This window comes from Arachis stenosperma, chromosome 8 (genome assembly GCF_014773155.1).
Source record: "Arachis stenosperma cultivar V10309 chromosome 8, arast.V10309.gnm1.PFL2, whole genome shotgun sequence".
Taxonomy (NCBI): Eukaryota; Viridiplantae; Streptophyta; class Magnoliopsida; order Fabales; family Fabaceae; genus Arachis; species Arachis stenosperma.
Window position 1 is genome coordinate 39,426,776 of NC_080384.1, and position 72,089 is coordinate 39,498,864.

Below are 72,089 nucleotides of genomic sequence, written 5' to 3' on the forward strand. Positions count from 1 at the left end.
ACCTATACAGCGCAGCAGATTGGAAAAAATAAGGAAGGAGTCAAAGAGTTGGGTCCCGATGTGGTCTGGTGACTCTGAGTACGAGAAATTCGAGGTTCACGGGTGGCCGACAAACATGGTTGTTGATCTGGGAAAGAGGCTATGCACATGTGGTTTTTGGCAATTGAGTGGTGAGATACTTTTACTAGTTTCTTCCTTTGTTATTTTTTTTCTTGACTGTTGGCTTAATATTGGTAATCTTTGGACTTATGATAATGTTATTTAGGGATGCCGTGTGTGCATGCTTGTGCTGCATTGGCAAGGGTTGGTAGAAGACCAGAGGAGTTTTGTCATCAGTGGTTGACAATGGAGGCATATAATAACACATATGCCTTCCATATCAACCCAATCCCAGGTCAAGCCCTATGGGAAAAGTCACCACATAACAGACCACAAGCACCTAAATTCAAAAAGAAACCAGGTCCACTTACGAAAAAAAGAAGAAAGGATGCAGATGAGGAGCCAAGTGGGGGTAAAAAGGAGAGAAAGAAGATGAAAAGAATCTATCAAAAGGGTCACTGTCGTTATTGTGGTGAATCGGGACACACCAAGAGAAACTGCGGAAAGAGAGCTGCTGATGAGGTGGCTGCTGCTGCTGCTAAGGATGTTGCTGCAGCTAAGGCTTCTGCTGCAGAGGCTGCTGCTGTCCAACCTCCAGCTGCTAATGGTGGTGAAGCCAGCGTTGTCCCAGAAGCCCCCACCGAAATTCAACTTGAAGCCACTCAACCACCATTGTCACAAACCGATGACTCTCAAGAGGTTACAAATTTATATCACATTCAATCTTATTATCTGCATGTTCTTCTCCACTTTTAGTAACTATTATACATGTCTTCACTAATAGGTCTTGCCTCCTCCTGTGAGGCCACCAAAACTGCCTCCCAAAAGGAAGTCATCCAAACAAGAAAAGGCAACTCCAGGAAGCAGCTTTCAAGCAGCAACCACTCCACCTGCTGCCACCCCACCAGCAACCACTCAACCCACAACTCTTCCTCCGGCTCATCCTATGCAAGGTGCATCACAGGGGACCGTAACAAGACTTTTGAACTTCATGAAGTTTGTTCCGAATCCTGGATTCAGACCACCAAGAAACCAAAAATGAAGACTAGGTTTATTATGTTTAGGAGAACATTATTTTGTTTAACTTTTTTGATGAAGCAGTGTACTTTCTGCATTTAGAACCCAAGTGTTGGGGATCTTTTTTGTTCAAAACTTGTGTTCTCAATATGTTGAGAACTGCTGACAGATTTGCACAATATTGCCATGGCTCTTCCTTGCCTATTTTGTATATGTTTACTGCATTAATATATGATTAAAGATTATTATGGCCTCATTGATTAGAGGATTCCATTAGTCTTGCAGGAACAGTTATTTCTACATATAACCTCTACTTTATTCATATTCCAAATTACTCTTGGACAGTCATGTAAAACAGTTTAATCTGCATTCCTTTCAACCAAAATGACAAGTTAAATTACATTAACAGAACAACATATGCATATCACATGTCACTTATTTTTTGGCTAAATACAATTGACTTTGTTGCCTATCCAACCTTAAGACAAGCACAACAACTGTAACCAGCAGCAGCAGCATACATGTAAACAAGAAAATTCCCCCCATTTTCAGAACTCTAACTTCAGACTCTAGTCTTCCAAGTTTCCAAGCAATCTTCATCTTCCATTCTTCGTTGTCATTTGAGGAGCTTGTTCTACCATCACATGTCACCGCATCTTCTTCCAGAATTTTGTCCACCCAAAGAAACAACCCACACCACCTCTTTCCTGCAGTCTAAACCCAGGAAAGTGAATCAACCAACCTCTAGATTTACCACAAAGAACAGCATCAAGCACTTACATTGTAGTTTGGGCAACCCACAAACGGTCTCCCTGGATTAGAATCCGTCGCTGACCATCGCAGCACTGGCCTCGCCCCGCATGCACACCATTCTGGCAGACGTGCATCTCTGTTTCTATTCATCCTCCTCATGATGCTTCCAAATGATCTTGGGTTGTTGGAGCTCCCAGCTGCGTTGCTTGCGCTAGCCATCAACACTGGTGTTTGATGATGAAGACAACACTCAAGACTCATCTCTAGTGCGACGGAGAGGATCGGAGAGAAGACAAAAAAAGCGTGTGCGACGGAGAAGAAAGGAGAACAAAGTCAATTTGGGGGTTAGGGTTTTTAAAGTTAAATTAGGGACCAAATTGACTCCAAAACGTTTACTAGGCCACTTTAGGTAGCCGTTGGGCTGCTAACGTGTCACCAACGACGCCACCTCAACTTTCCGGTTGCGCCAGCTGGACGAAGTTCACCGGAAGGACCACTATGAGTACCGGAGATCAACTTCAGGGACGATCCAGACAAATTTTTAACTTCAGGGATTACTTTGATCCTCGAGGACAACTTCAGGGACCACTCTGATGCCTACCTCGGTCAAACCCTAACCGTTTTACATAAAGCTTTCATTTTGATCTATTGAAATAATGATGTACCTTGTGTCACTGATTTTTTTTTTTCGGATAAATAAGCTACGTTATGTTTAATGTACCTATTGGATTGGATTTAAATTAGTTATGGTTGGTGCTTGGTACTTCGGTTTTTTTTTTTACCGTTACGATTGGTACCTCTTAAAGTATAAAGTTTAGGGTTCACCTGAATATAGTTTTTCATATAATAGCCCAAAGAAAATGGCCCACAGAGATTTCTATACAACTACTCATGTTTGGAAATCCATGCCAATCCAGACCAAAAAAAAGAGAAAAAAGAAATGCATGCCTATTGCCTTTCATTCTCAACCGTTCTTGTTTTGTACTTTGGATTTATAGCCTTAAAGTTCTTGTGGTCTTTTTTTTTTTTTACCAAAGATAGGAGACTCGAAAATTGAGTATGGAGAGATTATGTCATTTGAGCTATTACTCATTGGCAAGTTCTTGTGGTCCTTATTGCTTCGTTTTCATGTTTTTAGTAGATAGTTGGCATTATTCTTAGTTGGTTCTCTAGTATAATCGAAAAAATAAATTTTTTATTTGGACATAAACTTACCGTGCTTATCGTGTGATTTGGTATCTCAAATAATCTCTGGCTACTAGACTCTTTTTCTCTTTTCAAAATTTTTTCACCGTCTCAGGATTTACTGATTCAAATTGAGGAGCTTGTAAAGATACAAGGAAATCTATAACTGATTATTATTTCTCCCTTAATTCCACACTGATATCTTAGAAGAACAAGAAATAAGTTACAGTCTCTCGATCATCCTCTGGAGCAGAATATCATGCCTTGGCCAATGGCACTTGTGAGCTTCTTTGGTTACTGAAATTGCTGTATGAATTTTATATTCATTCTCCATTTTTGTGGACATTTACTGTGACAATAAATCTGCCTTATACATTGCATCAAACTCAATTTTTCATGAGAGAACCAAGCATGTGGAAGTGGACTGTCGTGTTACTCGAAACAAGTTTAAAAAAAGTGTTACAAATTTAAAACACATTACTTCTTCTGATAAACCTGCTGACCTTTTGCTTACCTTTTATCCAAGCTGCAATTACTTGATCTACGTAAACCAAATACTTCTAACTTGCGGAGGAATGAAATAAATACTAATACTAGTAAATTAAAATAGAATACAAATGAATTCTATTAGAATTATACAGCTAAACAAATTGGTTAGCATTAATAATATAGTAAAATTCTGTTAGAGAAATTCAATTATTTAATTTTTATTTTCTTCTTTTTATAACTATATATAGTGTACAGCATTTTTTATATTGTTATGAATATTTATTCAGTTAAATCACTGAATATTTATCAATCTCTCTCTCCTTTCTTTTTCAATTTCTTTTTCTTAATTGGCTGTTACTCAGGACTGCAATTCATTTTTTTCTTTAGCATCATATTCTGATACCGTTTTACATAAAGCTTCGATTTTGATCTATTGACTATTGAAATAATGATGCACGCTATCTTATGTCACTGATAATTTTTTTTTTTTCCGGATAAATAAGCTACGTTATGTTTAATGTACCTATTGGATTGGATTTAGATCAGTTAATGTTGTTGCTGATACTTTTTTTTTTACCGTTACGATTGGTACCTCTTAAACTATAAAGTTTAGGGTTCACCTAAATATAGTTTTTCATATAATAGCCCAAAGAAAATGGCCCACAGAGATTTCTATTCAACTAATCATGTTTGGAATTCCATGCCAATCCAGACAAAAAAAAACAAAAAGAAAAAGAAATGCATGCCAATTGCCTTTCATTCTCAACCGTTCTTAGTTTTGTACTTTGGATTTATAGCCTTAAAGTTCTTGTGGTCCTTATTGCTTCGTTTTCATGTTTTTGGTAGATAGTTGGCATTATTTTCTCTAGTGTCATAAAAAAAAAATACGCTTTCTATTTGGACATAAACTTACCGTGCTTTTTTTTTTAAATTAAAAAATCAGGACAGAATTATAAACCACCTTTGATTTAATTAAAAAATATTCGTTTTTAAATAAAAATATCTCTCAAATTTTTTTTTAATCTTTTTAATTTATAAAAAATATAATATGATTCTTTTTGTCTAATATATGATATATAAATTTTCTAAAAACAAATGATTTCTTTAAAATGAAAGAAGCAGCCGCAATATTCCTATAGCATGATAATTCTATTCTATACTATATATTGTTCCGAAGCTGGTTTACCAAAAACAATTAGCATTTTTGTTGTAGCAGCCATAATTAAATTCCATGGAAGCAAAATGATATGATTCATGCATCTATTTTTCTAGTTTCGTCACAGCTGCATGGTTTCAACCCTTGTTTTCTGCAACCTGATGCTAATAACAAAGTTGTGTGATTAATTCAGAGTTATTAGTTTCATCAACACATTAAATTAATCATCAAATTCTACCCGTTTAAAAGTCTAAAATGCACGCTGCGTTGAAGTGGAATTTACATGACCCTATCATAAGTCACTTAAAGATTCAAAGTCTATATTCTGGTCATTTTCTAATATTTTTGAATTGATTTAACTATAATCCTCGCCCTCATTATAAGTAGTAGCTTATATGTTAATTTCAATCTTTATTTCTTATTCAAAAAAAAAAAAAGCTTGAGCGTTAATCAAGAAAACATATTTTGGTATTACAGGATTCTAGTCATTTTTTTTTCATGACTTAATAAAGCCAGCGTTTAATTGGACATTTATAATTTTAAAAATTTATAAAATTCTCATATTAAATATATTTTAATTTTATAATCAAATTCTTTGAACAAGTTATTGATATATAGTAAAAGTTATAAATTTTTATATAGCTAAGACTCCACAAAAGTTTATAAATTCAAACGTAAATATACATTTAATTAAACTAACCAAAACCGTTAATAAACAAAAATATAAGTAACTTGTTTATGGAGAAGCCGAGAAGGTACGAAAATTGACCGAGAGAGTCTAATATATAAGATTCCAAGATTCCCCCCTAAGAAATGAATCTTCTAGATTCCCCCCTAATATATAGCACGAGACAAAAAAAAAAAAATTTAATGGTGATTGAAAAATAGTCGCAGGATTCATCAGTTCCAAAACAACTGGTACAAAAATTTTTAAAGTGCCGCTAGTTTTCATTATTTTTCTCGTGTTCCAATTTCAGCCCCAAAAATAATCTCAGAACTAAATCACACACCCACAAAGTATGTCGGCACTAAAGACGCTAGCCAAAGGTATTTATTAACAAGAAATATATATATATATATATATATATATATATATATATATATATATATATATATATATATAAATGAATATTCCATTAGCCCAATTTAGGGCACTACTAAAAATAAAAATAAAAATACGACAAAAGATATTGTCTTCTAAAAATGGAAAATAGGAAAATACGTATTCAAAAATCACAAATAATATTAAAATTGAGATGGAGTAGTGAATATAACTCAATTACGAAACTTGCTTATAAAAAAAATGTATCACAATTATAATTTTTTTAAAATTTTATTTTTTATTGATATAGGACTTATAATAAATGGTTAGAAAACGCATTAAAGAAAATGATTTCTTAACCAATTAATCAATAGGAAAAACCAAATACAGCATTTAGTAGCAACTTATAAAGTACGGGTATTAATAATTAGTAATATATAATATTTCTAAAAGTATTTTAATAATATAAATCAATAATAAGATTTGATTATTAATATATAATAATTATTTAAATATATCTACATATATTTTAAAAATAATTTTTTATTTAAAATACAGCTAAACATAAAAAAATATAATTTTAAATAAAAATAAATATTATAACTAAAATATAAATAATATTAGGGGACTAGTAATTTTTGTGATTAGTAGCCATTAAATAGTTATCAATGATGATTTAATAGTGTAAAATTGGTGTAAAATTTCATCTAATGACTCATTTTTCTTTATTGGTTACATACTAACTAAAATTCAATTAAATTGCTGCCCATAGACTTTTCTCTAAAATATATCTGTATAACACTAATATTGTATTTCATAGTTAGCAAGTAGCAACACAGTTGCCTCTTTTGGTTGTCTAGCATTTGAGAGATTTTTTACTGTTATTAAAAAAAAGTTTTATCATTTAAAAAAAATATTTTTATTATTTAGAATTTTTTTATTGGCGTTGGGCCAAGTTCGTCGAGACCTTGGACGAGCCTTACGTGTTGAATTAAGTTCGTCGTATTTTTCGATAAATCTCATGAAATTCGTAAAATTCGTCATATTCCCACAAATTTTGTGAAAGTTTGCCCACCTATTTAGTCCAGCGTGGTTCCTTTCATTTTGCTTTCACCCTCATTTTTTACTTCTCTCACTTCTCTCTTACTATTTTCCCTCATATACCATCTTTAATTCTTTCCGGTCTCTTAACTTATCATTTCGTCAACTTTAAGTAATCTTCCTTCTTCTTGTCGTTTAAAGTTTATTCGTTGTATTTTTTTATAATTTCAGTATATTTAATTAGTTAGAATAGATACTATTAGTTATTATAGAAATAATCATTTAGATAAACAATTATATAATAATTGTATAGTTAAAAGATTATATTGTTAGTTTAAATAATGTTATATATTTAACTTAGGGCATAGATATTAGTTTATGTAAAATACTATTTAGATTGATGTTCCATCTAAATCAGTTAGGTTAAATTGAATTATCATAGTTATTTATTTAATAATTTTGGTTTATTTTGAATATATTATTTAAATTAGTTAGTTAGAATTGAGTTATTATATTTAAAATTTATGAAATTAGTTTTCTTTAATTTCTTGATATGTTTTATAAAAAATTAGTTAATTTTAAATTATTTATTGTGTATTTAATTTTATTATAATTTATTTTATTTTAATGTAATCTAATGACGTATAATTTGTTAAGCTACAAGGATACTATGTATAGACGAGATTGGATTAACTATATTATTAGTAGATTTGGACAACTGATATAACATTTACTTTATGATTTTTTTGTGATTAATTTGTCTTATTAGTTGCTGTCTCAAATTTATATAAGTATGACTTTGTTTTGTGTTAGGGTGCTCAGATCTTGCGAACGAGAAGGAATTTATTATTACATTCGATGAGCAGATCAGGTCACACCTCAGACATACTAGATTTAATCACGTGACATACATGGTAGAGTGAGATTATGATTAGGCACTTGTCTCTACTTTGATTGAGAGATGACGTCTTAAGTTCCGTATATTTTTTTTGCTTTGTAAAAAGATGCCCATATCACCTTGTAGAACGTGGTATATTAGTTAAGGTTGAATATTGACAGAGATCTAATGAGCAGTTGCATAGATTTATAGGAATAGTGTAAAACCTGGTTAATTAATGGTTAATTAATTTATAAATGATAATTTATTCTAAAAAGTCAAAAATATGATTTTTATGGCTTAATATGATAGAGGAGATTGAGACAAAAATTTCGGTACCAATTTTATAGAAATCGGACCAAGATTGGACCGAACGGGTCAAACCAGACCAACCGGACCCAAAGTGGGTCATTGACCCAACATAACTAAACTAAAACCCTAATTTTCAGTACTCTCTCTCCTCACAACATACAAACACACGCTGAAATTGATATGGAGCGGGGGAAGAACACTCTCTCAAGTTCTATCTCTCCCTTGATCTTCAAACCATCATAACTTTTGATCTAGAGCTCCGATCGTCGCATCGTTTGTGGCCACACATTTACCGCAGAGAGCTCTACAAAACCCATACAATCAATCTTGAGGTAAGCCACGTTTTACTCTTCGAAATTCCAACCCTTGTTTTTGAGTTTCATGGACAAAATGTTGAGATTTTGTACTCTTTGATGTTATAGGACTCAACTCTCTTGAAAAAGAAGATTAATCTTGTCTCCTTGGACCTTTAGTATGGTAAGATTCTCAATCCTAGTGTAATTTATTGTTCCATGATGTTTGGGTATTGAGATGTTGTGTATGGGTATGATGATTGTGGCTTAGGTTGTGTATATGTGAATATTTGAGCTTGATTGAGACTTTGAAAAGCTTGAAGAGGATTTTGTATGCAAAAATCTGTTCTTAGAGGTGTTGAGTCCTTGAGAGCTTGAGAAAAAGTGGTTTGGAAGTGCTCCGGTTGAACTTGGGAAATCGGCTAAGGTATGGTCTCGGTTTCTCGTATCTAATATGTAATGTGGTGGGAAATACTTAGGTTAGATGTCCTAAGATAGGCATTGAATTGTTAAAGTTGTTGAATGGTTGAGATATATGATGTGGTCATATTTGTGATGATTATTGATGCCTTGATGGTATGATGTATGAGAATTATGCATGTTGTGATATACGCTTGATTAGTAATTGAGGTTGAATTGTGGGTAACACCATGTTGATGGTGAGTATGATATTGAGTATGTGTAATGATGGTTAATTGGAAATGGTATCATTGGAAATTGGGATGAGAAAGTATGTATGACATGTTTATGTGTTTGTCTCTTAGCCATTTGATTGAGAAGTGTTAAAATGGTGGGATGATGTTTTGTGGATTGTGGTGAAGTATTGATGTGTGAGTTAAGGAGGCTTGACGTTGATTTTGACATATTTTGATTGATTTTAAAAAGGGTTGAAATTGGCATGTTTTGGTTGATTTTGAAAAGAGTTGAAAATTGCTTGTTTTGAAAATGGCACCTTGTGATTTTGTATGAAAACATGATTTTTGGGCATACTTTGATGAGACATAACTTGGACTTCAGTTCTCCATTTTGTGCTAAACTTGTTTAGAAGTGAAATTGGATCCAAGTGTCCATGCCGTTCGAAGAACGGGCAAAAAACGATTTAAAATGAGAAAGTTATGTCCATCGGAAAATTGGGGGTTGAATTTGTGAATTTTGCAGCTTTTAACTTATAAAATTCTTAGCAGAATGACCCTCCACGAGTAGGCGCACTTGGCGCGTACGCGTTGTTTTTTAAGAAGGCACCATCCACGCGTGCGCGTGGTGTGTGCGGGCGCGTCGATGCGCTGCACCAAATGCCCAGTCATTTTTCCGAAAGTTGTGCCAGAGTTGTGCCTGGGGTGCAAATGCACTCACGCGTACGCGTCGTTTGGCTGTTTTTCAATCCACGCGTTTGCGTGTATGACGTGTACGCGTCGATGAGCTTCTAGCCATCCACGCGTGCGCGTGGAGTACACGTACGCGTGGCCCTGTTTTCATCCCCAAGTTGATTTTTGAGTTGTAAAAGCCAAATTTCACACTTCTAAACCTCCAATCGCACAACTTGTGTCTTAAATCAGATATGCCTAGCAATGAGAAAAGGAGCTAGGGGATGTGGTAACTTGCGAGTGAAGCAAGGAAAAAGCGAATGATCAATGAGAATCAAAGATGATTATGTGAGATGCGGAGGATGGCGGTGGAAGTGCTTGTTATGCCATGGGCCGAAGGGCCGTAATTGTTAATGAATTGGCTGGTTATAGATTTAACCGTGAGTCGGATGGCTAGATTATTGTCGTGTTACAGCGGAGCCATGATTATGGCTAAGAATAAATGCATATATGTTGTTGAATGAATTGTGAATATTTGCACTTTCACTATCGGAGATAAGAGTTTTCCTGGGAAGAAGCAGTGACTAGCCACCACGTGCTCCAGGTTGAGACTCGAAACTCTTTTAACCCTATGTTGTCAGGGTGGCCGGGCACTGTGAAAGTCCCGGATGAGCTCACCCCCATAAATATTCACCAGTGAGGGTGATGGATATGGATCATGATTATGATCAAGTTTATATTGAGTATAACTCGAGTTGGGGAGATACGACAGAGGGACAGTCCAATGGTTAGCTACCAGGACTTATCGGGTTGGCTCTATAACCGACAGATGATATCATCAGCCATTAGGGACATGCATTCATCATATGCATACTATGTAAATTATGTGAGATTGCCTATTTGACTGCATATTACTTGCTATTTGTCTAAATGCCTTATCTGTTCCTACTTGTATATCTCTTGTCTGAAATAATTGTGTTTGCTATATTATACTACTGCTGGTGGTTGGGAGGTCTGAAGAAATTGGAAAGAGAAGTATTAGTTAGACTGAAGGATCTTTAGTCAGTTGCCATTTATGATTTAGCTTGTTTCTAAGCTTTGATTTTATCTGGAGGAAGATCTAGGATTGCCTTCGACTTTCCTCTAATATTACATGTTATATATGTGGAAACTGTTACCATGCTGGGAACTCCTGGTTCTCACCCATGCGGATTTTGTGGTTTTCAGGTGCAGGACGTGAGGCTTCTCGCTGAAGCATGCTAGAGACTTCCGGATTAGCGAAGATCCTTTGTTCTCGGGACTCTGTTTTGATTTTATGATTTCTCTTAGATACTTTTATCTCCATTGAATAATACAAACTGTGATGGCTCCTCTTATAAGAGATTTTGGAGAATAGGTTCTCTGTCTTTGTGTCCTTTTGAGTTTTCTTGGGGTTTCCTTATTTTATTTACTTGTATATATATGTTGCTATGCTCGAACCGGTTATCTTCGCAACCGGATTTTGAGTTTTGATATTCCCGTTTTTGACACTCTTTTGTATATATATATAATCTCGTGTTGGTTTATCCTTGTTTGTTACGTTATCGATCGAAGTGTTGCACTTTCGAGTTACGAATTTTGTTTTACCCCTTTTTCTTAAAAGGCTCCTAGTTATAATCATTTTTCACAATACTACTCGTACTAAATTTTTATTTTAGAAGTCGTAATACTTTGCCATCTCTGAATTATGACTTAAGCATAAGACTCTGTATGGTAGGGTGTTACAAACAGTTCTATGAAAAACGTTCTATTGAAGACTTCTGTCAGCAATTGTTAGGTATTGTATTCAGATAAACAGTCACAAAACAAGTGAATAGTAAATCTCTCATGGTTTTTGAGATTCTGTATGCAGGCAATTGAAAAAATAAATAATTCTAAAAGATGTATATTTGTCCAACAATTGTGTCAATCTTTTATTAAATGTATGTCCTTATCATCACGTAATCAATATCTAATCCATACAAATCTTAGTTTATTAGAATTGATAAGGAATAACATAATACAATAATAATAGTATCATCTATGAAACATAAAATAATAAAAAAATAATCAATAAACACTATGAATAATAACATTATATCTTTTGTAAAATAAAGTACCATTTATTTTTATCGAATATTTATAACAAATTTTTTTCACTCCTTTTATCTGTTGTTGTGCATTACAAAATTTTTTAATGTTATTAAACATCTCATTTCAAATGGCATATAGTAAAAATTTGTTAGGTAAAACTAAAAGTAATAGATCCATTTTAATTATATACTATTTTTTTATTGTAATAAATAAATAATAATAATATTTCAGACATTTTATTGAGTAAAAATTAGCTAAAAAAATTGGTAGAATAAAACATGAATGAGAGAAAAGTGATTTTTTTATTAAGTAACTTCTTTCCTCAATCGATGATATATAAAGAGGTAGTAGGGTAAAGTTTGCCGAATAGCATGACAAGTTCATATAGTTTGTCCAAGATTAAGGTGAACTGTGATGAAGTTTGCCTAAAGGATCGGTGAACCTGCTTCCAACGCAGTAAAAAGAAAAAAAAATTAAAAAATTTTGATATGGAAGTAAAATAAGTGATATATTTCAACATGGTAATTTTTGGTATTTTTTAAAATTATGAGAGTATACAAATCAGACCCTCTAATTTGTGTTTAAAAAGTTAAAAAAAATTCAGAGTACACAAATCGGATGGTCTGATTTGTGTTAAAAAATCGAAAAAACACACAACTCGGACCATGCGAGTTCTTTGGTGATGAAATTTTGCTTCACAAATTGCATGGTCCGATTTGCAGCTGATGGAATTTAAAATCTGAAACGTGGAATTCGGACTCTTCGTTTTTCTTGTTGGGTAATTTTTTTTTTTATTTTGAGGGACACAACTCGCAGGGTCTGAGTTCTGCTTCTTCTGATTCCACAATGAGGTAAAGCACCTCTCCTCCCCGTAAGCGAGTCCAACACTTCCTTTGTTTCCATATCCAAATTAAATTTAAAAAAATCCAAAAAAAATTATTTTAATTTTTTTTATTTTATAACAGTAAAAAAATCCGGCATTTGAGAGCACTAATTGCATTTTTGAAAATTTTCTTTACACCCAGCGCACAGTAAGCATTACCAGCCAATCTTAGCTTAAAACAAAATATACGTTTTCTAAAATCCAATAAATAAATATATTAAAAAAAATAGTAGGGACTATAAGGAACATGAGAATGTGACTACACATAAATAAAAATTGATTTAAAAAAAAAAGGTTTACGCGTAGAAAGAGAGTACTAGGATAGGAAAGTAACATACACAGGTAACATCAATTATCGAATATATTAAATAAATTAATTGAAGTTTGCGCAGATTCTGAATTCCAAAGAAACAGTGCAATCAATTCAAAAACCGCCCCTTGTTTTTTTCACCCCTTGTTTCTTTCTTCATTCCCAAACCACCCCCCTTTCTTTATATTAGTGTGTATATATTAACATAAACATTAGTTAGCATACCACAAACTCAGATATCATCACATATCAAAGCAAAGCAAAGAAAGATGAGTGCAACAGGAACAAGAGCATGGATGGTGGCATCAAGCATTGGAGTAGTGGAGGCATTGAAGGATCAATTGGGTTTGTGTAGGTGGAACTATGCATTTAGATCGCTCCAACAACATGCTAAGAACAACATCAGATCTTACACTCAAGCCCCCAAATTCTCTTCTTCTGCCTCTGCCTCTGCTGTTTCCAATAAGGTTAAGAGGTCTAAGGATGAGTCTATCAAGAAGGTTATGGAGTTGGATTGCTGGGGTCCTAGCACCACAAGGTTCTGAATTACTCAATCAATCAATCAATCATCAATGCCTATCTTTTAATAATAATAAACGTTATTATTATTTGTGTGATGAGGGTTGTTGCTACTACTTTGAATTTCAGAAGATCCTTGTCTAATGTAATCTCATTATTCATCCAATTTTGTTATTATTAATGATATAATGGTAAATATGATCTTGACCCCTACACATAAAGAAAAATGGTGGTCAAATTTGCATGAAATTTGTGTTCTTTGTTTGGGTTTGAATGTTGAATGATTACACTTGATTTGTATCTCGTAGCATGTTTGATGTGGAGACAAATCTGGGTCAATTTGACAAAAATATCAGATTCCAATTAGTGAAAAAGAAAAAGCAAAGAATCATGGTGAAATCTTCTGGTGTTTAAGCACTGTTGAACAATAAGTCTAAGATGAGAATAATTAAGAAATGCAAATTGAATTAATCAATTCAGTTCTCCCAACCAGGATGGTTCTGTTTTCATCTTTTAACAATTCATGTCAGCAATCTGAATGGTCAATTTCTTGATTAGATTTCAATGACTAAAGCCCCATCATCAAGACTCAAGAGAATCTCCAGAATGAATCTAGAGAAGTACTTGGACAATGAATATAATAGTTAATCCCAGATTAAGATCAATATCAAAAGGAATCATGTAGTGATTTTCTGTTATGACTAAGCTCCCTTACATACTTATATATATGAGAGCATGATGGTCTACATTATATACAATTTCACTGATAATGCATAGTTCTGTTTCAGTTTTCTTTAAACACACGTTATCTCTCTTTTCTCCTTCTCCGATTCTCTACTCTAGCTTCTTGCTGTGCTATTGATCTTGGTATTCAAGATCTCTATCACAGAGATCCTAAACTTTTTGAATGATATTGATACTAATAACTTTGAGTGAGATGGAAACTAGGCTAATACATAATCTCTGCTATCCATTACTGAAATGATTTCATTCATTGATGTATCTGCAATGATAAGATATGATATACAATACACAACCAATCATCAAGCAGCCCCATATCCATATGATTCTGATTTCTGAGACAATAATTCACCTACTACTCTACTAGCTATGTTCTCACCTATGCATAATCCTCTAGCTAGCTACACTGCTCCACCAGATCCACCATCTATCATTCAATTTTCTTGATATCATAAGTTAATTGAACTTGAACCAAGAAAATCGAGGAGAATAGATGGATAATAATAATGTTTTCCGTGAAGAATGTAACTAGTATGCATTGTACAAAGCGAATTCGAACTTTCGACACTTGCTTAAACAGACTAGTCAACTAACTATTATGTCAACCAACTTGGTTTTCTCTTCTTTATAAATATATACATTAAAGAGTGTAAGTTTACCAAAACGCCTCCGCTAGGTAGACAACGGAGAATCTGAACAACGAATCGGAAATTTAGCCCAATGAAACAAAAAGAAAAAAAAACGCTCCACCCAAATTACCCAACCAAAAAATCACATTTAGTAATTCAAAAGTTTTAACCATTTACTATACCCTAATTTATCAAAGCACCAGCTTCTCCCTCAAAATTTCTGTTGTCGCCGCCTCCCCAACCATTTGTTTTTGCTGGCGTCTCTCCCTCACCGGACATTATCGTTGCCCTCTGGGTTCTTCGCGTCGTCACTTGGTCGCCAACCAACTTCATCGTCGTCACCGGAATCCTCTTCACTGCCGCTGGTTCGTCAACAAGGACCTTCATTGGCACTTAAGAATAACTATCTATTTAAAAATAAAAATAATCATCTGTATACCTAATAAATTGAATATTCAGCATACTTTAATTATATCTAACTAAACTTATTCCAATCAATAATCATCCACATAAGAATTAAAACAACCATCCACATACCTACTAAAATGACCATCCATCATATTATGGGTTGACCACATCAAGGTGAAAACAAGGGGTAGACGTTGTTGCATTGTGCGGCGTCGGAGGGGCAGTTGCGAGCCATGGCGAGTTTGTTAGGGGAATGCGAGTGCAATGTGAAGCGTGCGGTGGATAGAATGGGAAAAACAGCATTTGCGATAGTAATAGAGAATGGACACGTGGAGTTGGGGGATTTGTTGCGTTGGGGGGACGTATTGTTTCAGGCGATAAGGGTAGGGGACGTGCACAGGATGGCAAGCTGTTTGACAGTTGAGAGAGCGGACGTTAATGGAGGGGACCAGAACGGGTAAACCGCCTTACATTGGGTTGCGTTGAAAGGAATGAAAGTGAAGAGCGTTGAGGTCTTGATTGATAACAGTACTGAGGTTGATCCTGTTAAAGTTACGGTGCCATTTCCATTGTGGCATGGTGGAAAGAGAAAACGTGAGTCGAAGGAGAAAGGAATGAAGAGGATTGAGATGGAATGAAAACGTGATGTGATGGAAGAGGTTACGTTGTCTAACCATAATAATTTAAATTAAAAAATTAATTATTCTAATAAATTAAGAATCTAATTTTAATGATTAATTTAATTTTTTTTAAACTATTATTCACGATGTTCAATATTTACATTATTTATCTGTACTTTTTTTTACCTAAATCTTTTTGTATTTTTTTCTTTCATAACTCTTAAACACATAGTGTTGACCATATTATGTTATTGTATTTCGTTGTCTATGTCTATTAAAAATATTTACGTGGTGATATATATATATATATATATATATATATATATATATATATATATATATATATATATCATTTGTTTATTAAGAGATAAATTTTAAAAGAATACGTTAATTCACAATGATACATAAAATATAGGGATAAGTATGATTTTGGTCTCTAACGTAGAGGTTGAAAATTTATTTCGTTTCTGGCCTTTTTTTTGCTCTAAAATGGTCCCCAAAGTTTCAGTTTATTTTAAAATTGTCCTTCGGACAAAAATGTCCCTCTCTTTCTTCCCCAAATCAACCAAAAGCGAAGTTGAACCCAGAAGTTAAAGCAGAACAGAAACAAAAACAAAACAGAAGCAGAAGCAACACCTATGAACTTAGAATTCAGAAAAATAATCATCATCAAAACTAAAAAAATCATCATCTGAACTCAAACAAACAAAATGAAAACAACAAGAAATAGAAGAACAACAATAATAGAAGAACAACTACCCAGAACTCAAAATCATCGTCATAGTCAAAACTCAGAACCCAAAATAAAAAAAACGAAAACCCATAACATAGAACTCAATCGATAATGGAATCAAAAGAACAACAACAACACAGAAACTAGATTGATAATCATAAGCATGCAGAAACAGCAGAACCAGAAGAAACCACAAGAAACCAAAAACCAGAAACCGGCGAGGAGCAGCGGCGGCGGCGGCAGCCAAGAGCGGCGGCGTTCGTGAAGACCGGTGGCGGTGGCGATGACCCTTCCCCTTCCCCCTCTTCTTCCCGAAACCCCCTCCCCCTCTTCTCCCTTTGCGTTCCCTTCCCCCTTTCCCTGAGGAGCAGAGCGGCGGCGTCTGTGAAGACCGGTGGCGGCGGCAAGGACCCTTCCCTTTCTCCCTCTTCTTCCCGAAACCCCTCCCCCTCTTCTCCCTTCCCTTCGCGTTCCCTTCCCCCTTTCCCCGAGGACCAGAGCGGCGGCGGCAGCGAAGAGCGGCGGCGGCATCAAAGAGCGGCGGCGGTAATGAAGACCGGTGGCGGCGGCGAGGAAAGAAGAAAAAGAAGAAGAAGAAGAAGAAAAAGAAGGTGGTGGTGGTGCGGTGGTGCGGTGCGGTGCGGCAGGGCGGCAAGGCGGCGGGCGGCGATTCCGTGGTGCGGCGATCTCCTTCCCTCCCCCCTGCCCCCTTTTTCTCGTGCCCTTCCCCCCTTTCTTTCTCTCTCCACCCCCTTCTCTGTATCTATTCCTTTCTTTCTTCTTTTATTTATTTATTTTATATTTATTTTATTTTATAATTTTTTTAATGAAGGGTAGTTTGGTAATAAAAAAATAAAATTGGTAAAAAAGACGATTTTAAAACAAACTGAAACTTTGGGGACTATTTTAGAGCGAAAAAAAGGACGGGAACAAAATAAATTTTTAACCTCTACGTTGGGGACCAAAATCATACTTATCCCTAAAATATATATGTATTCATTATTTAGTATCATATTAAAAAGTTTTTATGAAAATATTAAATATAAGACACATATTTTTATTATAATTTTTTTTAATTATTACTTTCTATCCTTGGCAGTGGCGGAGTTAAGTTAGAGAAAAGAGGGCAATAGTCTCCTAAATTAATAATTTGTATATATAAATCTCTAATTTTTTAGTTTAGTCCCTTTTTAATTTTTAATTTTTTTTTAATTTATATTTTTTATGTTGGCCTTTCTCAAAAAAATTTCTACCTCCGCCCTAATCCTCGTTGCATTAATCATCAACAACTTCTTTATTAAAGGTAAAGTTGATTTTTAATGACAAATGAATTCATATCTTCTTATAATGTGTGCATGGTTTTACTAAGAAGAATGTTAAATGAATATTAAATTTTTTTATTATCAATTAATTATTAATATTTTAAAATATAAATTAAAATATATTGTTAAATTATTAATTAAAAAATTAAACTAACGACTAAAAATAATAATAAAAAATAAATTTTAATGATTTTCTATCATTTTTCTTTTATTAATTCGAAATAATAAACCAACAAAGCCTTAACTAACTAATAATATTTAGTACATACAAAGCTTTGAATAAGAAAATATTATAGACAATGAAACTATTAAATTTTACTTTTAAGATATGGAATTATCGTTCGTATTAAAATCTCTAATTACCATGCATATTTTCTAGAGTTTATTATCTAATTATTATTTTCAAGTAATTATTTATTAATATGTTAGTATTTTAACACATTAAAATTATTTATTATTGATAAATGGTTTAAAAATAATCACGCAATGTAAACATAATTTGAAAATGGTGACCATCAGAAATTCTAAGTCCAGAATTCCAATTGAAATGAAAGTTTATTTTAACCTCAAAATGAGACGAATTTCCCCCTTTGTCGTTTCTTAATAAAAATGAAATCACTAATCTATGTTTTATGCACCTAGCTAATAATAATAATAATAATAATAATAATAATAATAATAATAATTAGTTAATAAGAATGAATACAAGTCCAAATTAAAATAGTCTTCTATGACTAGTGCATATAAAATTAACATGAAACCAAATAAACAAAATAGTAGTGGTTCTCCTATATGAATATATGATCATCACCTAGCTACATGCAATCTCACAAAAGAGAATAGATAATAATAATACAAGAAAAGATCACAAAATACAAAATAAGAGGAAATATCTAAGGCCAATAAGGGCCCCAGCAAATCAAATGGAAGATATACTCTTCCTTCTCAATGTTATTATTATTGCTGCGTTTGGACACTCTAGTTGCAACATTAGTAGTAGTAGTAGTAGTAGTTGTTGTTGATGATGATGAACCATTTCTTCCTACCTTCTCTGGTGATGATGGTGCCAACAATGTTTTCAATGCTGTCTCCATCTTGCACATACTCCTCTCACCATTCATCTTTCTTTATTAACTTGATATGGTTAGTTCCGATCCAAAGCTTAACTCGCAGGATGCTAAAGATCAGAAAATGGATCTCTAATCTCTATAGAAGGAGGGTTTTATATACATAGGTCAATAATAATTTCATTTTTTTTAAATGATAAAGTAGTTATTGTTATAGTTCTGGAGTTTTCTTCGGAAAGTGACACATTGGAAACCATGGTTTAGCTCCCAGATTTTGTAACGCTGGTTTTGCATTCCCACTCATTTTTTGGCCACCTTAATTTTTTCAACCATACTAAAAATTATTAAAAATTATTCACCAATGAATCATTTATGTAAAAATACATAATGATTGAAGTTGATTTATATATATGGATAAAAACTTAAATAAACCAATGGGGGTTGAATATTACATAAATTATCAAAAATTTAATTTGTTAGGTGTATGTTCTTAATAGAAGTTTCTATGTAAATTGATATAGCTATATTTGATTTATTATTGTTAGTATTAAATCGAATCAAACTAATTTAAATTAGTAGGTAAATATACAACTCGAAGAGATTTAATTTGATTTGTGCATAAATATTTAGATTTCCTAATAAATCGAATGACATCAATTCGATTTACTCAATACTCTTAGTAACCAAATAAATCGATTGGGGTTGTTTCGATTTACATGCACGTAAGCCAATGAATAAATCGATACAAGGGAATTTGTTTTATTATGTATTCACCAAGATATATAAATGGATATAAGTTAATTCGATTTATTATAGTGCAAACCTATATAAATAGCTATGGAATGTGAATTCCTCATCATAGTGACATGCAATGGCTAGTGATGATAGTTTTTTAGTTCTGATGTACTACAGATGGTCGATTAAGAAAAAACGCGATCTGGAATTAAATCTACTGATAAGGATCCGCTTAATGTTTTTCTCAAACCATCAACGAGTTTCACCAAGTTTCAGAATACGATAATCCAAAAACTGAGGCTGCATGGCGTGAAACAGGTGAAGTTATACTACAGAATTCCGATTTCAGTGTTAAGAGATGATGTGAAGTATGATTCCTTTATCATAGGCAACGACAAAGATTTGCAAGTTCTATTTCATTGTCGTCGGCAATTTTCCGAGGTGAGGACCCCCTGAGTTGTTGGCCAAGCTTGTGGATGTGGACTCTAGTTCAGGAGGTTCTAACCAGAATCTTCAGCCTTCAGCCACGACAACATGCTCTAGTTCGATACCTGTTGGTGCCTCTTCATCTGTGCCCGTAATTGAGCCTGAGACAGTTTTGGTCGCCTCCCATCCTTTGCTGCTAATCTAAACCACACTCTTGACAGAGAAGTAGGTGATACTGGACCCTTCGGTGATGTTAAGATTCCGATAGCCGGTACTCCTAATGTGATACCGGATTTCCGACAAGGTGGAGCACAGCATGGTGTGGAAGATGCACTGCAGGATGATGATGATGATGTGGAGCCCGTCACGATTGTCGATGATAGCAATGATGACATAGCGAGGAGTATTCCAGTTGAAGGTGGTGGAGCGGCTAGTTTAGGAACTCAACAGTACCCTCTTCACTTTTCAACTTTGGACTTGAATGCCATGAGATAGCAGGGGGTACCTGGTGTGCCTGTCGGATTTGGGACTAGAGACACACAGGATACAGGAGGACTAGCTGAATTTCAAGTCGGTCAGCAGTTCTAGGATAAAGAGGAGATCGTGCTGAGCGTGAAGACTTATAGCATCCAATGTGGACTTGAGTATAAAGTGTTGTAATCCGATTATCGCAACTACAATGGAAAGTGTAAGGAATTTGGTAATGGGTGCACATGATTGATTCGTATCACTCTCTGCCAGTGCAAAGGTATTTGGGAGGTAAAACAATACAATGGACTGCATACTTGTCTGACCACTTCGATATCCAGTTATCACAGAAGGCTTGATTACCATGTGATCTCGGTCTTTATACTGCCTATGATTAGAGTCGATGCTGTCCTGTTGATCAAGGTAATGCAGAATACGACAGATGCCTATTTTGGTTTTAGACTGACTTACAGGAGGGTTTGGTTGGCTAAGTAAGCATGAGAGGGACTTGGATCAGGAACAACATCAAACCATAAGATATGCTGCTCCCTGTTGGTCCAATGAGTGTGCCAACTCTGTAAGGTAATGAAAAACCATCGATTGCTGCCTCTGCCATCCTTTAACATCAAGAAATCGATGTTCAATGCAGGTGGTGGCCGATGCTGTACACCTCCAAACTATGGTAGAACTCGATCCACCTGATGCCACTCTATGATAGCCAAGTAGATCAATGTCATAAAAGACCTCCGTAACGCCGTGTGTCATGACTCTAGTATCCCGAGATGCACAACCTGTACGACATTTGACAAGCTGTACGGCATCCAAGAGAATTGAAAAGAGAATTTGGGTTGAAATAAGTCATCATGACCAGTAACGACACAAAATAACTGAAGAATAAAATACTAAAGTGTATGAATCTCACATCGCCAGGACGAAGTAAATCTATTCTCAGTCTGCAGTTCATGACTTGAGGTCCCTTCTCGCTCGACCTGACCACCTGCCACCCAAGATATGTTATCAACAAGTATCGAAAAAATAGGAAGAAAGAAAATAACTAGTAATCAATTGGGTACCTCATCGCCAAGGGCCAGTGAAAGGCATCAAAGAAATTGCCAGAAGATCCATGATTGGAGGAGCTGCAGTGGACTTGCCAACTTAACCACGTACTTGTTGGCCATACGGTATAGACACCTGCATAACCACGACAGAGCGGTAGATCCCCAGCTATATCTGCCAATGTCCTCTAATCTCGCTATGTACAGCAGCCACCTGATATGCATGTGGGTGCCAAACTTGTCTCTAAAGAACTACGTCAATAACAGCATCATGATGTACGCTCTTACGTACCTCCTGACTGTCTCCTCGTCTGCGCTTCGAAAAGGTCACTGAATATCTCTTGCATCCAAGTGCACTTCACAGTGAACTTGTTGATGTAATCTAGTGGTTAAAACACACCCAACAACTACTCGAACCAAATCCATGCCAGATGATCGTCGTCGATGTATCGCTCAAAGCCTGTCAGACATTCGCTAACGTACTGTCCGTCGATCGGGAGCCCTATTTGGTAGGCTATATCCTGTAACGTAATCGTGCACTCACTGATTGATAGATGAAATGTATGCGTCTCCGGACGCCATCTCTCCATAAATGCACTCACTAGTGGCTCATTCAACCTAAACCAATGGTCGTTGAGCCTCGCGAGATGGACCAGGCCAGCCATCTGCAGGCATGGCATAATCCTATCGTCTAATAGCATACTATACTACCTCCTCATGTTTGTGATACAGCAGTGAGGCTGCATGACAATGACAAAATTTTCTATTACGGATAATTTAATAAAAAAATACTTTAACTAAAATTAGATTAAATTCTAATGGAACATAGTTAGTCTACTATTTAAGTCATTAATCTAACATTTCATAATTCAATTTTTTAAATAAATTTAATCATCCTAAATTTTGTCAAATGTTCTAATGTCTACTTAATCCAACACTTTAAATTCAAATTAAATTAAATTCCAAAATAATTTTAATCTCGTTAAACTTCTAATCTTAAAAACTCACAAACTCTATCTAAACCTGTTAAATCTACTCGTCAACATATTTAATCACCCCTTAACCAACATGCATTTGTGATTTTAGTCTTGTAACACACAACTAGCCCTATATCAATACTCGGATTTTAATATTCAAATTATTTAAAGGTTAAAGATTCTAATAATTTTAATATTCAAATTCTAAGCGATTTAATATTACTAATCTTCTAACACACTACAACCCCTAAATCAATACTCTAACTACTACTTTAAGTTTAAACATTCTAATAATTTTAATAATCAAGTTCTAATCGATTTAATATCACTAGCAATTATTTATTTCTGAAAGAAAAATAAAATAAAAATTCAAATTTCGTTTACTAACCTCTTGATGCACGCTACCAGCAATGTGCGCGACTCCATCCAACCGATATATTCAATTTGGGTCGCCTTCTATTTTCGCAGTATCAATCTGGTACTATAGATTGTTTTAATTTCTCTGGATGTTACGTGTTGGAGTGGTGAAATGTAATTCGAATCAAGCAAATTCGAATTCTATATATAGGAGTTTGGCTCTAAATTGAATGAGGCATATTCGATTTACATTGAAACACGAATTAAGGTAAATCGAATCAATCTATTTCGATTTAGTAGGATGCCAATTCGAATTACTATGAACATAAACTTTGGGCTAATTCAAATTATCCAAATTCAAATTACTACGAGTGACATGAAATCATGTGCATTGCATAGTAAATCGTCTAGGACTAATTCGATTTAGTGGGAGTATTGGTAAATCGACATGCCTCAATTCGATTTATATTTAGTACAATGTTTCGTTATAAATCGATACATGTTAAATCGATTTATTATTATAACTTGAATTCGAATAACACTAATTCAATTCATATAATTATATGCATAGATGAATCACGTAATAATTTTTGTTTTGGGTAATTCATATAAATTTGATTGATTTTTGTTTAATTAAGTGATTTCTCATATATATATATATATATATATAATCAAACTCTAAATAGTCAGTTAGATTCATATTTATAGTTAAAATATAAATAAAACTAGCATCACTTTAATTTCGGTATTCAAATATAAGTAAGTAATGGTTTTTAACTTTTGATAATAATCTTTTATGTTAAATTTGAATTAGAATGATTGGATTGTTGTTATTGGATCCAAGCTTAGCCTAAATTGCAACCAAACACACCTTGCGGCTCCCATGGATTTTGTGACACTGCTTTTGTAATCCCATTATTATCATCTTAATTTCCCACCACCTTTATTGTTTAAACCACCAGTTTCTCTTTGGCTACTATTTATCATTCATAATCATTATCACATACATAATTCATTATTTTTTCTAGTTCTTTGAACACGTAATTTCCTTTCCTCTTTTTTTTTTTAAAAAAATAAATAAATAACGGGAGATATGGGTTTTTGAAAGGGGAATATTAATGTAACATCAGGTCAAGTAACAATCTAGCTATAATTATAGGAGAAATGTTAGAAACTTAGAATTATCCTCGAAGTTGAATTTTAAATAATAATGGCAAGGAGAATATGAATTTTTTTCCCTTTTCTTTTCCCCCTATAGTTGTTATATAGTTGATTCTTAATTTATAATAATCAAATTAGTGTTTTCCAAAAAATAAATACTCTAATGTAAATATAGACTGAAAAAGAAAATTTAACAATTTATTGATTATTAAATAGGACTCATCAATCACACACACAATTTATAAAGTATATAAGTAAGAACGATTATGTTACATGTAAACTAAAATTATCTATCAAAGTTAACTACTAGTATAAAATATCTATTAAAATATAAATATATATTAAAAATAAATTAAATTATATATATTTATACACAAATATATTAATAATTAATTTTAGTGTACGAATAGCATTTTTAAAGTAAGGAAGACTCTTTAGAGAATTCATATCTTAAAATTTGCATTCATGTACATTTTGTGTGAATCAAATAAGGAAAATGTTAACTCCACAATTTAAAAAGAAGAGGCAGCAAACAAAAATGTGTAGTCTTTTGGGGCCTTGTAAAAGAAGGCTTAATAGTTGGGCCAACTTATTGGGTTTCAAAATAATGGGCCAGAATGTTAACCTCATTGGGCAAGTAAATTCAAATCATGTTATGAACGAGTTCCGACAAAAAAAAAATACAAGAGCGAAAAATTATTGTTATAAACCCTGACAAGAAAAAAAAAATATTTGAGTTTTAATGATAAAAAATAATCACAGCCTCAAAGTCACAGGTAAACAATTTATATATAAACTCTGCTAGCTAACTAACATTGATTTTTTAAATGATTATTTATTAATAATTATTTAAATTTTATTTTTTTAAAAATATAATCAATAAATATTAATTATAGTTATTTAAAATTGACTGATTAAGAATTATTTACTTATATTTTTTCTTTGTATATTCATTGAATGGGAAACAAGAAGCAAAGAGAGTTGAAAGCCTCGTTAATTAAAAGATCTTGGTTGAAGAATGGAAATTAAGAATAGAATAGAAGTAGGTGAAAAGAGGGATATTTCCTTAGCATGTTGGTGAGAAAAAGAAGAAATTAAAAAGCAAAGGAATGTTATAATAATTCCCATAATGAATTTCTCAACGAACAACTAACCCACACCAACAAACCTAGCCCACATTTGTTAATGCCCCCTACATCAAACACCACCTAACCTAATCCCTCATAATGAATGCCCCTTACCCTCCATTTCTCAATCCAACCCATGCCTCATTACTTTAATTAACAACCTCATATCAATATCATATTCTTTTCATACTTACATCAATGCATCATTCATCGCATCCTTTTGAAAAATTTAATATTCATATTCAGATATTATAAAAATATAGATTTTTATAAGGTTACCTATTTTTTTTATTTTACTACTCGCATGTTGCTATGTTGGATCAAAACTATTTGACTAGTGTTAAAGCTATTTTTATAATAACATACAATTGTATGGAATTAGTCCATAACATGTACTTAATTAAAAACATATGAAAGTGAATTATTTTATCATTTGAAATAAAAAAAATCATATAAAATATGTTACTTCTACCTTCTAGTAACATTCCCAATTACACCAATATATTGTTTCTATAAACATTTTATCAAATGCGCTCCTAACAAAGTACAAGCTTAAGGAAATTCCTATACAGCTTCAAAACAAGGAAACAATAATTTTATTCTATATGATTTATATAATTTTATTTTGTTATCTTCATTTGATCAGGCATTATTACATGGAAAATCTCAATAAAGAAAAAAGCTTTTATTAAAGTTCAAAACATTAAATATTACTAAATGCATAAAAAAGACCATTTTCTTAATAATTTAATTTTAATATTGTCAGTATAATTTCATACTACAAAAAATAATTTTATATTATATATTATCAATGTAATTAATAACTATTTTAATTTTAATATCTTTTTTGATGATTATTTACTAGGTAAATAGTCATCCAAAAAATAAATATAATTATATAATCGTATAAAATATTTTACTCCGTAAGTATATTAAAATTAAACTCTTTTTTTAATCCAATAATGAGTAATCTATTAAATCATACAAATTTCTTTTCTCTCATAATTGCAACAGTTAGACAACTTTGAATGTAATATAAAGCCATTAAAAGTAGTCTTGTAATGGCGGTTATTTAAAAGTTTCTTATGAAATTAAGAGTGTTGCATATCAGATTGATTATTAAACAGATACAATTAAAGATTTAAAAATTTAGTCATTTAATAGGTGTTTAAACTTTTTGTTTTTATTTTTCAGTAAAAAAATTTATTTATTATTTTTTATTAGTTTTATCATTTGTTAATGAGTTTATTATCAATAATTTTTTAATTAAATTAGACCAATTCGAAGATAGATTTTCTGTAAAAAAAAAAAATTGAATGACTTGATGATATTTTTGAAAGATTAAGTATGAAAAAGATGAGAAACAAAATTATTAGTCAAAAACTCATAATCATCAACAAAATAACTTCGAGCTTTATTGAAAAGATATTTACACCAACACAAATTCAACAGCTCACTTTTTATAGAGGTAATCTTGATTGGTTATTAAAATCTCGTGTATTAAACACTTTCCAATAAACTTAGTCATATAATTAACTTATGATAATAGAAGGTTCCTTATATTTAGCATGAATTAGAAAAGATATTCACAACAAAGTAGAGAAAATTTTACGTAAAAACAAAAAAATAAATTAAATAAATAAAATATAAAATTTTAATAAGGTTATCAGATTTAATACAAACAAAAACATAAAAAAAACCAACTATGGTTACTTTTATCAGCAAAAAAATTTCCTTAATTTTTCTTCCAATTGAAGATATTAAGTATAATATTTTATTATTTAATATTTTTTTCTCAACTTTTTTTTTGTTCTACTTAATAATATACAATACAAAATTACGCTTTACAACTTTAATTTAAGAAAAAAAATTAACCTCAAATTTTGGCCCCAAATATTTTCGTCAAGTCTCATGTATTTAACACTTTACGATGAACTTCTTGATTGGCTATTTAATCTCGTGTATTTAACACTTCACAAATCACAATAAACTTATTCAGTAGTTCCACACACTTTACGAAACTAGTATTTTTATATTAGCCACGCAATTTATAAAAAAAAAAAAGCAAATTTTTAATGAATTTATTTATCTTATATTTTAAAAATACATGTTAACATTATAAATTTAAAAATTTTCTATTAAAAATATAAAAATTTAAATTTTTAAATATTTGTTTTGTATTTATTAAATAAAAAAATTAAAAATCTTCTATTAATATTAATAATAAATTTATCATGTACCTTTTAAAGTATATATTAGCTAATTTTTTAAATTAAACTTAAATTTAAATCACTCTATATTACTTCAGCATTCTTAAAATTTAGAGAATAAATTACTTTTTTTATATATTATTACTAATAAATTTAAATAAATATATATTTAACACAAAAAATAAATATTTAAGTATATTTTATTAGAATAAAAAATATTATATATTTAAATTAAACTTTAAATAAATAATTTATCATAATATTTTGAGTAAAATACTTTAATAAACTAAATGTAGCAAAAAATTACTTGGATCACCTAAAATAAAATCTGATACGTGTATCATCTAAATTCTAAATTTATATAAATCGAATTAGACTAATTCGAATTACAACTTTTAGCAGTAAATAAAATTAAGTAGAGTAGATTTAGTATGTAATGTTGCATTTGGAGTAAATTAAAATAGGCTATTTCGATTTATATAAGTATAGGATAAATCAAATTAGGTGGGTTAAATTTATAAAACGTTGAATTTTTCATGGTAAATCGAAGTAAAGTAATTTAATTTACATGTACGAAGACCTATAATCATAAATCGAAATAAGTTGACCAGATTTACTAAATTTGTAGCAACATATGTAATAAAAAATTATTGTAGGTTTACATATGTTGATTATTATTGTAGGTTTACATATAATAATAATAATAATAATAATAATAATAATAATAATAATAATAATAATAAAATTATTGTAGGTTTATATATGTTGTTAAAAATTTAGTAAATTTGATCAACCTATTTTGATTGATGATTATAAATTTCTATACATATAAATTGAATTAGGCTATTTCGAGTTACCATAAAAAACCTAACGTTTCATAAATCTAGCTCACCTAATTAAATTTATCCCATACTTATATAAATTGAAATAGCCTATTTCGATTTAATCCAAATGCAACGGTTATGTACTAAATTTATTTTACCTAATTTAATTTACATAAATTTAAATTTTGAATAATATACGTATCAGATTTTATTTTGGGTGATTCAAATAATTTTTTATTGCGTTTGGTTTACTAAAATATTTTGTCCTAATATTTTTATTATCATAGAACTATAAAAGTTTAGAAATACTTGGGCAATTTTATAGTACATTATTCATGCTTATTTTAAAAACTTGTTTTTCATCGAAACTTTAATATATACAGATTCATTAGATGCAAGATTATTTCATGTGTTAAAGGATATGTATAACAGACCTACTATGTAATACAAAAATGTACTTATGTATAGTAAAAGTTAGCTATTATATATTTATGTATATTGATTTATATATATATTTTTTAAAGTATAATAAATATCTTTTAAAATATCAAATAAATATTCTTTTACAAAATAACTAATTAATCATTAATTTTTAATATATAATAGAATTATTATATAATAATACTACATAAAAAAATAATTTATCTTTTAATTTTAAAATAATACATAACAATTGTAATATAATATAATTTTATAATAACAAAGGAAAGAATCCACGTTAGGAAGAGGGGGTGTGCATTAAATAAAACGCTACCTGATAACCTGAAGGGACACGTTGCGACCGCACGGCGCGTTCGCATAAAGTCGTTCATAGCAGAACACACACACACCCTTTCACCTTCTGTTTCTTCTTTTTCTTCTTCTTCAATTTCAATAACTCCAAACACATAAGCCGTTCCAAAACGCTGCGTTTTACTTACAATATTCCCAATTACCATTCACCCCTAATCTGATCACACCTTTTCTTTTTCTTTTTCCGGCGCCACTATGGCAATCGCCGGCGGCGCCCACACGCCGCGCTCCGAAGGTAACCTCTTCAGGTTCTGCCCCTTCTGGAGCTCCGGCAACGCTTCTTCTTCTTCTTCTCTATCTTCTTCAGCTCACAACAACCATAACCACCGCTCCGAAGGGAACAACACTGCTACTTCTGCTTCTGCGTCTTCTTCTTCTTCTTCTGCCAAAACAGTGTCGGCGGTGGCGAGGTCGCTGTTCCCTCCACGTCGAAGGCTCCGTCTCGATCCTTCAAGCTGCCTCTACTTTCCATGTAAATTCTGAATTTCGCACTTGTATTGATTTTCTCTCTCTACGTTGACTTTTGACTTTTCTGCTCTCCTTGAATTTGATTTTAGTTTACTTTCACAATTTGTCAATTCGTTGAGTCTTCTTGGATTGAAATTCAGCTCTTTTACTTTGCAAGCATTTTAATTTTAATTTTGTTTCTTTTTTTGGGATATTTGACCTTATTAGTTATTATTATCTGCAAAGGAAATGGAGTTGTGGTTTTTATTTTCAATGGTTAAGAAAAGGATATTATATTTTTTTAATAGTATTATTTTTAATCAACTGCGTCACGTGTGTATAAAATGATAACATAAACGATGAAATTGATTTCTTTCAATGGGAGCTCTCAGAAATGGATTAAAGACACTAAAAAGTAAAAAACCAAAATTTATAGCTAAATATAAACTATAAATAATGATAGATAGGAAATTTAGAATAAACAATTGTGTTTTTCCCCCTTATATTGATCCTCCTTCCCTTACGAAAAAAAAAAAAAAGAAAAAGAAAATTTTGGTGCTGTCTTTGTTAATGATTAATTACTGAATTTGGGTTTTTGTTTGTTATTTCAGATGAACCGGGGAAACAGGTTAGGAGTGCGGTTCGTTTGAAAAACACAAGCAAGTCGTATGTTGCTTTCAAGGTATATTGTTTCTGTGGACTCATCTGGTGTGTCTCTAATGTGGCTTCACTGGCTTCAGAAGTATCTATGCTTTTTTTTCACTTGTCGTGGTTCTCTGAGCATTGAACACCGACACACATCAGGACAAGGACGAATTTATATATAGATGGACCTGTCTCCCTTGTGTCAGCTTTTGTGTAACTCTGTTTGTGATGTGTCATGTTTCACCAATAAAATTGGGGGAAAATATCAAAATATTAGGATGTCTAGTTTTAACTAATTAATTAGTTTTTTGTTCCTTTTACACATGTTCTGTTTATGTTGTTGTCTTACTGGCTTCTGAAATAACCCTTTTTTTGGTTTCAGTTTCAAACTACGGCACCAAAGAGTTGTTACATGAGGCCTCCTGGTGGTATTATTGCTCCTGGTGAAAGCTTGATTGCAACCGGTAATTTTCATTTTCGAAAGGAAAATTGATTATCAGCTTTCTTAAAATAATAATAAAAAAGTTTATTTATGTCAATGTTCCTTTCCAAATTTGGTTGTCAGTGTTTAAGTTTGTGGAGCAACCTGAGAACAATGAAAAGATGTCAGACCAGAAGAACAAGGTGAAGTTCAAAATCATGAGTCTCAAAGTGAAAGAAGGAGTGGACTACGTACCTGAGCTGGTATGTTTTGTACCTTCTCATATCATATTTTAGTACCATCTCAGTGAAGAGAGTGGGAGAGGGATGATAGGAATCGGGATTTCTTTGTTGCAAAAGATGAATGTAAATTTAATGGTTTTATTCAGTATCATAAAGGTAGATTTACCAAGTGTTGTGTCTTTTCAAAAAACTATAACCCAATAGAGCTCCAAAACTTACATTGGGCATCAAATAGAATGATTAACGTTCAAATGTCGCGATTGTGTGTGCTGTTGGCATCCCATTTTAATGTCAATGTGGACTATTATCACAGTAATTTTGATAGTAAGCCCCAATTTTGTTAGTTCCTTGTAGAAGAATTCATCTTGATATTATCTATACCTATATTATCATTGATTGCCCAAGAGCTGAAACGGCTATATTGTTCCCTCCTTTGAAGCCTTGCATGGAGCATGGATTTTATTTCTTTAAGCCAGGAAAAGATAACTCAACTCAACATGGGTTGCTTCTTAAGTTGGCAATCAGCTTTCTTTGGAGAATTGAAGGACTCATAATGTGCAGACATTTCATTACTGGTTAATGTAAATTGGGAAGAGACCTAAAATAGTTTGATATGAAGGGTTATAAGTTGAGTTGACTAGATATTATTTTTATTGCCTGCTTGGACCTTGGAAAATACAATCTTGTTTCAATTGACTTGACGTATTCTTGCCCATGGTTTTATCATAAATGGTCATTATGGTCACCTTTTACGGCGAAGGAAAAAGTTTGACCAAAAGAATTAGATAGAGGCTGAGAGTATGTGTATGGGTCAGAGGAACAGAAACAGAGACTTCACACAAAATCCAGACTTTAAAAAGATCCAGAGATATATCTTCACATGCTTAGATGACGCTTTTCTGTAATTCATGTGTATCAGCAGTTGTAATAGGTTGTTGTTGCTTGAATGTTAAAATTTCTTCCCTTTCAGAACCAGTTAATGTTCAGAAACGGATTTTCTTGCAGTTTGACGAACAAAAGGATCTAGTCTCAGTGGAACGAATCTTGAAGGTTGTATTTATTGATCCAGAAAGGCCTAGTCCTGTAAGTCAAAATTATCTGTGTAGTGAAACTATCTCAATATAGTATTGATGTGCAATGGTAACGGCAAATTGGTACTTTTAGGCTTTGGAAAAACTGAAGAGACAGCTTAATGAAGCTGATACTGCAGTTGAGGCTCGAAAGAAGCCGCCTCCTGCGGAGGCGGGTCCTCGTGTTGTAGCTGAAGGACTTGTAATTGATGAATGGGTATGTAAAATCTTCTGACTATAGTTTGTTCCATTTCAATGTTATCTAACATTAATTTTGTATTTCACATATCTTTTACCTTCTAAATTTCCTCCAAATGTGTATAGAAAGAAAGAAGGGAGAGGTACTTGGCCAGGCAACAAGTTCAAGCAGTAGATTCAGTGTGAAAAGCAATTTGTTCTTCCAGTTAGTGTTTTTGCTCAGAGGAAGATGCCTGGTTGCTATGATATAGGATGATTCATTATATTATGATTGGAATAGGTTGTGAAAATATTTGGCTTTTTTTGGAGGAGCATTCCGAGGTGTACATAGTAGAGTTTGCTTGTTTATTAAATAAATATAAGTCTCACTCACTTCCATCTTCTTGTGAAATGATGATCGCTGTTTAAATAATGGATTATTCATGAACATATCATTCTTTCGTTGTGCTTCTATGTTATGATGAAAACATAAACAAGTACATTCACCTGTGTAATATCTGCATCAAATGAAATTCTCACTTGTGCATGCTTGTTTGATTCCGAGACATTTTTTGTACAAGTGTTCTTGAAGGTTAATGGCTAGTTTTCTTGGTAGCATGTTTAACAATTTGTCTTAAGTTGCAAATACCAGCATGCATTGTAACTTTCAATGCAGTTTTTCAAGCATAAAAAACCATTTAAAACAGTGCTCATATGAAAAGGAAGGGCAGAAAGAATGAGGAGGGAAAATAGATATAATTAAATAAAAACCTAAACTAGAGCAGATTCTGTACATATGTATAGCCTGAACATGAAAAAGGAAAATGATATTTATACACTCAAATTAATTGTACAATTATAGTTATCAAAACAGAATGAATATCATATATCTTCTGGGAGGTGAAAATTCTGTGAACCGAAGATTTGATGAGTGTTGGTTTGAATAAAGAGTGCTAGGCCACACTTGCTGCTGTTGAAGGAACTCCACAAGGGGAAAGTGATTGTTCCTGATACTGTCTTCTTTGGAGGAAGGTCTACCACATTGCATAGCTTTTCGAGTTTTCTGACAACATAGTCATTGGAAAGAACACGACCTTTGTTCTCCCCTCTTGGGCAGTCAGTGACCAAACCGTTTTCATACAATGCCACCATCACAGCTACACCATTGCTGTCCACTTTCATCCTCAATGCACCTGTCAGCATTACTTCCAATGCATCTGATGTAGGCCTTCTGAAAGTTGCCTGATACAAACAGTTTCCTCAAATGTTAAACTACATAAACTTTTGTTGCAATATTGATTTTCTAAGAAACTTAGCATGAGATTTGGTTTGCATTTTTATTCTGTGATTTTATTTTTAATATATTTTGTTTTTAAGTTTTTATAAAAAAAAAAAAAGGAAAACAGGAGATAAAAAAAAAAATCTACTTTCTTTTATTAATGGCAAGTATGAATGATTTAAATGGAATGGATGACTAATGATTGATTTGAAGCCCTATGGATGATGAAAAACACAGAATTTGTCCTATTTCCTACTAAACCCATAAAAACATGATTTTGGCATATTAATATTGATTTGGTGAGCAAGTGGCGTCCCACGTTGTTGCGTGAAATGATGACATTGTGATTGAAAAATCCATTATGTCAACATCTAAGGTCCATTAACATATGATGTAAATTGTAATGACTCTTTTGGAAAAGTACTGCCAACTCTTAATTTAAAGTTGCCATTAACATCGATTGTTTTTAAGTGATCATTGACTATAAGTCCCACATAAGGCGTTGGCACCATATCTTTTTGGTGCCATGTACATAGTAATTTAATTTCTTGTTTAAGAAAGGAATCAACAAATTAAAAGTAGATCATGGATAAAAGCATGTATCCTAGTAAAACATTATTTCTAGCATATCATCAAAAACGTTACAGGTGATGCTCTTCTTATTCCAATTTCAAGAAGGAAAAACATAATTCCATGATAAGAAACCATTGTTCCGAATCTTAAAAATAATTATTAAAACAATTAACAATTACTTTATTATGAAATTACCACCGAATTAATGTACGTGCATGCATGAATTGATTAATTAATTAACCAACCTGGAATGTAGGAGCAGGGAACCTGGGTACAGAGTTGATGGCTTCAATGAGGGCATTCTCGTCATTTCCTATGCAATGGGCCTGGCCTTGGACTATGACCTGTGGTGTGAATATGGTATCAAGCCCAAGGGCCTGAACGTAAGCTTTTTGTCTAACCGTCCACTGGCTTGACCCAAATGGGTCCTTCCAGCCCACATAGTCCCAATAATCCACGTGGTAGGCCAGAAGCACCACCGGAAAGCCCAGCTGGAAGTCCCCCCTCCCCAGCCGCGACAGCACCAGGTCTGCCGCCGGCGATGTCCCGCACCCCTGGGACGTGAACATCTCCACCATCACCGGGCCCGCCGCCGCTACGCCGCCGTCCGCCGCCGTGCCCTCCGCAACCCCGCCGTTGTGGAGGTGCTTTCCGAAGCATGATGACCAGAGTGCCCGCGGCGCCATCAGATGGAATTCGAATGGTGGCTGCCGCCGGAGAATGCGGTGGCGAGTCACGAGAGATGTTGTTGTATGTGCGCACGTGCGCCGCACGTGTGTGTATGTTGAGAGTTGAGAAAGATGGGGATGAATATGAATGATGAAAGAGAGAGAGAGGGAGAGAGAAAGAAAGAAACAGAGAAAGGGTGGGAATGAAAATGGTAAATAAGAGAGAGGGTTGAATATGGGGAGTTGGGGGGTGGAGAGAAGAAGGTGGCGAAGAAGATGCTCAGACTTGCTGTCAACTCTTTTTTGTGGCTTTGTTATGTTTTTGTTACTTCTTAGTTGTTTCATTGGCAACACAGCTTATTATTTTGTGTTACATGTTACAACCAATAACTATTACAAGTTTTGTTACTAATTTTGTAGTGACAATTTCATGGATGTTAATGACCCCGGTTTAAAAATAAATAAAATTTGGTTAAAATTTAAATAGACTAAGAACTATCCAGATATATACAAACAAACAAAAATTCATACATTTTGAAGTGATCTTGTGACGTCAAATAATACAAGACTAATTCATAATACAATATAATAATATATACTAAAATAAATTGCTTTAATTAACAACACAAATGTAAAAATATATGCTCCTGTATTATCCTGAGTTGAAAAAGACTCATCTTGTATCGGCGAAAGATTTCATTGGTAAATACATTTGGTTTTGAAAAATGTGAAAAGGCATAGTTCAACTTAATTCTTTTGACCATTTACATGTTGTAATGGAGTTAATACGATATTCTTGCTATCTTTGATAAAGGAGTATGTATTTTTGAAATAATCATGAATAGCTCGATGATCATATTGCCAAGGACATCCTAACAGTAAATGACATGTGTCCATCGGGATGACGTCACATCATACTTTATCCTTGTATTTGCTTCCCATAAAAAATTGGACACAAAATCGCTTTGTTACTTTAACTTTATTCTCCTTTTTTAACCAATGCAACTTGTAAGGATGAGGATGTAACTCGGTTGAAAGCTTTATTTTGTCTACCATATAATTTGAAATAACATTTTTACAACTTCCGTTATCTATGATGACTTTGCAAACCTTCTCTCCAACAGTGCATCTTGTGTGAAAGATGTTGTGGCGTCGCCAACTCTCATCTTCTGTTACCCTTGCAGTATTTAAGTTTCGACAAACTACTAAAGCTTCTCCACAATCGGTTAGAACTTCTTCAATAGCATAGTCAACCTCACATTTCTCTTCTTTCTCCTGGATTGGTTCTTCGCTAACCTTTTTCTCGACAAGAGTGATAACCCTTCTATTTGGACAATCAGCAACAATATGCCCAAAATCTTGACATTTGAAGCATTTCTTACCTGATGATCCACGCTCCTTGTTGCTTTTAAAAGATCATGTCTTCATTTCTTGTTGAATATCAAGGATGACTTATTTGTCCTTCGGCGACTGAGTGTTATTTCTTTGTGTTCTTTGTTTTTCAATCTTTAATGACAGCCTAATGACATCATACAAGATCCAAAATGGTTGCAGCTGAATGACATTAGAAATTTCTGTGTTTAGTCCTCAAAGATAATGAGCAATTGTTTGTTCTACAGATAATGACTTTTGTCTCAAATTATGAAATTTGATGAAAGTGTCTTGCCTGTAATATTCAAGAAGGAACTTGTGTTTGAGCTCACGACGCATTTTATCTCATGTATTAATCTTTCTTCTTCTTCTTTCTCTTTCTCTTTAACGCTTGAGATTCTCCCACTATACTAACACATGCTTCTTCAACTTGATTGTTACAAACTTCACACACTTGTTGTCTGGAAAGTCTTTTAACTCGAACATTCTTTTCACTATGCAAAGCCAATCAATGAAATCATCAGGTTGGAGTCTCCCTTCAAACTCAGGAATATAAATTTTGATTCTTAAGTCTTTAGCTTTGTGAGTCGTGTTGTGTCGTACTCTTTGTGTGGATAAATCTTCAGACGAAGAAGAATAATGAAATGGATTTGTATTATCTTCTTCACTAGAAAAATTGTCATCACTCTACTTGTCATGATTATTTTGAGCAGCTTCATATTTTTCAAGTTGCGCGCTCTTGCAACTCCTTAACTTGATGGTGTAACTTCTCCATTTCAATCTCTTAAGTAGTTTTACGCTTTGGATCCATCTTTTACTACTATGCAATAAGGTTGATGCTTGGGTGTCGATGTTATGATGATGATGATGCACAATGATGATGGGAATGCATCAATGATGATAATGATGGGAATGAAAGAAGATAATCACCAACAGAAAAGGCATTAAAATAAGAGAAAAGAACGATATTATTCAAAACTTCGCAGCAGACAATCCGTACTGACGACAACTTGTACCAACAGCGAGAGAACTGCACTAAAAACCGTACCCACGAACCAAATAAAATTTTACTAGAGCAAGTCGAGGACCGACCTTGCTCTGTTACCAAACTGACGCTGGGACATTATTTGGGTCACCAATTTTGACGAGATTAACAATCCCACTATGGTGAAAATAGGCAAGAATCCATCTTGGTTAGCTAAGTCAAGGATGCACCTCTTACTCTCAAATCCAAACTTCTATTATTGTTTGGCTAACTGTGAAACCTGAACTATGTATCAAAACTAAAGAATGATTATTAACTATTCTTGATCTTTGTACATTTGCTATCCTCTACATCCCCTCAAACTCAAGAGAGGGTTGTCTACCACTCTGAGTTTGAATTTCAGACAATCAAATGTGACCGTTGACAATGGTTTAGTCAGAATGTCAGCATTTTGTTCATTGTCCGGAATGTGCATAACATGAAGCTCTTTAGTGTTAATCTTGTCTCTCACACATTGAATGTCTAATTGAAAATACTTAGTCTTATTGTGGAGGTTGAAGTTGAAAATCGTTGAGGAGTTTGAGTAGCAGATCAATTTGTTTGGGATTGAGAAGGAGAAGAAAAGTTGTGATCAAATCGGTGAAAGCAATGCTATGCCATATGTCCAAGTTTTTCACAAAATTGGCATTGTGACTGATTGGATGGAACGAAACCTCTGCCACCTCTTCTAAATCTACTACCCCTTCCTATTCTTCCACCAAAAGAAGACTGGGTCAGATTTGTTTGCATATAAAGAGATTCAGGTTTCCTGAATTTGGCAAGCATATCTTCATGAGAAAGGACCAGATTCTCAATTTCAGTAAGAGAATATGTCTTTGACTTGGCATTAACAGTGGTTAAAAGCGATTCATAGTCTTCATTTAATCCGTCTAAGATGATGTCAATGTGTTCTTTAGATGAAATAGGGCTTCCCAATACAACAAGAGAGTTAGTCAAGTTCTTGATCTTTGAAATGTACTATAAAACTGACAATCTATGTTTATTGATCTGTTTCAATTGCTTCTTGATCTGTTTGATATTGTATGTGGTGAATTTGATAAAGTAATCTTTAATTATGCTCCAAATTTTATGCACCCGACCATCTTGGTTGCAAAATCGGGTTCTATAGACGCAAGAAGAAAGGAAACCAAATTGTTATCTACTTGGCACTGATGACAAGTCATCTTAACCTAGTTTCACTAGTCTTTTTCTTTTGTTTTCAATTGAATTATGCACTTTCTTGAGGTCTAAGCAAGCCAATTTGGATAGATTTTCATGCTTCCTTTGATTGAATCAACCATAGATAAATTAATGCAATTTCATGAGGTTTTATGCTATATTTGATACATATTGTGAAAAAATGAATATCTCATGATTTTAAGCATAGCTTTGATGTGTTTGGTTGATTAATGATAGGTGGAGAAAGCTTGGAGAAAGGTTGAAGCAAGAAGGAATGGCTAGGAGTAAAGAGAGAACAATGGAATAAGTGAAATTGAACCAGGAAGCAAAAAGTTGGACCTAAAGTTAGCCCTCAAACTTTTGCACAAACTTTTGGGTGAAAAGTTAGCCTCAAAGTTAGACCCCTAACTTTTGGGCTAACGTTAGAATTTGAAAATCACTCCCTGGGCTACTAAAGTTTGCGCCAACGTTAGACCCCTAACTTTTGGGCTAACGTTGGCATGAGAAAAGCCTCCCTGGCCACCAAAAGTTTGCGCCAACGTTAGCCCCCTAACTTTTGGGCTAACGTTGGCACATGAAAATACAAGGGGAGGAGCAAAAGTTTGCACCAACGTTAGACCCCTAACTTTTGGGCTAACGTTGGCGCCATAGATGCACTAGGAAGGGCCAACGTTGGAGCAAAAGTTAGACCCCTAACTTTTGCACCAACGTTGGTATCAGCAAAAGAGGCTAGCTGATATGAAAAGTTGGAGCAAAAGTTAGACCCCTAACTTTTGCTCAAACTTTTACTCCAACTTTTGCAAAACTCCAACCCGGTTCAATTGGTTCACTTTGGTTCCTCTCCAAACTTCAAGAGCAATCAACCAAGGCCTCTTTCAACCCAATTCCACCAAGAGCAAAGGCCCAACTCAAGGCTTGAAGATCATTTGAAGAAAGTGTATAAATAGGATAGAATTCAAGTTCTTAAGGGAGCTTCCCTTTTTAGTTTTCATAGAGTTTTCTTTTCGGTTGGTATTGGGAGCTCACTTTTACATTCTAGCATTGTTGTTTTAATTCAAGAGAATTGGGGAGGAGAATTGATCTCTCTTCTTCCTTGTTATTGCCAAGCACTCTTTACTTTCCTTGCTTCGGATCTTAGGGAGAGAATTGAAGAAATTCTGTTTCAATCTCACCTTGGGATCTTGTTTAATTTTCTGCTTAATTGAATTTCAATTTCGGTTACTTACTTCTTCATCTAATCTCTTTGCAATTTACAATTTCCTTGCAATTATTCTTGTTGGATCTAGGAAGGCATTGAGATCTAGACTTGGTTTTCTAGTCTCTTGGGTCCTGAGATCCGGATTTCCCATTTACCACTCCCTGTTTGATGTTTTCATGCTCATTTACTTTTCTGTTTAAGATCCGGTTTGATCCAAGCCATTCTCTAACTCTCTGCTTGTTGCAATTTTACTTTTCCTTGTTTAATTTCTGCAAATCCAACTCCCAATTCCCTTTACAATTCACGCCATTTACATTTCTTGCATTTTAAGATTTTGCAATTTACATTTCTTGCGTTCTAAGTTTCCGCCATTTAATATCTTGTTCTTTAAGATTCAGCACTTTAACTCCTGTTCTCTTTAATTTCATGCCAATTTCCCATTCCCTTTACTTTCTATGCAATTTAAATTCTACAAATCACAAATCACTCAACCAAATCTTGATTCGCTTGACTAAATCAACCACTAAACTAAAATTGCTCAATCCTTCAATCCCTGTGGGATTGACCTCACTCCCGTGAGTTATTATTACTTGATGCGACCCGGTGCACTTGCCGGTGAGTTTTGTGTCGGATCGTTTTCCGCACATCAAGTTTTTGGCGCCGTTGCCGGGGATTGATTAGATTGACAATGATTAAGTGAGGTGGTAGTTTAGATCAAGCACTTTTTCTTTATTTTTGACTAACCCACTAACTGTTTGAAGTTTTGCCTCTATTGACACGCTAACTGTTTGAGGTTTTGTCTCAATTAACTACACTCTATTTTCAAAAATACCACTGTGTATTCCTTGTGATTGATTTATATGTCACAGGAAAGAAGAGCAGCCAGAGGGAAGGATATCATTGAAGAAGGAGTTTCTGAGAAAGAAGAACACCACAACATGAAGCCACAACTCATCACATTAATCAAGAAAAATTGTTCCTACGGCGGAAACCCAGTGGAAGATCCTGAACAGCATATATCCATTTGTCTAAGGACTTGTGGTGCTGTCCACTTCGATAGTATAAATCATGACGCCTATAAGCTTTTGCTATTTCCTTTTTCACTGAAGGATGAAGCAGCACAATGGCTTGAAACTTTTCCCCAAGGAAGTATCACTAGTTAGGATGATTTGGTTGCCAAATTTCTGGCCAAATTCTCCTCATCCCAACAGACCATCAAGATGAAAGAGGGAATACATCCATTCATACAAGGAGAGGAAGAACCATTGTTCAAAGCATGGGAAAGATACAAGAAAGCAAATGACAAAGTGGGTTTCCAAGCGTTCTATGAAGGATTAACCCCAGAAACAAGAAGAGCAGTGGATTACGTCTCAGATGACCTTCTCAAAGCAACAGCAGCTGGCCAAGGAACTGCAGAGCTCAATGAAAAGAGAGCCAATAACCAACTCTCATTTGAGGCCCCACAAAATGCAACTTCAGAAAAGGAGATAATGAATCTTGAAGGAATGAAGGCAGTCATGGATCAAAGCAAACAGCTACATCAGCAAACTCAGCAACAATTGGAGTCAATAGCTAGACAAATTGATTTTCTCCATTCTACTACAGTGAAGGCACAATTTCCACCATGGAAGCCACATTCTTATCTAAGAATGAGGGAATCTCAATATCAGGAACAAAGGGACTTCAATTACAACAACCCCAATTTCCCAAACCTGCAAAAAAATTCACCATACCAACAACAATCACTGCATACCACCACACTACCCACCCTTCCAACCCCTAACACCCCACAACCAACAAATTTCACAAGACTCTCAGAGGATCACTAATCTGGAAATCTTAGTAGAGAGAATGATGAAAAATCAAGAGATGATAAGCAAGAACCATGAGGACTCACTCGGAAGAATTGAGAGGCAAATGGAACAATTGGCCAAGAACCTCACAGAAACAAGTGAGGAGAGGGCTAACAAAAAAGAATCACTCATCCGGGATGAGCAGCACAAAGCAAAGCCTCACTTGGAAAAACAATGGGACAAGGTGAAGGATGCTCAGAATCTGAGCTGAGCAGTCACAGAGAATGTCAAGCTAGTGACAATAAAAGAGCGCTTGTTGGGAGGCAACCCAACCTGAGGTAGTTCTCTTTTCATATCTATTTCAATAAAAAGGTTAACTAGCTTTATCTAGATTGCAAGAAGCTAAGTTTGGTGTTGTACACCAAAACAATCTAAGGGAGAATGAAGAATTCTAAGTTTGGTGTTCCACCAAAATCCCATTATAACACACATTCTCACCTTATGCATAATATGGGCTTCAAGCATACTGGATGAATTAGTTAACTATTTTGCTGTTTTCTAGTTTTCAGCCTTATTACTTTTGAGAAAGAAAAAAAAACAAAAGAATTTCACACATGGTTAATGAAAACCTTTGGCAAGGTACTAAGTTTGGTGTTCCCACACCAAAGTAAGTTCAAAAAGCCCACAAATAAATCATGCAGACTAACCACTGTTTCTAAGTGCTTGGGGAACAAGCAACTTCCAATATCACTGCAGAATATCATACAAACTTTTGGAGATTTTTAGCATCATCAACCAAAGAGGTGAAAGATGAACATGAAAGTCAGCATTGATGATGATGAGAAGAAGGAAAGCAAGTGAACTCCAACAGGTTGTATTGTTAAGTGATTGTTTTACATCAAATATTGCTGTAATTGAAAGTTGGATTGTATCCTTGTTTGCCCTGCCTGTCTGCATAGTATAGTTTTCTTTATATACCCCTGCATGCCTGCATAGCATAGTCTTTCTTTATAATTCAATAAGCAAGATGCTTGATTATTCACAACATTCTTATCTTCAAAACTTGTTTGCACTCAATTTCCAAGAATGCATCACATGAAAGTTCTTTGAAAAGAAGGATTGAGGAATTAAACAATTTTGAGGTAAGCAAAAGATTAGGAGAAGTGGTGGTTCTAGTTGTATGATTATGTATTGAGGTTGCATGCTTGTGAAAACTTGCATGGGAGCTCATAGGCAGGATATGAAGTTCAAAGAAGTATTGTGGAGATTCTCAAAAATCAATTGATCCGAGAAGCAGCAAACAAAACAAAAAGAAAAGTAAAGAAAATACAAAAAAAAAAAAACATGGCCCAAGGCTCTGAGCATCAATTACTAGGCAGAAAAAGAAAGAAAGAAACAAAAACTCAAAGAGTTGCTATCCTAGTAAATGCTTGTGGTTGAAGTGTGTCAAGGAAAGAGGCTTGAGCAAGTAAATCCTTAGGGGTGCTTTAACACCTAATACCTTAAAACCAACTGGTTTAGGAGTATTGATTGAAAACTTATTTAAAGGGCCGCTTTGAGACATGACACTTAGAGTCGAGGCCAAGCACAGAAACTATAAGCTGCTTCAAGGTGATTACATATAAAGAGATCTCCATGATACCATTTGGATGAAAATCCTAAGACCTACGACTCCCAATATGTGAGGACTAGTGAGCACTGAAGCCCTTGCATGAGCATATGATTTAGAGTTCATCCCACTGTTACTTAATCACTTCACTCACTGTACTTTACAAGTGTTCTTCAATCCATCTTAATTAAAAGAACCTCTGAGCATAATTTATTTCTTGCTTGGGGACAAGCAAGCTTTAAGTTTGGTGTTGTGATGACAAGTCATCTTAACCTAGTTTCACTAGTCTTTTTCTTTTGTTTTCAATTGAATTATGCACTTTCTTGAGGTCTAAGCAAGCCAATTTGGATAGATTTTCATGCTTCCTTTGATTGAATCAACCATAGATAAATTAATGCAATTTCATGAGGTTTTATGCTATATTTGATACATATTGTGAAAAAATGAATATCTCATGATTTTAAGCATAGCTTTGATGTGTTTGGTTGATTAATGATAGATGAAAAAAGCTTGGAGAAAGGTTGAAGCAAGAAGGAATGGCTAGGAGTAAAGAGAGAACAATGGAATAAGTGAAATTGAACCAGGAAGCAAAAAGTTGGACCTAAAGTTAGCCCTCAAACTTTTGCACAAACTTTTGGGTGAAAAGTTAGCCTCAAAGTTAGACCCCTAACTTTTGGGCTAACGTTAGAATTTGAAAATCACTCCCTGGGCTACTAAAGTTTGCGCCAACGTTAGACCCCTAACTTTTGGGCTAACGTTGGCATGAGAAAAGCCTCCCTGGCCACCAAAAGTTTGCGCCAACGTTAGCCCCCTAACTTTTGGGCTAACGTTGGCACATGAAAATACAAGGGGAGGAGCAAAAGTTTGCACCAACGTTAGACCCCTAACTTTTGGGCTAACGTTGGCGCCATAGATGCACTAGGAAGGGCCAACGTTGGAGCAAAAGTTAGACCCCTAACTTTTGCACCAACGTTGGTATCAGCAAAAGAGGCTAGCTGATATGAAAAGTTGGAGCAAAAGTTAGACCCCTAACTTTTGCTCAAACTTTTACTCCAACTTTTGCAAAACTCCAACCCGGTTCAATTGGTTCACTTTGGTTCCTCTCCAAACTTCAAGAGCAATCAACCAAGGCCTCTTTCAACCCAATTCCACCAAGAGCAAAGGCCCAACTCAAGGCTTGAAGATCATTTGAAGAAAGTGTATAAATAGGATAGAATTCAAGTTCTTAAGGGAGCTTCCCTTTTTAGTTTTCATAGAGTTTTCTTTTCGGTTGGTATTGGGAGCTCACTTTTACATTCTAGCATTGTTGTTTTAATTCAAGAGAATTGGGGAGGAGAATTGATCTCTCTTCTTCCTTGTTCTTGCCAAGCACTCTTTACTTTCCTTGCTTCGGATCTTAGGGAGAGAATTGAAGAAATTCTGTTTCAATCTCACCTTGGGATCTTGTTTAATTTTCTGATTAATTGAATTTCAGTTTCGGTTACTTACTTCTTCATCTAATCTCTTTGCAATTTACAATTTCCTTGCAATTATTCTTGTTGGATCTAGGAAGGCATTGAGATCTAGACTTGGTTTTCTAGTCTCTTGGGTCCTGAGATCCGGATTTCCCATTTACCACTCCCTGTTTGATGTTTTCATGCTCATTTACTTTTCTGTTTAAGATCCGGTTTGATCCAAGCCATTCTCTAACTCTCTGCTTGTTGCAATTTTACTTTTCCTTGTTTAATTTCTGCAAATCCAACTCCCAATTCCCTTTACAATTCACGCCATTTACATTTCTTGCATTTTAAGATTTTACAATTTACATTTCTTGCGTTCTAAGTTTTCGCCATTTAATATCTTGTTCTTTAAGATTCAGCACTTTAACTCCTGTTCTCTTTAATTTCATGCCAATTTCCCATTCCCTTTACTTTCTATGCAATTTAAATTCTGCAAATCACAAATCACTCAACCAAATCTTGATTCGCTTGACTAAATCAACCACTAAACTAAAATTGCTCAATCCTTCAATCCCTGTGGGATCGACCTCACTCCCGTGAGTTATTATTACTTGATGCGACCCGGTGCACTTGCCGGTGAGTTTTGTGTCGGATCGTTTTCCGCACATCAAGTGGCACCATCGTTTGTAGGTAGGTGATTCTGTTCCAGCGAATTTGTCAGCGGCTGATACAAATTGCAATGGGATTGACTCCTTTAAAAGATGACTCTCCAAATCTTTTTCCCTTATTGTAGCGAAAGCTTGTCGTTGCCATGTCTTGAAGTTCTTCTCTCCAAGCTTGTTTGGAATAGGATTTTGAAAAGATTTGGGGATGAAAATTGAAGGAAAAGATAAAGCATTGTTAGACGTAGGTTCAGCCTAGGCTCTTGATACCATGAAGTGATCTTGAGATAAGAACATGTATGCATAAAAGATCTTAATGAACAAAGGAAAAAAATTATGCAAAGAAACCCAGAAAGCAAGTATAGGAAGGACACAATGAAAAATGAATTGTATCCATATTCTATTCGTTCTCTCTCCTTTTACACTTTATATTGATATATATTCAGTCACTAAGGTAGCGTTTGTTTTCAGGTACTGAGACAGAGACTGAGAGACTGAGACTCAGTATTGTGTTTGTTAGTTCAGAGACTGGTACTAAAATTTCTGTCTCTATCTCCAAAATTTCAGTATTTCAGTACCTCCAAAAAGTAGGGACACAGGGACTGAAATTTTTAGAGATGGAGACTGAAACTTTAATAACATTTTATACCTAAAATACTTTCATTTCAATTAATTAATTTCAATTTTACCCTTTGTGCAAATTAAATTAGAGCCCAAGCCAAAACTACTATTATTACTTGGCTAACTGTGAAACCTAAACTATGTATCAAGAGTAAAAAATTATTATTAACTATTTTTTATCTTTGTACATTTGCTATCCTTCACACACACACACACAACATGTAAATTATCTTTCATGATATGTCACATTTTAATTGGTCATTATTTTAACCATAGTTGGGTTATTTTGTAATTTATTATTTGAGATAGGTAATAATATAATTTCTTAAAATATCAAAACCTCACTCCTCTCAATTGAAACACCTTTCCACATCTCCATTCTTTCTTGATCACGTAGTTTGGGTCTTTCCAAACATCACCGTCACCGTCGTAACAAGAAATGCGACGTCGTTGTCAACTACTGCATTCTCATTCAATCTCTCTTTTTTCAGTGCATCATCCTTTAACGCCCGTCGTCGTCAGTAATTTTACCGTCTTTTTCAATATATAGCCAACGTTGACATTTATCAAATCACAGCAATAACATCTCAAAAGTGTAACTCTTAAATCACATAAATATTACCTCAGGTAAATTAGTACCAACAATTCCTAAAATAACTCGTAATAAAGAATAAACCCTAATTGAAAAACTAATAGCAATACTGACAATACTGCTAGTAATACTGACAATACATGATTATGTATTAATATTGGGAATTATTTTATATTATGAATTGGATTTATATTAATATATTGAATATTTTTTAATTTTTCTTTTTTTTTTGAAAAATACACGAAAATTTTCAAAAGATTCAATCTTCCGGATTTAATACTCACTGAAGAATAGAAATCAAACTTACTTATTTGGGAAAATTACTTACTTTATATGTCTATAGTACTCGAAAAATTAGTCATTAAGCTGATGAATATCCTGGTATTAAAAAAAAAAACTCGTTACTTGTCACGGATAATGAATATTTTATGAAACTGAGAACGGTAAATGGATCGGAGTTCTGTTTCTACTTCATGGACATCCGTTACTATTTCTAGTTAGCACTCTTCAAATACATTCTATGGATATCAATTTAATTCACCTATCAAGAACCTCTACGATTCCGAATTTCCACTATTATTACTTATTAGTAAATTAAAAAGGTAATTATATATTGAACACTTTCTACACAAAAATGTGGTAATAGTAAATATATATAGCTAATAATTTGTTAGCTACTGCTATATTTCTAATAATTTAGATTAGTTACTTGTAATTTAAGTTACTGAAATAGTTAATTAAATCCTGGCTCAAAATACTGGAACACGCCATATAATTTCATGATCAATTATATATATGAAGTTATGAACTCATGCATGGCTCAAAATATTTAGTTAAATCCAAATATAAATTTCTCTGTGATTTGATGTACCGAAAAGCGTTTCAAGCTCAAATAAAAAAGACTCTAGATATAATACTTCTTGTTTTTCTCCTCAGCTATTGGAACACGTGGATTTTTAGCAATTATCTTATCTACTCTCTGTTTATTTTTATTTTTGTGGAACACTCAAAAGACTCCAAATAATGCGACAAACTTGATCTAATAAGCAATGAACAAATATTTTGTAATAAGTAAAACAAAATACAATACAAAAAGTGTAGAATAAATTATTTTTTAATAATTAAGAGTTGCGTGTAAATAATTTTTATAATCTAAAAGTATTATTAGGTTTATAATTTTCATTATATATATAGTTATAGATTTTTTTTGGTGTCTACCCTTTTTTTTTGGTGTCTATATATAGTTATAGATTATGATTAAGTTTGTACGTATAGAATTTAGTTACATATTAAAATTAGTATGAATAATATTAATCAAATTGAGCAGAGTGAGAAGTAGACAAAATTCACCCGACAAATCCACAAATTACAGAACACGTGTTCATTTCTGATTTGTACAACATAGTCTAATTAAGATCAGCATGTACATGTAAAAAACTTATCCTTACATGCATGTTCCACATAATAGCTCCAAGCTTACGTCTATATGCAATATAATCCATATACGTGGCTAATCCATTAGCACCAACCCCTTCTTGACATGAAATCTATTAATTCTCCACCACCACTACCTTACCTTTTTTAAATCCACGTCTACAAGCACTTCATTCTCACTCTCACTACTATATCGTCACCATGTTAGAAGGCAAGGCAGTGATTGGTGAGACCGACATGCTTAAAACCATGCAGCAAGATGCACTTGATTTAGCATCAAAGGCACTTGATTCCTTTGATGTCACTGACGCCATTGAGATTGCTCGCTTTATCAAGAAGGTAATAATAAACCAACTTTACTACTTCAACCCCCTTCATTATTAATAAAACTCTCACTTCCATTACTATTTCATCTATGTATAACTACTTTATGCTTAAATATGTTAGAGATATATCAATTCATATATTTCAATATTTAAACTTTTGAAAAATAATATTATGACATTAATCTTTGTTGAATTCTAAAAAAAAAAAAATTTGGCATAAAGCTAAAAAAAGGCTTATATAAAAGTTGAAGCAAAATTTAAAAAAGGTTCATAATAAATATAATAACAAGATATATTTATTTTTAATGTCCTAATTTTGTCAAACAAATGCTATTTTATTAGTGGATGGAAGGAGTAATTAGAAATGAACTTCAATATATTTTGAGAGTTAATTGATTTTGAACTTTGTTAGGTAGGCAATGATTTTTGTGAACAATAGATTTTAAAATTGACCCAATAAAGTAAAAACATACTACACCCCAAATTACTTACCTAAATCTTAATATTACAATAATCATTCGCACACCTAGTGAATTGAACATTCGATATATCCATTATTCACATTGTTTAGTATTTTCATTATCTACCTATACTTTTCTATTGAGTTTATCATGGATATATGAAATTAATTACTAGTATTTCCTTGTTATTAGCTTAACAATAATGTTTTTGACATTTATGATTTTTATATGATGTTGTAGGAATTTGACAAGAGTCATGGAAGTGGGTGGCAATGCATTGTAGGAACAGATTTTGGTTCATATGTGACACATTGTTATGGATGTTTCATCTATTTTGGAATTGGAAATTTGGCCATTTTGCTCTTCAGGGGCTCTGCTGGTCCTGAGGCACAGGAAAATCACTTCTCAGCAATAGAGGCAGCAAAACCATAACAACTTTCTTTTATTACTTCTATTTTTAATTTTTATATTGTTTCTTGGTCATTACTTTTATAAATTTCTTTGTTAATGTGCTGTTGAAGATTCTGGAGATGAAAATTTTTGTAGTAGTTTACTAAAATCATCACTTAGCCAAATTTAGATATATTATTTGTATTGCAAGAGATCTAGACTTGTGTATGTTAAGAAGTAAGAATGATTTTTAAATCATTATGGATACTTTTTTGTAATTAATTTTGTAACTATGAAAATTTAAATTTTAATTTGTATGTGTTATTACAGATATAAAAATATTCTGCATTATTAATTAATCATATACCAAATTATTAATGGATAAATTTTTAAATAATGGATAAAAGAGTTAGCTATAATTATTAACATGACTATATATGATTGAATGATATTGTAAAGTTATTACATATACCAAATTAAATTAGATCCATTGAATATATTCTTAGATTAATATTTTTTTAAATATACAAAATAAAAAAAACATTTTACCGAAAAATAAAGAAAAGAAATATATCTGTCAAAAATAAAAATAATTAAGTTTGATTAATTCATCCATTCACTAAAACAAGTATTGAGAGTTTAAATTATATTCTTTACTGTGACGGATCCAAAAAATTTTAATAATGGGAGCGAAATATATATAACATGATAATAATTTTTATAATAAAATATTATGTTTATATAAAAAATTAGTTATCAAATTATCTACTATAAATTTGTGTATAAATACACATATTATTTAACTTATTTTTAATATGTATTTTGTATTTCAAAATTTGTATTTTAAGATTTATTCTGTACAAGTAATTATTTTATGTATATATAGCATAATTATTGTTATAATTATATTTTGTTATTGTAAAATATGATTAGGTTTCAAAATATCTAATTACAAATTAAAATACTAAAATAGTAATTTAAATAATAACATATAATTTAAATTTAAATTTTTTATATTTCATATTTTAAAACCTTGATAATATAATTAAAATGTCTTTTTTGTATATGTCATTAAATAATCATTTAAAACTCAACTTTCATACAATTAGCTTTTGATGATATTCGTAGTTGAAAAAATTCATTTAATTAGTGTAGTTATTATGAAAAAAATTAAAGCTAATTTTAAAAGAAGAAATATAAATGGATAGATAATATTCTTTCGAGTTGATTTCTAAAAAAGAACATCAATCTTATTTAAATTTAAAACTTGATCATTATAATGGACATCTAATATGAAGTTCTCAAATTGGCTATCAAGTGTTGAAAGTTAAATAAAAAATTATTGTGGAGTCAAATTTAATAATTTAATAAAAGAAAATAAATATATACTATTCAATAAAATTTTAAATTATAGTGGTGTGCTTGCCCCTCATCCTGAAGAGTGAATATGTCCCTAATTCTTTATATATATATATATATATATATATATATATATATATATATATATATATATATATATAATAAGTTATTGATCATCAAATTTAAATTTATGATGAATTAATTTTTGGTCTATCAAAACTAAAAAATTCGGTAAAAGAAAAATGACAAAAGATTTTCTTTGTAAGCGAATAAACAATGACTACTATAATCTAATAAATACTAAAATAAAATTTCCATTGAAGATGAAAGTGCATAACTATTTTAATGAACTTATTGCACAATCATGCTAAGGAAATTTGCGTAGATGCGGTAACCATCCCTTGTCACGCGATCTATTACTAATTTACTATAATACGTGCGTTTAGTACGTAGGTAAGTTAATTAAGGCTAAATGGAGATGTGCAGACCAATTAAGTTAAATTCACGCGTAACTAATTAATTATTATAATTAAATTCAAAAATTGTCTCATTCTATATATATTCCCAGGCCCCATCATATACCAATCATGCCACAACAGTACTTTCTATGAAATCAGCATATTCTCTCATTTTTCCTTCACAAATCAGAACCACAAAAGAGAAAAGGAGCACTCACGTGTCATCCATGGGTCCCACACACCAACCTCTAAACAGGTTAGTTTCCAGATACATGCTCCCTATTTTTTGGGGGAAAATTTTTTTAAATATGGTTTAATTGAAATTGAGAGGTACCTATTATTATATTTTAATAAAAAATATACATGTGTACAACAAATTACTTATAATGTATTTTTATATAAATATATTATTTAATTAATATATATTTATACGAATAACTAATTTAATAATTAATTTTAACATGTACAACATTTTAGATAAAATTAGCACAAACTAATTTGATTTTTGAAGATATTACGAGTTAATTTTTTTTAACAATAATAAAAAGTGTAAGATAAAGTTAGTTACGTTTTATACTCTAATTACAAAAATATTATTTATACATTAAAATTAATCATTAAAATTAATTATCAATATATTTATGTATAAATATATATTTAGTTTAATTTATTTTTAATATGCATTTATATTTAAATATATATTTTATATTAGTGGTTAATTTTGATGACTAACTTTAGTATACAGATAAGATAATTCTTGTAATTAACGTGTTATATTGCACTTAATAATACTACATCATAAAAAGTGATCAATTTAACTCACGCGAGTATTTTTAGCAAAAGTGGCTCATGCATAATTTCTCAAAATCAATTAAAATATCAACTCATTATTTATCGAAATTGTAAATAATTTTTTATATTTTAAAAAATTTGCAATATTCAAGTGTTGTCTATTATGTCTAACGACTAATGTATTTCCTTCTTTTTATTTTTCCTTCTTGGATGGAATTAACGAAACAAGGGTGAATAGAGAGGAAGATCTAGAGACGATGAATAACAAAGTGTTGAAGCAGTTATTTGGTGGTGCTTATCTCAAGACTAAAGCTACCGGAGAAGCTTTATTCCGGAAGCTCCCAAATGTTTTGATCTTCATGGCTTTTGTGATTTTCTTCCACTTCTTACGAAGGCTTCTAAATACTTTTGGGGATTTTTTTGTTTATTTTTTGGGTATTTGACCACTTTTTTAACAGTTTTTTTTAACAATTATTTTTTTTTTAATTTACAATCAGTAAAAAAAAAATTGAAAAGTATGTAAGAGATATGTGTTCTTATATAGAGAAAAAAAAAATAAAGAAAAAGAAATATCAACTGAATATCCGCTAGAAAAAAAATTAGTTCTTTGCTTTAAAAGCAGAAAATATGATAAGTTAGTAATTGATGAATAAATAATATAATGATATACATAAACATTGATGAACATGACAGTATATATTCATCACTCAAAATAAGAATGCGCAATTAGCAATTATCACTGGTTGTAAATTGTAAATATTATTAATTTATCTTAGATGGGTTAATTTGTTGTACAAATCCCTTTGCTATTTAGAGTATACATATATATATATTTTGAGTGAAAAATTGTTAGAGGATTAGAATTTATTATTTTTCACTAGTAGTTGGTTAGTAATATTTAAAAGTATTAGTTAAAAGTATGATGTTAAAATGTTAGAATAAAATCTTTGGAGTATTAGCTAAAAATATTGATCAATCTAAACTAAAATTATTGACCCTCAAACTTCTTTTATTTTAGAATTAATATTTAAATTTATCACTAAAAGATGAGTTAATACTTAAAATAGTCTTTGAAATTTGATCTTCGACGCAATTCAGTTTTTAAACTTTTAATTGACTCAAATTGTATCCTAAAAATTTGACCTGTACCTCAGTTTGTCCCTTCCATCATTTTTTGTCATCGAAAAACTGACTTGACAATTTTAAATGACATCTAGCACAGTCTAAACGACGTCATTTAATACTTGGCACGAAAAATATTTAGAAACGACGTCATGTGACATGAGGGAGGTGTTTAAACAAAAACCCAAATATTAACCACTTCACAATTCATCCTTCTTCTCGTATACGTCCTCATCCTTCTTCTCGTATACGTCCTCATGTCATATGATGTTTGGTTAATGTTTGGGTTTTTGTTTAATCCCCTCCTTCATGTCACACGACGTCATTTTTGAATATTTTTCGCGCCAAGCGTTAAACGGCGTCGTTTAGACAGTGTCAGATGTCATTTAAAATTGTCAGGTCAGTTTTTTGGTGGCAGAAAATGATGGAATGACCAAATTGAGACACAGGTCAAAATTTTAAAATACAATTTTGAGTCAATTGAAAGTTTGAGGACTAAATTACGTTAGAAGTCAAATTTCAGGAGCCATTTTAAGTATTAACTCCTAAAAAATAATGTAATTTTTACTTTATTAATTTTTGAAATATTTTGTTAATTATATTAGTTCTTGTAAACTATAATGGTAAGTCAAATCAATCCTTCCATAAATTAGATAATAATACATTAAGTTAGATGTTATATTGTATGATTACATGACACATTAATATTATGTGTTACAAAATAATTGGTTAATATATTATATATATAACACTAAGACATACAACTAATTATTTTGTAACAACATATGATACTAATAGTGGCGGAGCTTGAAACAAAATTTTGGAAGGGTTAAAAATTTAATATTAAAATTTAATAATTATATTTATATTAAAAAATTTATAAATATAATTATTCTTTAAGTATGTTACTAATAAAATAATAAATAAATAATTCTACAGATAAAAAATATAAAATAATTTATAATAATATCCTATAAATCTTTAGTGACTTAAAATCTTCAATCATTGAATCATAATATGACTATAATTTAATTTAGGTGCTTTAAATTATAATAAAGTATTTAAACTAATTAAATTATTTTTATTTTTTTTTATAAAAATACTACTAATTTTTTTATAAAAAATTTGGGGACTATAATTTTGCATTATTTTAACTAAGTTTCGCCTCTAGACACTAATATATTATATCATTATATCACATAATATTTAATATGATATATCACCATTTAATTAAAAAAAATTTTAAATTATAATTGTAGCTTTTAAATATTAATATGATTAATAAAACTTTTTGATAACCAATTCAAAAAATAGATTATTTTTAAGGATCGAATTTGAGTATTAATCTTATATTTTAATTTTAAGTTGAAGTAAACTATTTGGATTGGTGGTATTTATGTCCGCTGTCATTTGAGATGAGGAATATGATTTTTATTTTTTTATATTTTTAATTCATTTTGAAATAATTAATATGATAAGGATATTGGTATTGGTATGAATATGCTGCAATCCTAGAAATTTACCCGTCCCCAGCATTTCTTCGATCAGAATTCAGAAGTAATACGCAAGGCTTATTTTAAAGTTGAGTGATAATAAAAACTAGAATCCACAATAACAACAATCAAAATTAATATAATTTTTAGTAAATCATTAGTATATATTGACTGCAAGGATATTGTGATATATATATTAGTTTTAAACGCATGATGAAGTAACGGTTTTAAAATAAAAAATGATATTTATATACTTTTTATGTATAAATTTTTCTATGGAATAAAACATTACTTTTTAATTTTTTTTATTTTATCATTCACTTTAATATAAAAATAGAAAATAATATGCACAAAAACAAATCATATAACGTTTCTCACTTTCTCCTTAAAAATAAAGAATCAGAAGGCAAAAAGTACAAAGAACAAAAAGGTCGAATAAAACGTTGAGGCCCACTCGTTTCTTATTTCCTTATACTAATAATACTATGTATAATATAATAATTTGGTCATTTAGACTTTAGACTTTGTTTCACTGAGAGTTCTCAAAATCTATACTTTGTCTCCACAGTATAATACGTTTAGTACCATATAATAAATAATAAATAACTAAGCATAAGCATAAGCGGAACATTATATATAAGTCGTATTCATAATTCAATGAGCCAACGACATAAAGTGTTATAACTATTTTCCTTTTCTACTAGCTGAGTTATGGATTCTACTTCTACACCTAGAAACGAAGAAGCTCCAGTGAGGTTAGTTCCTATTAATTATTAAATTCTCATTGATAACACTACTAATTAAGAGAGGAACTTGTGAACTCTTTTTTGCTTCCATTTCAAGTGTTTTTTTCCATGCATTGTATATTATCTTAGAACCTTTCTTTGTCTTCTTAGGGAGGGAAACGAAGACGTGGCTAAGTTCAAAGAATTAATGGAAATCATTGCTATATTCTTGAACCTTCAGCTTTCTCTGATTTCCTTCTTCAAAGGTGGTAAAGCAGGTCAAGATTACTTTTCATCCCACCCCAATGTTGTGAGGGCTATGGTTTTGAACATTCAGCTCTTGTTCTTGGTGGGGCTTATGGGAACAATGCTTCCCGACCGCGTCCCAGGGAAGATCTTAGGGTGGATCATACTGGTTCTTGGAGGAGTGTCCTCTGTTTTGGTTCTTACTATGATATAGAACCAATTGCATGCTTTTTATTGTTGTTGTAATTAAGAAAATGAGTATACCATAGTCTACTCTACCGAAACTATTGGAAGCTTAGTTGAGTTAAATCTATTAAATTATAGGCGAAAACCCAGGTGAAGTCAATTTTACGTGAAGTTGATATTTAAGAGTTGTTAGATGAAAATTTAGTCAAATTATCTAACGATTTTTAAGTATTAACTTCACGTGAAGTCGACTGCACCTGAGTTTCCACCTAAATTATAATAGTAACATGCTGTGACATACTCTGTCTCATTGGTGTTGGAGTGATTCTTGTTGTTGTATTACTTAGGGTTAGGGAGTGTATCAAATATGTTGTAAACTTTGGAGTATATCAAATATGCATATATGTTCTGTAACCTTTGTTTTGTGTTGTTATTTTTGTTTGTGTTGTTTTTTAAATATTATTAGTACATTAAAATTAATTATTAAAATTAGTTACTATGTATTTATGTATAGTTTTTTATATATGTATTATTTAATTTATTTTTAATATATATTTTATATTTTAATATGTATTTTATATTAATTATTAATTTTTGGTGAACAATTTTAATATACATACAAGATGATTTTTTTTACCAACTTATTTTATTCTCTATATATATATATATTTTTTTTTTGAGTGGAATAGGGGGTCAAAGACCCATAGAAGAAAACAGAGGAAGTAAACTCAGATCCTCTTAACCTAAAATAACCAAAAGCATCAAAAGAGAAGGCGCTTGAGATATATCGGGAGGAGAGCATCAAAGATGTGAAGTCCAAGTCATATAATATTTCATATAAGAAAAAAGTAATATGAAATTTGATAATACAAAAAAAATAAACTCAATTTTTGTAATAAATTAGTATATTTTTCTGTATCTTGTATGGAATAATATATAAAATTATATAAAAAATTATTAAAAATTAAATAAAATATATATAGTAATTATTATTATAAATATTTTATAAAATTATAATTAAAATCAAATTTTTAAGATTTTTAATATTAAAATATTAAAAATAATTAATATTTGTTTTAATTGATTTGAGTTTTTTGAATAATCATCTCACTCATCCACTTAAATAACTATTAAGAATTAGAATCTCATCTTGTGTGTGTAACAATTCATTAGCTAGCAGTAAAATCTTAATAAATGGAGTATCAATATGTGGTTATACTTGACAGGAGTATCCGAATATGCGGGGTACCCGACCCGTCCATACTCGATTGAGAAGGATAATAACTTGATCCGAATCGGGGCTGATTTTGCTCATAACTGGACATGGTCAGGTTTAGGGTATACTCACCCCAGATATATACATATAAACACTTTTTAGGAATTAGGATTTGCCTCACATCACAGATTCAATGATTCACAACTTCATTCCATACTCTATAACTATGCAAGAGAAACCCGATTATCCTCATTCAGAGTCTTCTTCTTCTCAACTTCTTCACAAAAATCCTCATAGCTCCCGTCATCGTCGTTGCTGATCCCATCGTCGTCTACCCCTTCACAGTTCCCATCTTCCTTCACAGCTTATGTCGCCATTTCTACTTTTCCCGTTACCATCACTGTTGAGCCGGTCTCTCTCTCTCTCTCTCTCTCTCTCTCTCTCTCTCTCTCTCTCTCTCTCTCTCTCTCTCTCTCTCTCTCTCTCTCTCTCTCTCTCTCTCTCTCTCTCTCTCTCTCTCTCTCTCTCTCTCTCTCTCTCTCTCTCTCTCTCTCTCTCTGAGTTTGTTAAGTTTTTCGCTTCTTCTTCCACAAACTCATCACTTAGACACCGTCACTACGAATCTGGGCATTGTCCTTACAATTTCATCTGAATATGTCATCGAATAAAATAGAATTTTTATTCAAGTTGGACAAGTTGAAAATAGGCATGCATGAGATCATTTTTGCATGTAATTTCTAAATTTTCTCATCCAAATTTGATCTATGTAGTTGAGTATTTTAGTATGACGATCATCATGGTTTCGTTATGACACTAATGTGATAAAACCTGCAGTAATTTCATAACTTATATATGAGACAGACTAGATTATTAAAGTAATTAAGAAAATAATATTCAGATGTGCGCATAAAATGTATAAGATGTGATTATCTCAGAAAAATATCTATGTATAGTCCAAATGAAAGATTGTTAGAAAATTATTATTTCTTAATATATTTATGGGCAATACATATATTAATTATAATCGCAAATTAAGTAATTTCACCTTAAATGACTTATATAACAGTGATCTCATTTATTGTCATAAATATTGAATTAAATAAGTCATTATTACTTTTGATTTGGATAAATGATTAAAACCATAGATACTATTTTATTTGAGTTTTAGGGTTAATTAAGTGTCACACTCAAATATAAATAATGACTTTAGGATTTTGGTCTCCAACACATCAAACTCGCTTTCATAGCTTTTTTTTCACAGTGGAGTTGTGATTCAGCCCTATCAGGGATACATCAGGTTTTGGTTCACAAATGAAGATTAAAGAACCACAAGAGCCAACCAACTTGGGTTGGTCGAGTGGTCACTTCACTCGTCAGCTTAAGCAAGTGTCGGGAGTTCGAATCGCACCTTGTGCATGCAGCAACTCATTGACCAGTGGTAGACCCTTAAATGGAATTCAAATCCGTGACGGATTAGTCCTTGACCTGTCGGGTTAAGGGATACCGTGGAAAAAAAAAAAAACACAAGAGCCAAGTTCTCTGATCTCAATCATGCTCTCGAATGAAGAGTGTGGAATAAAATAGAATTTTTATTCAATCAAATGATGATAAATAAATTTATTGAATTAAATTATATTAATGTGATCATTAGATGATAAAGAATGCTAGAAAAATAAATAAATAATATTTTAAGAATATAAAAATATTAAATTGTCATTTCAATTTACTTTTGTAATCAATGGTAATAAATATCTTGAATTAATTAAATTTTTATAAAAAATTATATACCTAAAATTATTTCAATTCTTTAAAAATCTTTTGAACATACAATGGTTCAATAAGAGGTTAACTTTTGAGAATTGAATATAATATTTTTAAATTTGTATTTTCGATAAAAAGATGTACTTAGTTCTATGCATCCTAAATAATTTTATATTCACTATTACTTACCCATCTAAATAATTCTAATATTGATAGAATATTGTTTTTAGATGCAAAAAATTTAAAATATATTTATTCTATTTCAAAAATCAATATTCATATTTAACTTAGGAGTTCAACAAATATGATAAAAAAATATTATATTTTTTAGTTAAAAAAATAAAATATCTATAAATATATTTTTGTGCTTTAGCTTTAGATTTTAAAAAAAAATCGGCAAGTTAATAGAATCAAATCATATTTCTATAACATATATAAGAATGTATATTACACATAAATAAAAAATATGAACTGTAATAAGAACAAATACATAAATTAAAGTAAAATTTAGAAAAATAAGAACCAATAAAATATTGAAGAAAAGAAATATAAATAGAAGAGAGACAAAATTATTAGACGAAAGAGAAATAATTTAATAAATTTTACGTGTATATAAAAAAGGAATAAAAAGAAAATATACAACACTTTGTTTAATTTAGCAAGATTTATGAAAATAAACACATAGAATAAGAGAATAAAAAATAATAAAAAAAATAAAATATTTGAATTAATATTAAAAATAATAAAATAAAATAATAATAATCCATCATAATCTTAATATTTTAATATGATTAATTAACAACAATATAATTAGTCTACCATAATTTTAATCTAATCTTTTAATATAATTAATTCTAATTAAATAATCAAATAAATTAAATATGAATATATCTAATCTAATCATATAAAAAATAGTAGATTCTCTATAATTAGACATTAATTATATATATATATATATATATAGAGATAAAATGTCACTTTAAAATGAGATTATTATTATTAATGACATATAAATATTAAAATTGTGTTAATGCATTAATTGAAATACATACATGATTAGAATAAAAAGTTGCAAGAATTAAAATAACTGAAATTTATTAATTTTAATTAGTTAAGTTAGCATAAAATAAGAAAGAGATAATTAATCATATTAAATAAATTAAAAAATATTACTGAGCAAAGTAAATATCACAATAATTATATTACTAGTTGAAAAGAATTAATTCAATTAATTTAAATTTTTATTTAAAATAGACAATTAAAGATCACTAATGAATAAAAATGAATGGGATATAATAAAGAATAATTTTGATAGTATAAATAATTAAATTAAATTATTATATATAATTTTTATTTTTTATCTTATTATAATTTAAGTTAACATTAATAGTAAAAAAATAATTTTAAATAACCTTAATTTGTATTTTACAACATAATTAAAATACAATTCATAATTTTTTATTTTGTGATTAATAAACATTTTTTAAATTTTTTGGTTAAGTCTTCTGTATTTTATAATTGATAAATTTTTTCTATCAAATACAAATTTGTAATGAATTATTACAATCATAATTAATTAAAAAATCAAGAAAAAATTATAAAAAAATCAAATAAAAGATAAAAAATAGAGTAAAATTTTGTTTTGAAATTTAAAATTTTTTCATTATATTAAAAATTCTAAAAATTTGTATCTTATTATATAATCAATTTTGTTACTCACTTCAACAACATTATTCCTTTGCCAAAAAAGTATATAATGCCATACTTATTTCAAAAAAGATAAAACTCTTTAAATACACATTATAATGTATAATTTAGGAATAATAAGATAAAAAATATCTAAAATTTTATAATAGTATTTAAAGTTTTCAATGACGATAATTGTAACAGCCCAGACCACCCACTAGCACGATATTGTCCGCTTTGGCACACAAGGCCTTACGGTTTTGCCTTTAATGATAGGGATGATAGCCGAAACCCCCCACACTCACTCGTCAAAATGTGTCATGTTGAGGAGAGGTATCCACACCCTTATAGGACATGTTTCGTTCCCCTCCCCAACTGATGTGGGACCTTACAATCCACCCCCTAAGGGAGCTCAGCGCCCTCGCTCGCACATCGATCCGAACTCCGACTCTGATATCATCTGTAACAGCTCAGACTACCCGCTAGTACGATATTATCCGCTTTGGCACACAAGGCCTCACAGTTTTGCCTTTGACGATATGGATGATAGCCGAAACCCCCCACACTCACTCGTCAAAACGCGTCATGCTAGGGAGAGGTATCCACACCCTTATAAGGCATGCTTCGTTCCCCTCCCCAACCGATGTGGGACCTTACAATCCACCCTCTTAAGGGAGTCCAGCGCTCTCGCTGGCACATCGATCCGGGCTCCGCCTCTGATACCATCTGTAATAGCCCAGACTACCCGCTAGCACGATATTGTTTGCTTTGGCACACAAGGCCTCACGATTTTGTCTTTGACTATAGGGATGACAGTCGAAGCCCCCACACTCACTCGTCAAAACGCGTCATGTTAGGGAGAGGTATCCACACTCTTATAAGGCATGCTTCGTTCTCCTCCTCAACTAATGTGGGACCTTACAATCCACCCCTCTAAGAGAGCCCAGCGCCCTCGCTGGCACATCGATCTGGGCTCCGGCTCTGATACCATCTGTAACAGCCCAGACCACTCGCTAGCACGATATTGTTCGCTTTAGCACACAAGGATTCATGGTTTTGCCTTTGATGATAGGGATGATAGCCAAAGCCCCCTCACACTCACTCGTCAAAACGCGCCATGCTAGGGAGAGGTATCCACACCCTTATAAGGCATGCTTCGTTCCCCTCTCCAACCGATATGGGATCTTACAATAATACAAAGAGTTTAAATCTATCAAATGAATTCAATAGTTACCCTTTGCACATCTTATTTAAATTTGAATTTTAAAATTTAATTTGTATCTTCTTTTTTCTCCTAATATAAATTATTTTTAACAAAAAATAAAAAAATCTATTAGATGAAAAAAATATTCTATCAAAAAATTCTTATAAGGAGATTTATAATTAGAGAAAAAGCAATAAAAGTATTAATAATAATAAAGAAAAAGAAATGAAATTCATATTAAAGAATATTAGAAAAGAAATAATAAAAGCATTAATAATTATAAAGTTATTTTTTTGTTTTACTATTTTAACAAGAATAAAAAAAATCAAACAAAAAAAAGAAAAAACACACAATGGTACAAAATTACTTGGAAGAGGATGAACTTACATTCATTCAATTAAACAGAGAAAAAAATAAGAAAAAAAAAGAATAAAAAATATAGCATTAGAGAAAATATTTTTCTGTATTTACAGCAAATTTGGGTGTAATAGGAAGATATTTGAGCGTAATACGAGGATATCTGTGTATTATTTAAAAATTTTCGATGTATATATGCTGATAAGTTCTACATAATTCAAAACTCTTCCTCTTCCTCCTCATCATTTCTGCTTCTTTTTCTTCTTTTTTTCATCATCATCACCATCTTCTTCTTCTTTTTTTTTATTTATCTTTTCCTTTTTGTTTTACCTTCTCAAATTTCTTCTTGTTTTACTCGTTTAACAAGAATAAAAATAAAAAAAATCAAACAAAGAAGAAGAAAAAACACATACTATTACAAAATTATTTGGAAGATGATGAACTTACATTCATTCAATTAAAAGAAAGGAAGAAATAAAAAAAAAAGAAAAAGAAAAAATATAACACTAGAGAAAATATTTTTCTGTATTTGCAGTAAATTTGTGTATAACACGAAGATATTTAAGTGTATATTATTTAAGAATTTTTAGTGTATGTGTCCTAATAAGTTCTGTATAATTCAAAACTCTTCTTCTCTCCTCTATTCATCTTCTGCTGCTTCTTTTTTTTTCTTTTTCATCATCATCTTCTTTTTTTTCTTATTCTTTTTTTGTTTGTTTTATCTTCTCAAGTTTCTTCTTATTTTACTCGTTTAACAAGAATAAAAAAATCAAACAAAAAAGAAGAAGAAACACACAATGGTACAAAATTACTTGGAAGAGGATGAACTTACATTCATTCAACTAAAAAAAAAATTAAATAAGAAAAAAAGAAGAAAAAAATGCAGCATTAGAGGAATTTTTTTTTGTATTTATAGCAAATTTAGGTGTAATACGAAGATATTTAGGTGTAACACGAGGATATCTGAGTGTATTATTTAAGAATTTTTGGTGTATGTGTGCTGATAAATTTTGCATAATTCAAAATTCTTCTTCTTCCTCCTCCTCATTTTCTCCTGCTGCTTCTTTTTTTCATCATCATCACCATGTCTTTTTTTTATTCATCTTTTCTTTTTTATTTTACCTTCTCAAGTTTCTTCTTATTTTACTCTCTTAATGAAAATAAAAACAAAAAAATCAAACAAAGAAGAAGAAAAAACACATAATACTACAAAATTATTTAGAAGATGATGAACTTATATTCATTCGACTAAAAGAAAGAAAGAAATAAGTAAAAAAAGAAGAAGGAAAAAAATGCAACATTAGAGAAAATATTTTTTTGTATTTGCAACAAATTTGGATGTAACACGAAGATATTTTGGTGTAATACGAAGATATTTGAGTGTATTATTTAAGAATTTTTGGTGTATGTATGCTGATAAATTCTGCATAATTCAAAATATTTCATCTTCCTCTTCCTCATCTTCTGCTGCTTCTTCTTCTTCATCTTCTTATTTCATATTCTCATAATTCTTCTTGAGAGGAAAGAATCAAATAAAGAAAAAAAAAATACACAATGTTACAAAATCAATAGAAAGAGCAGGAAAAAATGCGGCAACAACAATAATAATAAAAAAAAATGAAGATGAAGATGAAATATGCGAAGAAAAAGAGGAGAAACGCAAAGAAGAAGGAGAAGAAGAAGGAAGAGGAGGAGAAAGAGGAGGAACGCGGGATACAAAGAAGAACAATGTGATTTTCACGCGTGTATTATGTAAGTAGATTTTGTTGAGTTAGGATTAATTTGTATGACTTATATGGCAAAAAGATTTGTATGTGTAGTAATACTCTAAATTTAAAGAAAGATATGTATATATCCAAACAAAGCAAGATATGTATAAAACTAGAAGCTAAATAATTTATTAATTACCCTAAATATATACTCAAATGGGTTTATAATATCCAAATATATTTAGACTTCATTTACATTTCCAATTTAATTGTGTGCAATTTTCATATAGAAATAAGTATATTATTAATTATACTTATAAAAATTTCTTTGCATATATAAATTTTCACTATTGTTACCAATTTTTTAGTTTTGCTTGCTCCGTCTATTATAGCTAAAATAGAATTTTTTTAATTAGTATATTATTTACGCTAAAACAAAATTGTACAAATGAGAAAGTTAATATAGCACAAGAAATGAAACAATTCCGCAGAAGAAAAAATAAAATAACAGTTCATAGTTACATATACTCAAAGTTAGTAATTTGTATCAATTTAGTGACATTTCACTCACAAAAAAGACACAATAATTTTTTTCTTTTTCACACCCACAATTTAAAAAAAAACCGTGAATGTGATTGTTCTATATTCTTTTGAAAACCATTACACAAGAAAACACGTTATTTTAAAACTAATCTCATATTTCTCAATCTATTTTTTCTTGATCCTGTGCGAAATAATTTTTCTTACATTAAACTTTTTTTTATTTTTTTTTAATAAATGGTAGGACTTAGAACAACAAACCAGTATGACATATATAACTCCTTCTACTGTTACTTGTTACTTGATGTTAGTACGTAATTATTTATTTATATATAATATTCGCTAATTTGTTGTCATCATTGTCTTTTTTACCACAAATAAAAAAAAAAATTCGCAATTAAGTGAGCATATAAAAATTATGCCATTTGAGTTATTTTGTTGTCATCATTTGAGAAACCTTAACCTTTTTATTCGTATAAAATATAACAATAATAATAACAAAGTATTATTTTATTAAATAAAATCAGCTACGAATATAAATACATATCAAAATATAAAATAAATATTAAAAATAAATTAAATAATATATTTATACACAAATATATAATTTTTGATTTTGATGTATAGATAATATTATTAAAATACTATATATACATATTTTTTTTATTAAAAAATGGATTTTTTTAATTTTTTTTATTTTATTTGAGAGAATATAGTGTGATTATTCATCGTACATTTTAAAGTAAGACAAAAAAATATAAAAAAAGTTAAAAATTAAAAATTACACTTTACTGTTTAAATTAAAAAAATAATTGAAAAAAATCAATTCCCCTTAAAATAAATTTCAAGATAACAAATTCCGCCTCTGAAATCTAGCAATAATAAAATTCATAAAAATAGACTCTGACAATTTCTTGAGCCAACATCATGAATGGCGGCGGAATGAGCTGATAGATTTTGTAGGATCTATACCAAAAGTTAGAATACCAAATAAAAGAGAATTATATTGGTAGTTCTTATGATTTATAATTGGCATATAAGCTAAGAGGTTGGAGGATAATATTTATGTGAAGTTTGGTACTTGAGAACAAACATTCTGTCTAATCTCTTTAGAGGTGGCACATAATAGATGTGTTAGCCGTCAAGAAAATTAGACGAAAGTATAGATCTTTCTCTTATAACCTATATATATGTATATATTGATTAAGTCTTAATCATCAAATACTTAGATCACAAAGATTTTACACCATCATCTTTATCTTATCTTATTATGTACATTAATTATTTGACCTCAAAGTCTAATAAAATTTGTGAATAATAATGTTCTACATCCATATAAAAAATGCATTCAAGTTATCCAAGCAATATTGGTCAGATGCACTTCCTTTTCCCTCATTCGTTTGTCATATACGCGCTACATATAACGTGCTGCAATTTAAAATTTTGTTCAACGTAAACTTTCTGTTACAACGTAAAACTTTCTTCTCTGCTCGCCTCTTTTTCCTGTTCTTTTATGTTTTCTTTTTCGATCTGCACTTCTGAATCGAAACAATAATAAATGACTCAACTTCAAATCAGTTGAATGAGAGCGATTTGGATTATTCTTTTGAAATGAATCAAACTAATGAAGTTTGGATTATTCCATTTTAAATTGAATTGAATGGAATGAAATTATTAATTTGAATTGAATGGACGGAGGTGTACTGAGTTGAATTGAATTGAATTAATAATCTATAAATGGTAGGCAGAGCTGTTTGAATTTGATTTTATACGATGAATTATGTTTTGTTCACTCAGTACTATACAATTGTTTCACCATGAGTACGCGTTCGGTTCATTATGCAGAAAGCTGTTTGAATTTGATTTTATATAATAGATTATGTTTCGTTCACTCAATACTATACAATTGTTTCACCATGAGTATGTGTTAGGTTCATTATGCAGAAAACTGTTTGAATTTGATTTTATATAATGTATTATGTTTCGTTCATTCAATATTATACAATTGTTTCACCATAAGTACGTGTTCGGTTCATTATATAAAAAACTGTTTGAATTTGATTTTATATAATGGATTAGTTTTATTCATTCAATACTATACAATTGTTTCACAATAATGACATGTTCGGTTCAGAAAACTGTTTGAATTTGAATTTATATAATAGATTATGTTTCATTCATTCGATACTATACAATTATTTCACCATGAGTATATGTTCGGTTCATTATGTAGAAAGATGTTCGAATTTGAAGTTATATAATGGATAATGTTCCATTCATTTAGTACTATACAATTGTTTCACCATAATAACATGTTCGGTTCTTTTCTGTTCTACACAATTCAAAACTCTTCCTCTTTATTTTCTACTGTTTCTTCACCAGAGAGAAGGAGGAAAAGACAAAAAAATATCGTAGCAACAACAACAAAAGAATGACAATAAGGAGAAAACACGTGAAGAAGAAAGAACGCGAAAAAGAAAGAGGAGAATGAGGATGAGGAACGCGAGGAAGAAAAAGACATTCCGTGAAAAGAAGCGCGACAAAGAAGAGAAGAAGCGTTGAACAAGAGCGGTTTTGCGTGTGTGTTAAACGCTATTAGACTTTTTTTTTTGTGTTGGATCAACTTAAATAAACTTAGATACAAAATTACATAAATGTGTAGCATCACTGCATCTAAAACCCAAAGTGAATCAATCAATCTATTTTCATAAAAACAAAAGCCAACAATCAATAGAAGTCCACCATAAAAAATTCTTACATGAGCCACTTGTCACAGCCTACTATGTCATCCTCCTCCGGCGATGGTATTTTGAGGTTGTTCAGTTATTTATAGCGGAGGATCTCAACCTCACAGCTTCACGGCGCTTCCCCTAGCATGCATTGCGCCTCTTGCGTCGTGTCATATTTTTGCTGCTCCTTAAAGCTGTGTCATTTCATGCTTTTCATGGAGTAGAGTCGTAGAGACCTGGAATTTAATATAAAAAATTCAGCCAAAACAAATAACTTGGTGACACCTCCTGCTTCATGGGGGGATCCATGCTCACCAATACACATGAGTAATAGATAATATATATATCAACAAACTATTTGCATTGGTGGGTACTTTTTGTCCGCTTTTCATTTCAGATCAGCAATATTATTTTTATTTTTTTAATTATATTTTGGAATAATAAATATGTTAAGAATATTAAGATAGTGATTGCTTGTTATTGGTATGAATATGCGGGGATCCTAGAAATTTACCGGTCACCAGTATTTCTTCTATCAGAGGCAAGCCATTAGGCAAGTAGTTTAATTTACAGTTGAGTGATTAATAAAACCTACACTCCCCAGACCCCAATAATAACAATGAAAGTTAATATAACTTTTAATAAATCATTAGTAACATTATATATATATGGCAAGAACCGTTTTGCGGTGGACAATTTCTGAATTTTCTTTTTTGTGTTTTTCAAAGTAAATGAATATTTTTATTATTTATTTTGTCAGTTTGACGTTAGTTTTATTTAAGTTTTAAGATTTTATTTTATTAATATTTTAAAATTTAAATTAAAAATAATATTAAATCCATAATATTTATATAAAAAATAAAAATATTATTTATACACTAAAATTAATCACTATGTAGTGATAAATTTAAAATATTTTGACAGAAGAGGCAAAATCTATATAAAATAATAATAATTTTTATAATAAAAATATTATATGTATAAAAAAATTATTTATCAAATTATCTATTAGTCATTATATATATATATATATATATATATATATATATATATATATATATATATTTACCTTATTTTTAATATGTGTTTCTATACGGGTGGTTATTGATACGAATTTGTATAAAGAAATAGAGAATTAAATAAAAAAATTAGAGAAAATAGAAGAAAAATCTCTAAGATTAGGACCAAAGAAGGAAAATAAAGTTTTTCATTACATTATATCTATCTCACATTATTACACCATATTTTTATTTATAGTATAATTCTCTAAGAGTTATGCTACACATACAAGTCTTTTTGGCTTACAAGTCTTACAAGTTAGGCCAAATTTAACACGTGCGTCACTCAACTATTTCCAAAGTACGCTCTCACTTACCATTATGGAAGACACTTCTTTTTCACGTTCCTCCTTCTCCTCCTCCTCTTCCTTCTTCTTCTTCTCCATTTTCTTTGCGTTTTTCCTCCTTTTTCTTCGCGTGTTTCATATTCAACGTTGTTTTTTTATTACTGTTGTTGTTGCTGCATTTTTTTCCTCTTCCTCTTTCTATTGATTTTGCAATATTATGTATTTTTTTTCTTTTTTGATTTTTCTCCTAAAAAGAATTATAAGAAAACGAAATAAGAAGATGAGAAAGAAGAAGCAATAGAAGATAAAGAGGCAGCAGAAGATGATGAGGAGGAAGATGAAGAGTTTTGAATTATGCAGAACTTATCAGAATAAAAATACACAAAAAAATTCTTAAAATACACCCAAATATCTTCGTATTACACCAAAATATCTTCGTGTTACACCCAAATTTGCTGCAAATACAGAAAAATATTTTTTCTAATACTGCATTTTTTCTTCTTCTTTTTTTTCCTTATTTCTTTCTTTCTTTTAATTAAATGAATGTAAATTCATCATCTTTCAAGTATTTTTGCAGCATTACGTGTTTTTTCTTCTTCTTTATTTGATTTTTTGTTTTTATTCTTGTTAAGAGAGTAAAATAAGAAGAAAATTGAGAAGGTAAAATAAAAAAAAAAAGATGAATAAAAAAAAGAAGAAGAAGATGATGATGATAAAAATAAAAAGAAGAAATAGTAGAAGATAACAAGGAAGAAGAGAAAGAGTTTTGAATTATGCAAAACTTATCTGAATAAAAATACACCTAAAAATTTTTAAAATACACCAAAATATCTTCGTGTTACACTCAAATATTTTCGTACTACACCCAAATTTGTTGCAGAAAAATATTTTCTCTAATTTTTCCTCGAAATTGAACCACACCTTAGCCTTGGATTCAAAACAATAATTAATTTTGTTCTAGTTCAATTGACAATCTGAACTTGAGTTATTTATTATTTTCAACAACGAGATAACTGATGATGAAGGAGAAAGAGAAAACGAAAAGAGAAGAAGAAATTTCAATGAAAAAAGAAGGAGAAAGAGGAGGAGGAGGAAGAGGTGGTGTTGATGACGACGATAACAAGAGAGAAAAATTATGAAAAAGAAAAAAAGGCACGGAGAAAGAGGAAGAGGAAGAGGAGGAGGAAGAAGAAGAGGAAGCACGGCGAAAGAAGAAGAAGAAGAAGAAGAAAAAGAGACACGAAAAAAAAGTGAAAAACGCGTGAATATAAATAACTTGTATGGAAAAATGCTTGTATGTGGAGAATAACTCATTCTGTAATTAGGCTAGCCCAATACTAATCCTATCAATTATTATTTTTTATGTATATATAACATAATTCTTGTTATAATTATATTTTGTTACAGTAAAATATGATCAATCTTTAAAATATCTAATTTATAAATTAAAACACTAAAATAATAATTTAAATAATAACATATAATTTAAAATTTTATCTTTTAGATTTCATATTTTAAAAAAATTGAATAATTTTTTTAACAATATAATCAAAATATCTCTTTATATATATTTAAAAATTTATTTTTCATACAATTAGAAGCCAACTACACTTATTGATATTTATAGTTGAAAAAATTATTTCAATTAATGCAATTGATATGAAAAAAATTAAAATTAATTTTAAAAAAAGATAAATAATACTCTTTTAAATTGATTTCTAAAAAAAAATACTAATTTTATTTAAATTGAGAACGGATCATTTTAATATAAATTTAATATACAATTTTTAAATTGGCTATTAAATTTCAAAAATGGAATAAAAAATTATTTGAAGATCAAATTCTATAATTTAATTAAATCATATATAACATTTCTCCTTAAACGAAATCAGAAAGCAAAATAGTAGAAAGAAGTGAAGAACGAAGGTCGAATAAAACTGACGCTGATCCCGTTTTTTATTATTTCGGAGTAGTATAATACAAATCTGTCGTTGAGAGACTTTTTTCTTTGTTTACTTTTTCTTTTTCTATTTTCTCCAAATCTTGTTATCCTACTTCGCCAATTAAGGAAAAGTATGAGGAGTCAATGAAATATTTATACAATGTGTATAATGGAAGTTTATGGAGTATTAGAGATATAATTATTAGTGTTACATTTTTTCATTAGCTGAAGCTTTTGGGATAAGTGGTATCATGACATGATATTAAAGTACTAGATCTGAAAAATCAAGAGTACAAACCGGCCCTCTTAGTCAAAGTGTCAAAGTCGTATAATACGTTTGGTTTAGTACCCTAAATATATAATAAATGATAAGAGAACTAACAAAAGCCTAAGTTTATACTTACGGATATATAACACAAAGTTCATAAATAACAAACTCTCTCGATCTCTGATATGGATACTACACACAGAAATGAAGCTCCAATGAGGTAATTAGTTCGTATTAATTATTAAATGCTCATTGATAACACTAATTAAGAGATGAACTTGTGAATTCTTTGCTTCCATTTCAGTGCTTTTTCATACACTACATTGTCTTAGCACCTTTCTTTGTTTCGTTTTCTTAGGGAGGGAAACGAAGACGTGGCTGCTAAGTTCAAAGAATCATTGGAAATCATTGTTAAATATCTCGAACTTCAGCTTTCTCTCATTTCCTTCTTCAAAGATGAAAAAGCCGGTCAAGATTTCTTCGCAACCCACCCCAACGTTGTGATGGCTATGTTTTTCTTTATTCAGCTCTTGTTCTTTGTGGGGCTTCTGCTTCGCGGCCGGGTCTCCATGAAGATTCTACGGTGGATCATACTAGTTCTTGGAGGAGTGCTCTCTGTTTTGGTTCAGACTATGATAATATAGTCGCCAATTGCTTGCTTATGATTAAGGTTGTTGTTACCATGAGCTCTGTAAACTCTTTGTCTCTTCAGCTTTTGGACTTAATAAAGAAAATGAGTATACCATAGTCTACTCTACCCAAGGAAGCTTAATTGAGTTAGATCTACTAAATTATAATAGTAACATGCTGTGACATACTGTCTCATTGGTGTAGGAGTGATTCTTGTTGTTGTACTACTTAGGGAGTGTACCAAATATGCTGTAACTTTGTTTGTGTTTTTGTTTTTGTTTTTAATTGTTGGTTTGTACCAAGTTGCTTATCTTGAATGGATCGTATTAAACTATCAGTTAATGTCAAATATTCCAAAAGTGCGTTTTAGCAGCAAATGAGGAAAGAGTTTAGATTTTATTATTGCTTTTTTTTTTGTAGGCAAGGTTGCCAGGGCAAAAAATAAAATGATGAAACTTGGGAAGAAAGATCTTGTTTGAAAATTGAGGTAATGACCAAATCAGTATGCGAAAGATTCAAACGCTGACATTTTGGTACCTCACTATTGTTATTGACAAAATGGTCCTTAAAAGATTTTAAAATTTGACAAGCGTACCCACGAGTTCACCGGAACACATTTCCAACAAGCACAGTGCTGACATGACCACTGCGTTTGATGACATGGCAAATACTCTTCCCCACCCTAATTCTTCTCCTTCTCCTTCCCCCTCCCCAACGCATTTCCCCCTTTCCCTTCCTGAATGCATTCTCCCCCCTCCCCAACCCTAATCCTTCCCTCTCCCTCCCTAATCCTAATCCCCCCATCTCCAACGCTCTTCCCCCCTTCTTCAATCCAAAATCCCTCTTTCTGAACCCTAATTCCCTTCCCTTACCCCTTTTAATAAATTCATCAATTTTCGCTAACCTTTCAAAATGATTTGCAGATTCCATTTAGCATTTCAGATTAAAATCATATATATTGAATAATTTTGTGATTTGGCATTTCACATTCCAAAATCAAACACTTTTCCTCATGCAATTCTCAACGATGTTAATAATTCAATCAAGGAGAAAATCACACGATTTAGCACAAGGAAGAAGAGGGAATGGTGAATGCAAAATGATTTTAACAAATTTTTTTTAAAAAAGAACAAAACCAGCAAATTCGCGAGAAGGAGAGAAGAAAATCTGAAGCAGAATGGCGAATGAAGCGGTTCCGAATGGCAGTGTAAAGAGTGACGGGAACCACGGGAGGGAGCTACTTGCGAGAGAGGAAGCAGTGCCAGAAGTGAGACCTCGTCTTCGATACACGGAAGAATGGGAAAGGGGACGGGGGCTAGCAGCAAGCACATACAAGTAGTGAAGGCGACAGCAGTGAAGGCGAAGGGGAGAGAGAGTTGAGAATGTGAGACACTGTGTTGGGAAGGGGGATTAGAATTCGAAGGGGTAAGGGAAGGGGATTAGAATTCAGAAAGGGGGATTTTGGATTGAAAAGGGGGGAAGTGCGTTGGAGATGGGGGATTAGGATTAGGGAGGGAGAGGGAAGGATTAGGGTTGGGGAGAGGGAAGGATTAGGGTTGGGAAGGGGGGAGAATGCATTCAGGAAGGGGAAGGGGGAGTCCGTTGGGGAGGGGGAAGGAGAAGGAGAAGAATTAGGATGGAAAAGGGTATTTGCCA

General features: G+C 31.6%; 4 protein-coding genes across 5 annotated transcripts; 3 read left to right on the forward strand and 1 right to left on the reverse strand.

Moving 5' to 3' along the window:
• Positions 1-13,009: 13,009 nt before the first annotated feature.
• On the forward strand, positions 13,010-13,641 carry LOC130945132 (uncharacterized). The gene has a single exon (XM_057873825.1). The coding sequence runs from the start codon at positions 13,143-13,145 to the stop codon at positions 13,416-13,418; it is 276 nt and encodes a 91-aa protein (XP_057729808.1). The 5' UTR covers positions 13,010-13,142; the 3' UTR covers positions 13,419-13,641.
• Positions 13,642-29,023: 15,382 nt separating this feature from the next.
• Positions 29,024-32,637, forward strand: LOC130946306 (vesicle-associated protein 4-1-like). Of its 2 annotated transcripts, XM_057874980.1 has the most exons (7): positions 29,031-29,516; positions 30,103-30,173; positions 30,519-30,600; positions 30,702-30,820; positions 31,805-31,882; positions 31,964-32,086; positions 32,194-32,637. In XM_057874980.1, exons 1-7 carry the CDS (start codon positions 29,240-29,242, stop codon positions 32,251-32,253), a joined length of 810 nt encoding a protein of 269 aa, XP_057730963.1. In that variant the 5' UTR covers positions 29,031-29,239; the 3' UTR covers positions 32,254-32,637. The 2 variants fall into 2 exon arrangements, with proteins under 2 accessions (XP_057730964.1, XP_057730963.1); XM_057874981.1 differs by lacking the exons at positions 31,805-31,882; positions 31,964-32,086; positions 32,194-32,637 and adding an exon at positions 31,239-31,798 and having other exon boundaries at positions 29,024-29,516.
• Positions 32,638-32,792: 155 nt separating this feature from the next.
• Positions 32,793-34,584, reverse strand: LOC130945971 (uncharacterized). Its single transcript, XM_057874655.1, has 2 exons — positions 34,144-34,584; positions 32,793-33,288 (listed from the first exon to the last, which is right to left on the reverse strand). The coding sequence occupies exons 1-2, from the start codon at positions 34,582-34,584 to the stop codon at positions 32,929-32,931; spliced, it is 801 nt and encodes a 266-aa protein (XP_057730638.1). The 3' UTR covers positions 32,793-32,928.
• Positions 34,585-47,599: 13,015 nt separating this feature from the next.
• On the forward strand, positions 47,600-48,976 carry LOC130946877 (uncharacterized). Its single transcript, XM_057875762.1, has 2 exons — positions 47,600-47,827; positions 48,516-48,976. Exons 1-2 carry the CDS (start codon positions 47,690-47,692, stop codon positions 48,705-48,707), a joined length of 330 nt encoding a protein of 109 aa, XP_057731745.1. The 5' UTR covers positions 47,600-47,689; the 3' UTR covers positions 48,708-48,976.
• The last annotated feature ends 23,113 nt before the right edge of the window (positions 48,977-72,089 follow it).

Excerpts from the sequence above, each read along its gene's own strand:
- LOC130945132 (XM_057873825.1), top strand. The coding sequence starts at position 13,143 with ATGAGTGCAACAGGAACAAGAGCATGGATGGTGGCATCAAGCATTGGA.
- LOC130945971 (XM_057874655.1), bottom strand. The coding sequence starts at position 34,584 with ATGGCGCCGCGGGCACTCTGGTCATCATGCTTCGGAAAGCACCTCCAC. Across the intron at positions 33,289-34,143 it reads TCCCTGCTCCTACATTCCAG|GCAACTTTCAGAAGGCCTAC; the intron begins GTTGGTTAATTA and ends TGTTTGTATCAG.
- LOC130946306 (XM_057874980.1), top strand. The coding sequence starts at position 29,240 with ATGGCAATCGCCGGCGGCGCCCACACGCCGCGCTCCGAAGGTAACCTC. Across the intron at positions 29,517-30,102 it reads AAGCTGCCTCTACTTTCCAT|ATGAACCGGGGAAACAGGTT; the intron begins GTAAATTCTGAA and ends TTGTTATTTCAG. Across the intron at positions 30,821-31,804 it reads TGGACTACGTACCTGAGCTG|TTTGACGAACAAAAGGATCT; the intron begins GTATGTTTTGTA and ends ATTTTCTTGCAG.
- LOC130946877 (XM_057875762.1), top strand. The coding sequence starts at position 47,690 with ATGTTAGAAGGCAAGGCAGTGATTGGTGAGACCGACATGCTTAAAACC. Across the intron at positions 47,828-48,515 it reads TTGCTCGCTTTATCAAGAAG|GAATTTGACAAGAGTCATGG; the intron begins GTAATAATAAAC and ends ATGATGTTGTAG.